Raw genomic sequence first — 68,218 nt, forward strand, 5'->3', positions numbered from 1 at the left:
GCAGACCCGGCTCACTGCCCGGCCCCTCAAAATGAGCAAATAGGCCCCCGGTTTAACCGGAGAGCCTCCGAGGCTGGGGGTGGGGGGGCGTGTCGGGGAGCGGGCGGTGCTGACCTGCCGTACTTCCAGCCCCGCCGGCGCTGGCGCGGCCTCTTCCAGTGAAGCAGCTCGTCCCCACCAGGGGAACCTCGGGCAGCAGCAGCAGGGGTGACGGCCCCTGGACTTACGGGTGCCCTCAGCCGCTGACTCTGTGACGGCCGCTGCAAAGCAGCAAGGAGCGGACACCGCCAACACAGAGCTAGAAAGGTTCTGTAAATATTTTATTTTTCCATAGTTTTAAGTCAGAAAGAAGCATCTGGTGATAAAAATAACAGAATTCTTTTCCCGGGTCCGCTCAGGCGGCGGTGAGGTTAGTCCTCTATGTACACGTATGTTACACACGGGGAGGGAGGCCCCGAGGGCCTTGGTGGGCGAGGGTTCAGTGTCTCCAGCGCGGGCGCGGGCGCGGCCGCCACCCTTCCGGTGGAGAGGAGGCTGCGGCGTGCGTGGGGCGGGGCGTCTGCGGCCCAGAAGCCTAGGCGGCGGGCTCAACGGGAGGGCAGGAGTGGGACGTGATGTCGCCGTGCTTGTAGGCGGCTTCGTCCAGGTCCAGCGCCTTCCGGTTGACCTCCAGCGTCATGCAGCCGCGGTAGAAGGCCGTGACCGGAGCCGAGGTCACGGGCACGTCTGGGCCGCGGGGAAAGAGCAAGCGCGTTTTAGCGGGTGAGCCGCCCGGAGCCCGGGCGCCCCGCCGCGTCTCTGGCAGAGCGTCATCATGCAGCTCAGCCACGAGCCCCGGCGGGCAGCAGACGCCTGCCACCAGGCTTGGCACGGCACCACAGCACCCCGACCCCGCAGAAGGACACACAGACAGTCACATCCATTAAATATTATCTCATCCCGAATGAGTCATGCCCAGGCCTTCCAGGCTCTCTTATCCTCTTCAAAGCTCTGTTTACTAAAACTAAACGCAGTTGGAGTCTGGCGGCCAAGACAGCGCGCCTCTGTCGGGGACAAGTGGAGACCCGCCTGAGTGGTGGGAGGCCCAGCCTCTCCCATCTCCCCTACTCTGCTGCGATACCACCTCCAGATGTGGCGGGGGCAGGCTCACCTGGCCTGCTTCCCCAGGCAGCTGGACACCAGGCCTCGGGGGTGGGGCACTGGAGCGCCTGGCTCCCCGTGTGGCCCAGACCCACCATCTGATACCCATGGGGGTGTTCCTGGAAGGTGTGGGGTGGGGAACAGCTTCAGGCTGATGTGTCCCCCCAGGTGCTGTCAGCCTGACCCCACAGCGGCTGGGCTGGGCCCCACACGCTGCTGCCACAGACTGGCTCCTCCTGCCTCCCTTCCCTACAGAGCGCCCAGCCCTGCCTGGGGGAGCGAGTCGGGGCCCCTACCTGGCAGCCCCCCGATGAAGGTGAGCACGGAGCCCTCCAGGTGTCTCCCGAGGACGGCCAGCTGCTCCTGCAGCCCCGCTGGGCTCACTTCGCTCTGGCCCTGGGTGCCATCCACCTCCAGGGTGGCCCTGTCCTTATTCACAGAGATGGTCACCATGTGCTCCTGGCCATCGCAGACCTTGATCTCCATCAGGACCAAGGTGACGTCCTCCACGGCCAGGACGACCAGCTGTGGGGAGAGGCATAGCTGACTGGGGCAGACGGGCCGGTGGCCACATGCCCGTGGGCCCTCCTGTCCTGCCGAGGTCCATGGGTCTCCTGTGGGTAGGGTCGCTTATGGCCAGAGTGTGACAAGGACATGGTTTCTACATGTGTGAATTAGGGGGAGCTGGACCCCCTCCAACATGATTGAGGACTAGCATATAGAGCTGCATGTCCCCGGGGGGGACGTGGAGGAAACACGCTCTGGTCACAGGGCCACACATGCATCGGTCTGGGCAGAGGGGACCAGGGCTCCCACTGTGTCTGTGGCCAGGACTCAGGGCAGAGCTGCCCCTTGCATGTGGCGCTGCCACAGAAACAGCAGAGAGGGGCCATGCCTGGATCTGTGCCCATCAGCTTGCAGCCGCAGTAAGAGGGGAGCTGATGGCTCCCGCAGGTAGGCTGACGTGGGGAACACACCCCTCTTGGGACAGGCGGGAGAATAAACCCATTTCCACTACTCTTGCCTGTTCTCTGAGAAGACAGCCAGCACAGTGACCAGTGACGGTCGGGGGTGGGGTAGGGACTGTATGGAGGTGACGGCGGCCTGTCCAGGGGCGGATACTCAGAGCCCTGCCTGCCTCCAGGAGAGGCCTGGTGAGGGTCTGGGCCTGTTTGTACACTCACACATGTCATTTGTGAGCAAAATCATTTGGCTTAAATACAAGCGATTAATTCAAATTATCTACACCGCTGGGGGTGGCAGGACGGTCTCCCCACTGCACAGCCAGCCTGCAGGGCTCCAGCACCAGCCCTGAGCCACCAGAGGCCATTGAGACGCTGCTGAGAGGTGGGCGCTGGAACTCTGAGGGCGAGAGGTGGGGCTGAGCTTCACGGCGGCTCTGTCTCAGAGCGAGGGTTGGGGGGCGGGGGGCAGCAGCAAGCAGTACCTGCTTCTTGAGCTTTTTGGTGGAGTGGTAGTCAACCAGCGCCACGGAGAGGGCCACGGCCTGGCGGTCGCCCACCAGCGCAAGCAGCACCCCGGTGTCTGCAGCAGGGCGGACCCGAGCCACAGCCTCCACTGCCCAGGTGGTCTTCGTCCCGCCGGTAGGGGACGTCCGCGCTGCAAGGAAGGCCACGCATCACCAGGCAGTCCAGACAGCGTGGCGCAGAGGCGGCGGGCTGGGCCCCGCGGGGCCCTGGGCGGCAGAGGCAGCGGGAAGCCGGTAGCTCAGGGCTCAGTGGCCCAGCCGTCAGGAACTGACAGGGAGCCCGGCATTGGACTGCAGAGGCCCCAGCCCACCGAGAATAGCCACATGCTCACTCCCCAAGAACCCCTCTGAGTGGCCACCGACCGCCCCACCCAGTCCGGCCGGGACCATCCCCTGGGCACCTGACTCCCTGCCCCCAAGACAGGAATGGGGTGGGGCTCAGCCTGCCCACCCACCGCACAGGCTCAGCCCAGCAAGCTGAAGGACCGGGAAGGGTTGGGAAGGCAGTGAAAGCTGCCGGACACTGCATCCAATCTTCCTTCCCGGGCCGCGCTTTTCTGCTCTAATCGATGCTCCACGGGGCCGGCGCTGCTTAGAGGACACGTGTTACAGGACTCTGTAGGCACGTGTGTGCGTGACAAGCCGCCTGCCGTGCGTCACGTATGTCATGCTCCAGAGCACCCTTGGTAGCCGTGGTGGGTCCGGGTCTCAGACGCAAACACCACCTCGCGTCTCCTCCCAGCTGAGCCACCGCTGCTGAAGGGGCCGGAAGGAAACCTTGCCCCCTCGGTTTCTAAGCGTTTCCACCTCTCGGGATGCAGCAGGTCGGCAAGGCCACTCAGGTCAGGCCTTGCCCTGCACTGGTCTTTTCCACCAGCGAACCGAGAGCCCATTGAATCGTGTGCAGGTCCCCACCCCAGAGAGGGACGTAACGATCAGTTCTGAAAACTGTTCACTGAGCTGAACACACGTAGAATTGGAAAAGGCAACGAACAAAACCCCCAACCCAGCCTTCTCCTCTGTTGCCAAGTTTCCCTGCATCCCTGACGGTGGGGAGAGTGGCGATCTCTGCAGGGTCCCCCAACAGAGGTGGGGAGAGGGGCGATCTCTGCGGGGTCCCCCTGGCAGAGGTGGGGAGAGGGGCGATCTCTGCAGGGTCCCCCTGGCAGAGGTAGGGAGAGTGGTGATCTCTGCGAGGTCCCCCAACAGAGGTGGGGAGAGGGGCGATCTCTGCAGGGTCCCCCTGGCAGAGGTGGGGAGAGTGGTAATCTCTGCGGGGTCCCCTGGCGGAGGTGGGGAGAGGGGCCTGGCTGCCAGAAGCGTGTTTGAGGGGCCAGCGCCTCAGCTCCCCTGGGAGGTTTCCTTGGGTGCCGAGGGGGATTACCCACGTGCCCCTTGCCTGATGGCATCTGGGGCTTTAAGACCCACAGAGTCCAGATCTTTGACCTGCCGCTGAGAACGGTGCCTGTAACTCCTGACACGCCCCTTCTGTGTCGTCATGAGGACAGGACGGCCAGCCTGAGGCGCCCTAGAGGCGCCAGTCCTGACTGCCATGTGGCCTCTGCTGTTGCAACCTGCAGATCTAATAAGCCCCGCAGCCAAGTGGCTGCCTCCATGGCGGGCACACAGGCAGCGGGGCCAGGCCGCCAGCGTGTTGCGTGTGACACCCACTGCCACAAGGACGCCCTGGGTCTGCGCGCACAGAAGCGAGGGCTGCAGGGGCGGCGTGCGCTCCGTACGAGCTGCAGTCAGGAGTGAAGGTTTCTCCTTGGGTGACCTGGTGGCGCTCGTGACAGGTAAAGCCAAGACAGAAATGGGGAGGGGGGAGCAGGTCCCATCTCTGACCCGAATAGACTGTCCCTACGATTGGGCCACGCAGGGTGGTGAGGGTCACGTGTGCACCTTCAACCATGACAGGCTCAGAGTCTGGGAACAGACGCTGGGGGCATGCCGGGCGTGGGGTGAGGCACACCTTGCCGCCTGAGGAAAGAGGCTCATGGGTCCATGTGCGGTGTCTCCCAGGCCGTGACACAGAGCCACCTGACATCCTCACGTCAAAGGCCACCAGGGCCACGCACCCAGGCACAGCGACGCCTCCGGGCACAGTGGTGCCCTCCTGGGGGCAGAGGTTAACTCTGGCCCTGCCCGAGGAAATCTAGGGAAATCCTGAGTCCAGACTCAAACTGAACCGCTGTGCCCCCCACCCCCACGGCCCACACCGTGCAGGCCAACCCCTCAGGGCAGATGTAAAGCTAATGTCCAGGTGCCCACTCATCAGCGTGCAAGGGTGACTGATTTAAACTGTCTCTTAATGCTAAAAGGGAAGCGGTCGCGGAATTAAAGGCCCTGCTTTACAGAAGCGGGAAGGACTCTGGGCGGACCGCCGTCCCCTGCAGCCACCCTGGCCCCCGGCTGCCCGCCCCACCTGCTCCCCTCTTACTGGGGTCACAGAAAAGCTCCTCTATAGCTTCCGCAGCTGCTGGAAAAGCCTCGGTTCTCTGAGGCACAGTTGCAGCTGGGGCCTTGGGCCCTTCCGTCAGGGGCCTCCTCCTATCTCTTCCTGCTGAGCCTGGAGCACTGGACTCCTGGTGGTTCGGCCCCTCCCCACAGCCCACAGCGCTGTGACCACAGATGCGCTCAAGGGTGTCCCATCTCAGAACCTTCCTGGAAGCTCCCGCTTCAAGCCCAGTGTCCCCCATCTCAGCCACAGGCCCTCCGCCATCCCATTCTCCCTGCAACCCAGCGCCCAGGCCGGCCATCCCTCAGGCGCTCGCCCCGGGGCGACTGGCTGCTGCTGCTGCTTCGGGGAATTTGGGCCAGAAGGCCGAGCACAGCCATCCCCTCGCAGGAGTGGAGACTCACCGTAATCCAGGTGGAAGAAGGCAAACCCACTCCCGGGGAAGAAGGACCCCCTCTCGGTCACAGAGAAGCACTGCATCTTCACGTTCGCCTTGACCGTCTCCTGGATGGCGGTGTCCTCACCATCCAGCCAGTGCCAGCTCTTCAGGCAGCCGTCCAGACGCGGGTTCATCTGGAGAGACAGGGACCCCAGTGGCTCCCTGCTGCTGCCCGTCCTACGGCGCCCTGCTGGTCACGCTCGTGGCAATCCACTGCCCGCAGGCATGGACTCTGCTGAGGGCGGTCGGTCCGCCCTGGACCCACTCAGGGCCGCCCCCCTCCCCACCGCCTGCGCTTGGTCCCCCCTCGGCTGGCAGGCTCGGGGTGCCGACTGCTGCCTGGAAGGACGGGCGAGGGGACGCGCACACGCCTGTGCTCACGCCAGGCCCCCAGAGCACGGCTCCAGCTCAGCCGCACCTGCCACAGCTCTGAGCAGGTCGGGCCAGCCCAGCCTCTTCTGGAAAACCAGGAGGGACTCCGGGGTGTCGGATAGCCCTCAGCCCTCGGGGCGGGGGGACACGCTGCGACGCTGCCCCCACTCGGAGCCTCAGCGTGTGGACTCGCGTCCTGCCCGCTGTGGAAACCCAGCTCGGAGCCAGGGGCTCTGGCATAGACACCAGCACGCCGGGGGCGAGAAGGGACAGGACTCTGAGAAACGACCAACACCGAGCTCTCATTAGGTCTTACTTCCCCTGCGGGAACCCCAACAGGATCAACAACCCAAAATGTTCTTGGGAACTGCCCAAAAAAAGTGTTAAAAAGTAAGTTCATTGTTCTTTTTGTGAGAGAATAATTTCATTGTGATTTGTCTCCTCTCCAAAATAGACATTTTCATGATCAATTCAGACGAAACCGCAAGTGAGTTTCACAGAAAGAGACAGCAAGATAGGCGACATAGCTGCAGCTGCGGCTTGTTATATCCTAGAGACGTTCGCCTTTTTCCCACCCTTTGCTAGTCCTGGTCAGTGTGGTTAATTGTCCTCCTCACCCACCCAGGGCTCGGACCCTAGGGACTAAGGACGGTGGGCTCTGTCCTCCTCAGCCCCCTGGGCTCAGACCCCAGGGATGAAGGGGAGTGCTTACAGGATGCACGAGGTCTTTCTCCTGGAAGGGGATGCCCCCCACGGTCAGGTTCAGATGGTACAGTCCTCTGTCCAGCTGGAACAGGTCCCCAGCCACGGCGATCTTCATCACGGCGTCCTTGTTCACCTTGATCACCAGGTTCCGCTCAAGCTCCTCGACAGAGATCTGAGGAGCACGGTGCCATAAGGGTGGACGTGCACCTTCTGAAGGGGGGCCCAACCTGGCGTACCAATTCCCATCACCACATGGGGCCAGGAGACCCCCAGCCTCGGGGGTCCAGGCTCACCACCTACACCGCCTCCCTGGCATCCACGGTGTGGCTCAGGCCCCACCAACTCCTCCAGGGATCGGCTCCACCCCTTCATCCCCCTTCCTGCGAGGGAGCCTCCCCTCCCCATCTCTGGCCCTGCATCAAGCCTTAGCCAGGGAGCTGCTTCAGGAACCTGGGGTCACTGCCCCCGCACATCAGCCCGGGGTTCTCTGCTCCACCCTGGCCCTTCACCTCTCTACCCTCAGCTGAGCATGTTTAGACGGGAGCACACTTTCTACCCTGGCATTTCCTGCAGCCAGGCAGTGCCTGGCACAGACCGGACGCTGAGTGAGCATATGAATTCTCTGTAAAACTGCCCCCTCTCCCCTGCTCTCCTTGTAGGAGAGTTTAAAGCCTGTCACTCTGTGCTCGGAGCATCTTCCTCAGCCCCAGAAGCCCCTGGTTTCCTTTTTGGCTCAGGTGGAGAAACATCCAGGTGCAGGGTCTGAGTTTGCTGAGGAGGCAAAGTGGGGGGCGGGGGGTCTGGTGGGCACCAGAGAGCAGGCAGATCGTCATGGAGCCTGGCCTGTGGCTCAAGGGCCGGGTGTATCTCGGGGTGGGCGGGGTGCTGGGGCCACGCACCCACTGGTCGTGCCTCCCCCAGCCCCACTCCCCGGCAGAGTCCCGGCGCTGCTCAGGCACCTCGAGCTTGGAGCAGCAGGCTCCCACACATGGAGCATCCTCAACCCCCGGGACAGCTTCCCTGCAGAGCGACTATCTTATCTGTCCTTTTGCAGAAGGTCTCCTCCTGCTGTCGTGATGGTGCCTGGGGTTTAAGAGTCTAGGAGTGGAGGAGCTGGACCCACCGATGGGATGGAAACACTAGCAAATGTCTACAGCGCTTTTATTCATGGAGGCCAGGGCAACTTTTCCCATTTTATCTTTACTTCTAAAGGGAAAAAGAATGCTTTTCCCATTTCTCTTTCAAGCACTTACTTCTAAAAGCCCAGTGCCAACAGTTTGGGAGGAAGCCCGCGTGTCACAGGCCACTTTGCTCCAGGCGTCGTGGCACCCACAGAGCTGACGGCCGGAGGCCAGGCCCTGGGCAATCAGGGTGCCTCCATCAAGAGGCAGCCAAGTGTGAGCCCTGGAGGTCAGCAGGATGGGAGCAGGGCCGGAGGCAGAGCCCGGGACGGTGTCGTGAGTCACGGCCGACCCTGACCCCCACTGAGAGCATGAGGCAGCGGGGCAGGCACCCAGATCTCATCCCGTTCTCAGCCTCAGGGCAGCTGACGGTCTGAACCGGAGGGTCCTTGGGAACGGGAGCCCCGTGTGCTGCAGGGGCCCAGTGGCCCTCCTGGCCTCAATCCAGCGGCCCGGAGCCCCCACCCATAGGTGTGACAGACAGAAGCACCTCCAGACAGCCAGGCGGCCCCAGTGGAGCCGGTCCACTGAGAACTGTGGTCCCGGCAGCGGAAGCCCAGCTCAGCTGCTGTGACGAGTAATGCCCGTCAGGGCGCAGGCTTCCTGCCAGGGCCGCCCTGCTGGGGCTGTGCCTGCTGACCATTGAGGGAGTGTACGTGAGCATTGCGGGGTCCTGGGCAGGGCTGCGGGGGCCCCACTCACTGTCTGCCACGAGCCGTGGTTGATGACGGGCCCGCTGCTGGTGACGCGGCCCACGCCCTGGTAGCGGAGCTGCAGCTCCAGCCGGCCAGCCCGCAGGCCCAGCATAATCCAGGTGCTGTCCCGGTGGCCTCCAGCGAAGAACAGGATGCCCTCGGGGTCGAAGGTCCTGAAGTCGAACTCAGCCACCAGTCTGCGAGCCAGCGGGAACAAAACGGCCACTGTAAGCTGCGGCGTGTGGCCCTTCCCGGCATGGGATGGCCCGGCCTCAGGAAGCGCCAGGTGGGCAGGCTAGGAGCCATCTTCACGCTGATGCTGGCAGTGAGTCGCTGGGCAGGGAAGGCCGGCACCAGCCCTGAGACCCGTGTGGCTGTGCTGGGCGGCAGGTCCCCTGACCAGGCAGCCTCATGCCCATGTCCCCTCAGGGCTGGATGCCCTCCTGCCCTCTCACCTCGTGGGCTGTAGCCGTTTGAAGAGCAGTTTGATCACGGGCATCGCGCTGAACATGCGGCCCAGGTACAGGGAGTTCACGCTCTTGGCCACGTTGAAGGGCACACAGGGCAGGATGTCCTGTCAGGGCGGGGGTGGCAGCTGTCAGGCGGGGGCGCTGAAACCCCGGGGCCCTGCTGCCCCCACGCGCCACCCGGGACTACCTCGCATGTGTTCATGTCCTGGGACAGCTTCAGGCCCCCGCGTCCGTTGCAGTGGCAGGTGTAGCTCCCGGGGAAGTTGACGCAGACCTGCTCGCAGCGCTCCTCCATGCACTCGTCCATGTCTGCGACCACAAGGAAGCCCCTGAGCCCGCAGGGCCGCCAGAGCCTGCCCCCATCACATCTCGGCAGATGCGAGGCCTGGCGTTGAGCCCCGGGCAGCCCAGGTGCGTGGCTCCCGCCCGGCTCCTTCCTGGGGACAGGGCTGCACACCTGGATGGCGGCCATCAGCAGGGCCAGGGCGGCACACACAGGACACCAGGCTCACGGTCGGGCGTGGGCTTGTGCCCAGGACAGGGGCCAGGGTGGGGGAGCCGGGATGGCCTGGGGGTTGGGGAGGCAGGCTGGGACCACCCATCTCCTTCCTCGTGGAGGGGCAGCCATGGGCCCCAGGCAGGAAGGTAGTGGGAGGCAGCGTGGCTGTCTGGGCCCCTGGACATGGCTGGGCCAGGTGCGCTGGGGGCAGGAGGAAGGCAGCTGCCCAAGAGCCGGGGCCCTGCCTGCCGCCTCCCTGTGTCTCTGGGGAGGGGCCAGTTGCACAAGAGGCAGGCACTATATCACACGTGCAGGTGCAGCAGGGGCCACATCGCATGCATGGTGAGGCAGGGGCCACTTCATGTGCGTGCAGGTGAGGCAGGGGCCACGTGTGCAGGTGAGGCAGGGGCCACGTGTGTGCAGGTGAGGCAGGGGCCACGTGTGTGCAGGTGAGGCAGGGGCCACGTCACGTGTGTGCAGGTGAGGCAGGGGCCACGTGTGTGCAGGTGAGGCAGGGGCCACGTGTGTGCAGGTGAGGCAGGGGCCACGTCACGTGTGCGCAGGTGAGGCAGGGGCCACGTGTGTGCAGGTGAGGCAGGGGCCACGTGTGTGCAGGTGAGGCAGGGGCCACGTCGCGTGTATGGTGAGGCAGGGGCCACGTCGCGTGTGTGCAGGTGCTCAGCCCCTCTGGGGGGCACGCGGCACAGCGCTCCCTGGAGCATGGCGCCCTGTGTGTGCCTGTGTGTCCCATGTGGCCTCAGGTAGGTACCTTGGCAGCCCTTCTCCTGTGAACTGAACACGTAGCCCTCGTCGCAGACGCAGGAGTAGGAGCCCGGCAGATTCTGGCACCGCGCCGCCCCGCAGGCGCCCGCATCCACACATTCGTCTACATCTGCAGGAAAAACCAGCTGCATCAGGTCCACCAGGCCTGCTGGCGGCCGGCCTGGAAGGAGCTGCTGCCCGCTGGCCAGGAACTGTGGAGAGGCGGCCAGCTCTGCGGGGGGAGCCCAGCCTCGCCTGGCGGGGTCAGTGCAGCGTCCCCCCGCCTTCTCCTCCCCCTCCTCTGCCCCTTGCCCCCCTCCCTCTGTCCATCCTACCCCCTCCTCCTCCTCTGCTGTCTCTTCCCTTCCTTCTAACCATGGGGTTTTCAGCCCCAGCCCAGAAGCAGGGCTGGGGGTGGGTGGGGAGTTTCTGATCGGGGCCTGGCTGAGAAGGCGGATTCCTGTCTCTGTGGGGCACTGGCTGGCCTGGTGCAGAGTTGTTGCTGAAAGTCCAGGAAGGTAAAAGAGTACCTCTGGGGCCTTTTAACCCTAAGTCCCACCCCGCACCCCCAGAGCCCCTGACCATCAAGACTGCATGGGCCTCACACTGAGGACTGCATGGGCCTCACACTGAGGTCTGCATGGGCCTCACACTGAGGACTGCATGGGCCTCACACTGAGGTCTGCCCGAGGAAAACCAGCACCACAGCCACGGTCAGTGACCGTCCGGGGTCGTCCTGAGGCTCCTTCCCCTCTGCCACATGGACAAACCAGTATCAGCAGGAGAAACCTGCAGCCAAGAGCTGGTTCCTGAGGAGACAGAGGGAATTTCTAGAAAGTGCAACTGGTACTTCAAATAAGATCTGCCCGCAAAGACTCAGAGCTGCTCCTGACTTTGTCACAAGGGCAGCTCGGCAAACATAGGCTTTCAGATGTGGAAACTAAGATTCCTCCCAGAGACGGCGGGAATGATCCACGTGCTCCCCGCAGGAAGCCTGTAAACCCGCAGGGCCCCCACTGTCAGGGCTGGCAGGCACTGCAGGAGCCAGGCTGGGCCGAGCCCACGTGGGCTGGGCTGGCAGTGGGTCCAGACCAGCCCCAGCTATTCAGGGGCAGGAGGTGCCAAGCAGAGTCCCCAGGCGGGCAGGCACCACGCTCACACTGGGGGCCACGGGCAGGTACCCCACACCGTGCTGGCTCAGCAGTGCCAGCCCCCGCCCTCGGCTGCCGAAACTTCACCACAATCGTAGGGTAAGCTCACAGCCCACCCTGCAGTCTTGCTCAACCTAACTGGCTCCACGAAAGCTCACGATGAGCAATGACTGGCCTCTGGGTGGTCCTCTGTCGGCAGCCAAGAAGGTGCCCAGAGACTCATCCGCAAAGGCTGGGCAGCGCTTCAGAGCAGACCCCAGGAGCCCAGCCCCACGGGTGCAGGGTCCCCACCCCCTTGCTCTCAGCATCTCAGGGCTGACCACAGAGGACACGATGAGACGGTGCCTCACTGCAGGGGTGCTAAGGAAACAGTGACACCAGGAGAAAGGAGGTGTCGGGCCCGCCTCTGCAGGCACACCCCAAAACCGGCGTCGGGGCGGGGCCCGTGCCGACAGGCTAAGTAGCGACCAGTCCTGCTAACGGGAGGCACAGGGCCCACCCTGCTGTCCTGCAGCCAGGGATGCGGGCTGCTGGGATTCACTCAGAGCCGGAGGCTGCCTCACCCCTGGGTGGTCTGCGAGGTCGACCAGAGGTTCAAAGCCGGCCCTCGGGGTTTTGCAAAGAGGGCGCTTCTCAGGGCGGCGACGGTGCCTGGGGCACCCACACCAACAGCACAGGGCTCCCCTGGAATCTGAGCCCCGCAGTCTGGGCCCTCGGGATGGCCCCGGCAGCCGTGGGCACAAGAGAGGCTGAGCCTGAGTAGAGAAGGGCCCCCGGAGAAGTGGGGGGAGAAGCCCTGGGGTCCCTGAGCACCACCCTCCACGCCCCACAATGACCGCCCTATGACACAGCCTGCCTGGAAGTGCGTTCTTAGGGGGAGGCAGATGGCTGCGAAGAGCAGGGGATGGGACCCGCCACCGGGACACGAGGAGGCCTCCCGCGTCTCGTCAGGCCCGGGAGGCACCGATGTGCATGGACTGGAAGCGGTTTCTCCAGATAAGAGAGCCGACCCGCGTCTGTGCTCAGGGCCCCCCTGGGGCTTCCAGACCCCGGGCCCTGACCCCTCATGCTGCCGTGACAGATGGGAATTCATGGGGAGAGGGAGGTGGGCAAGCGAGTTGCCTCTGGGAGAGTGGGGGTGAGAGAGGGGTGCCTCTGGGGAGCGGGCAGCCTGCAGTGGTTTCTTGGGGTGCCCCGGGGGCTGGCTGTGGGGAGCCCCAGACTGACTGCAGAAACGGGGGGGCAGGGTAGCTGCCTTCTGCTTCACTCCAGAGCAGACCTTTCTCAAAGGAAGGCTGGTGACTGGAGCCTTGGGAAGCCAGTGGGGCGGGAGTGGTAAGGTAGGATCCTGGAGGCCTCGAGCACAGTCCTGCAGCACCCCCACGCCCCCCACCAATAAGTACGAAACTGAGCAGTTCTGATCAGGGCCATGGTCACACTCAGTGTCGGATGAGCATTTCTGAGGAGGTTTACAGAGGCTGTGACTGCCGCCGCAGGCAAGAGGCAGACTGCTCGAAGAGCAGACTGCAGATGCCGGAAGCGGCTCAGTCTCGAGCAGGACTAAACCTGCGGCCTTGAGAGAATGGGATTCACACTGTCGCTCCCGACAGTCTGTCTCTGTGGGCATCGGAATCGTTTGTTCTGCCCGTATGTGTAAGGAGGCAACTGAAACCGTCAGCAAAGAGATGTTCCAGGCCTACACAGACATCATTCCCTCTGAGAGCATGACGCCCGTGTCAGCAGGAAGTTACAGAAGACAGACCTTCAGCTCAACCCCTCAGAGATGCAGTGATGTTCTGGTAAGTGCGAACTTGCGAGCAGCCCTTTGCAGGACTCTGCCCTCAGCAGGAAGCCCCCTTTCTCGTCACTTTAGCAAAACTGCGTTGTAACCAACTTTTAACCAGGCCCTGCCCTGCTCGCCTGTCTCTGGCCAAAGCACACCTTCACACAGCACCTTGCTTAACTTAATGGTTCTTTGTGCAGATCAAAGAACTAGAAATAAACAACAGATGACCTGATCTCTCCCCCAGCTTCCCCTTCAGTAACCTCACGAAGACGGTGTGACCGAACAGTAAGACAGCGCCTGGAGGGGCCGTGAGGAGAGCTGAGGGGCCTGCACTCTGTGCGGGGAGCAGGACGCTGACCCCAGTCTCAGTGGCTAATGAGGCTCCTTCCTGCGTCCCTTTAAAAGCTCTCAAGGCTGAGCCGAGGCTTCGGAGGTGGTTTTGGGGGCTGCTGAGCCCACCATCTCCTCAGAGTGCCAGCACTCTGATTAAAGGCACCTTCCCTTTCTACCATTTGTGAGCTCTGATCCTGTAGCAGTGAGCAGTGGGACCCCAGGCGTCCTGCCCGCACCTCCCCACAAGGCGTCCGGGGCCCTGAGGTCAAAGGAACGTCTACAGGCTCCGTGGCCAGGAAGGAGGCCCGGCGACCACCCCACCCCCTCTCCCTGAGCAGCAGGCAGGCCTCCCAGCTGGGCTGGCTCCGTCCACAGATCTGAGTGAATCAGCCTGTGTCCCGGCTCTGGGGCCCGTGGCCACGGACAAGCCTGGGCATGTGCTGTGTCTGCGGGACGCCCTCCTGCCCTCCCTCCAGAGCCAAGGAGCCAGCCACAGCCTCAGCCTCTTGCAGAGGAGCCAAGCGACTGAGGCTTCAGCCTGCCAACTTCTGGCAACTGCAAAAGCGAACAGGCTAGCACAGAGGCGGGGGGGTCCTGGGTCAGGCTCACCGTGGCAGGTCCGACTGTCTGGGGAGAGCGTGTAGCCCCCGTGGCAGGCACACTGGAAGCTGCCCGGCTGGTTGTAGCATATTTGACTGCAACCCCCGTTCTCCTGGCTGCACTCATTGACATCTGGGAAAAGGACACGGAGCCAGAGGTGACCCACGACCGCCTGGAACACTTGGCAGCGTCTGCAGCCCCAGCCCCATGGAATCCACCCTCAGGTCCTGAGTGGGGGGCACAGGGACCCAGTTCTGTGGCTGGACAGCAGGCTCTGAGGGGCTCAGGGCTCCCTCTGCAGCGAAGGGGTGCCCGAGGGTTCTAACCAGGTCCCAGGGGTCTCCTGCGTCTTCTCTGCTGACCCAGCACGCTGCAAACTCAAGGAGGGTGGAGATGAACCTGTTCTCGACTCCCTTCTGATCAGTGGGGGCCCAGACAGTAGGGTAGCCTGCCTCAGGGAGGGCGTGCCCCCACGCCCCCCGGCACCCTGGAAGAGCTGGCCTGGCTTGGGCGCTGCTGGGGGCTCAGCATGGAGGCTTTTCAAGCTGGATGGAGCCCTGCCGGGGGCTGCAGCAGGACACCTGCTGTCCAGACGTCCACGCCCCGGGAGGACTTGAGAGGCTGAGGGCCCCAGGCACCCATCTGCTCCTTGGGAGAGGACCAGCGAGGGTCCTGTGTCCCCACACAGCTGGCATCCCCTCAAAGTCTCCTCACTCCTGTCGCAGCCAGACAGGCTGGTGTGGCTGTGTCCCCTGCCAGCCCAGGCCCTTGGGCGGCCCTGAGGGGTGTCCTGACGCCCCCATCTCCCCAGGCAACGCAGCCTTACCCCTGTCGCAAAGTCGTCCTGCCCAGCCGTCTCTGCACTGGCAGTAGAAGTTGCCCATGAGGTCCTGGCAGACGTGGGTCCCCTTCTTATTGCAGGGGTCTGGAGAGCACTGGTCAGGCAGCTCTGAGTGGAAAGCAAAGAGAAGGGGACCCTGAGCTGGGAGAGCACTGAGGCGGGTCGGGGGCACTGAGGTCCCCCTGCTGGCCCTGGCTGGCCACACCGAACCCCACCTCCCTTGGAGGGCGTCAGAGACCAGGCCGGCCAGGCCCCGACTGATCCCAGGAAACTCAGGTCAGCTTGGAGGGAGCGGCCGCCCACCCACCAGGCTAGAGGCTGGGGTTGTGCCCTGGGGAAGTGGGGGAGAGGCCAGGCCTGGCAGGGTCCCAGAGCCGGACCTCCCATGGAGCAGGTCACAGGGCCCCGGCAGGCATAGGAGGCAGGTACAGGTCCCCACCTCCCTGTCCAGCTTCCCCTGAGACTCGAGCAGTGGCCCCTGCTCCCCGAGCACTCAGCAGGCCCGCGTCCAGCTCGCTTGGAGTGTGCCTGGGACCCCTGGGCAGCGGGGGACGTGCGTGGGGCCAGGCAGCTCCCGACCCGGACGGTCCCACCGCCCCCCCGCAGCACCCAGCATGTCAGAGGCCCCACGGGAGGGGCGGCTGGACAAGGGTGCGTCCCCACCCGAAACACTCGGTTAGACTTGAGTTATTGCAGAAAGACAAGCCCGAGTTCATTACCTTCGCCTGGAATTTGCCTAGAATGCCCAACACCACCCCTTACAAATCTCAGGGTCCCCAGGCCGAGAGGGCAACCCCGCCTTCTCCTGGCGGCGGACAACTCCCAGTAGGAAGAATTCCACCTGCTTTCCTTTGCTGTCTCGTTGGGAAGCTCATCTCTGGGGCAGAGTGAGGAGTGTGTTTGCGGGTGTCCCAAGCTTCTGAGGAATTCGGTGGACGCAGGCAGCCCGCGGACAGGCTCTGGGCTGAGTCCTGACCCAAGCCCCACAGGAGGGAGGTGAGTGGTTATCTGCCCGCTGACGGCGGGGGGAGGGTGCGGGGGGAGGCCGCCCTGTGCACTGGAATGCTCGGCACCTGCCGTGGTCAGTGGGGGCCAGTCTCGTGGCTTCTGCTCCTCCTTCCAGAAGCGTGAGGGCAACGGCAAGTTATGACCTGGGCAGGGCATGCTCAGAGGAGCAAGCGCCGAGACACTGCCCTCGTGGGGACAGACGGGTCACAGACGGCTGCACCAAAGGCTGAGGGGGGCAGAGATAACGTGTCTGCTCCACGGGACTCTCAGGCCAGAGCCAGGCCTGGAGTCAGGCTCAGCTGAGATGTGTGTACGTGTGGATGAAAGCCATGTGACAGGACACCAAAAATGTCAGTGTTACTGTATGATAATTTAAAGTAATAATAATAATAAAGACGCATGATGAGCTGAGGGGGAATCTTGCTACCTTTACTACAAACGGCTAACCTGCAAAATCTATCATCAGCTCCTACAAACGGAGAAAGGCAGGCAAAGAATGTGAACAAACCATTCGCAGAGAAAGAAACACGTGAAGCTTGGCTTCACTCGTGAGTAAGAAGAACTAAACTGAACGGCTTGAGGGCCGTTTCCCCACTTTTCTGCTGGAAGAGGTAAAAAGTAGAAAGAAGTACAACTGGCTGGTGCGGGTACTGGGGGGCACTCCTGCCCTCTACAGGGATAATGCGCCAGGTCTGCGTCAAAACTGGGAAAGGACATAGCTTTCCCTTCGTACTTCCACTCCTAGGAACTTACCCAGCAGAGGTGCTCAGGAGACAAGGAGGCCACTCTGGTTTGTTTGTTACAATAAAAAACTGGAAAGAGCCCAGGAGTTTGCCAGTGCCCCTTGCTTACCAGGCATGCTGCTCACCAAGTGGGCTGAGAACATTTCTCAGAACCAGTGACCGCGGTGAAAGGGGACTCTACTGACCAGGATGGGCCCAGACGGGCCTTCCCTCCACCTCGCAGAGGTATGCACTTCATGCCACACACACTTTGGCTCAGGGCAGAGGGGGCTGACCTCAGGCTGTGGCTCCGAAGGCCACAGGGACACTCAGGGCCCCTGGGAATGACCACAAGACCCCAAGATCCCAGACTCAGGGGCTGTGAGGCAGGAGCACACTTACTTTGCACACAGGTGACGAAAGCTGGGTTCTTTTGGTACGGAGATCCATGTTTATTGATGCATTCTGCAAGACAGGGAGGGGGGTGTCACCCCCTGACAGACGTGCTCATGCCGACACAGAATTTTAACACCAAAAATGAGCAGGTGCTTCCAACAGGCAGAGCTCTGTCCAAGGGGCGCCAGCCCCTGTAACCTTGATGGGGGAGGCTCCTGCTATTGCACAGAAGGCCCTCTGGTGGCCCTTGGGAGGCTCTCTGACTGTGGCAGAGACCTGAGCTCCATCTCAACCTGACCCTGTTTGGAACAGCGCCCTGGGTTTGATGGAGACCGAGCTCCTCCTCCCCACTACTCAGTTGACTGGGCCTCCACACGGGGCCGGGGCTGGGGAGCGACCACGTGCATCTGGGCACAATGGATGCTGAGCCACTTCACTGGCCTTTCAGGAGGTTGCTGCTGCTCAAGCAAATGTGGAGGACGTGGGCATGAGCAGTGGACAGGACCAGAGGCGGCCCAGGGGACCACGGTCACCCTTTCCTGAGGAAACAAACCCACACACCCAGGAGCAAGGCTACACGGGGCCCGGGCTGGGCTGCCTGGGGCCGACCACGGTCCACTCTGCGAAGCGCCTCTAAGAGGCTGCAAGGCCAGCAGAAAAGTGACCCAAATGCATCCTACACAATCAGAAGGGAGAGCCCCGGATGCCTCTCTCGCTGTGAGTACAGACGCCCCAGCAAGCCTCAAAACGGCACTGACCGAGGAGCAGGTCCCTGGGGACTTCCAGATCGCCCCAGAGAGACGGGCCGTCTTCCTCTTGTTCCCCCAAAGTCCAGAGGGGCTTTCCAGCCCCCCTCCCCCTCAACACTCACAGAGACGTCGCTGCTTGACAGCCAAGGCGGCTTGCTTGCACAATCTTGTCGTTCGAGTTAAGCAAAATCATCTCTAATGTTCTCAGCTTTAGCTAGTCTTATGGTGTCAATAGCTACACCCCACACAGACAAGAGCTCCCCGGGGTCTTTAGTAACATCACAGCAGGGAGTCCTGAGACTAAATCAATCGTATTCCCCCGTTAACCAGCTGAGCTGGGGGTCAGAGTGGAGCGGAGGTTTGCCAACAGCGACGCTGGCTGCAGGGTTAGGGTTAGGGACATAGGCCACGCTTTGCTCCGTGAGCCCGGAGGTCCCATCTCACTGTCACAGAGCTCTGTCCCTCCAGGAACAACTTGGTGACAAGGTCTTAGCAACCTCTCCTCCAACACGTAATGTCTCCCCGACTAAAGGAGGCTGTGATTTCCACTTACCCAAGTACCTTGGATAAAAGTACTCCTGTGGAAAGAGAAAAAGAAAGGCAGCGGTTAACTGTTAGAGTGCCTGGCGTCTGAGCACCCCTACGGCCGCTGGGCTGGGAACCCCCCCTCCCCCCTGGAGGCAGGTGCTTGCAGAGGGGGAGGGTGAGAAAGCTGCTTTCTGCCTCTAAGATGGCAGGGAGGGGGAGGGGAGGAGAGGGGAGGGGAGGGCAGGGGAGGGGAGAGGAGAGGGGAGGGGAGGGCAGGGGAGGGGAGAGGAGAGGGGAGGGGAGGGCAGGGCAGGGGAGGAGAGGGGAGGGGAAGGGGGAGGGGAGAGGAGAGGGGAGGGGAGGGCAGGGGAGGGGAGAGGAGAGGGGAGGGGAGGGCAGGGGAGGGGAGAGGAGAGGGGAGGGGAGGGCAGGGCAGGGGAGGAGAGGGGAGGGGAGGGCAGGGCAGGGGAGGGGAGAGGAGAGGGGAGGGGAGGGCAGGGCAGGGGAGGAGAGGGGAGGGGAGGGCAGGGCAGGGGAGGGGAGAGGAGAGGGGAGGGGAGGGCAGGGGAGGGGAGAGGAGAGGGGAGGGGAGGGCAGGGCAGGGGAGGAGAGGGGAGGGGAAGGGAGGGCAGGGGAGGGCAGGGCAGGGGAGGGGAGGCCCAAGCGGCCCAGGGCTTCTGCAGGGTGCTTGCATGCTGAGAGCAGCTGGCCGTAACCAGCAGCCCAGTGCCACCAACAGCAGCTACACCACGTGGGTAAAGTGTCTTTCAGGAGGATAAGAAACACGTTGGAAAGAACCCAGCCTCAGACTCCGGTGGGAGGACTCCCAGTAGCTCCTGTGTTTGTAAACCATGCCAGAAGAGGACAGAGGGTGTGAAGGGGAGGTCCTTTCAGCCACGACTGCGAATTACAGGGTTGGAGCTGGGCAGCAACTCTGGTCTCCAGCTGCCACGGGGCGGGGTCACAGCAGCCCGCCCCTGCCTCTGCCGCCCCTCAGGGCTGATGGTGGAGCCGTTTGGTCCTAAATCCCCTCCCCGAGGAAACCAAGTGACCTGATGTTGCCAGCTTGCTGGTGTCTAATCCTCCCGCCCACCCTCCCAGGAAGGTCGCTCTCATCAGCCCATTATCACAGATGAGTAAGCTGAGACTTCAGGTCAGCCACAGCCCTGCTTCCCCATGACCCTGAGCGTCACCTCCACCACCCGGCTGGGCCCCCGGGCCTGGGGGCTGGGTGGGGGTGCCTTGGGCAGATGCAGTCAGTTCATGCTTTTAGAAATAACGTTCTGGTAGGGGTGCTTCTTATAAAATGTTATTTTAAAAGCAAAGATCGGACCAAGTCCAGGGCTTCTGAAGCACCGGCGAAGGTGACATCCGTGCACACGTGATCAAGAGGCGGGCGGGGTTGGGGGGAGGGGCCTGCCCCCCTTTGGCTCCCAGGCCCTCTCCCGACAAATCGGGCTGCGTTTTCTCCTCCCAATTTCAGTCCTACACCAGTTCGCTCTGGGAACAGACAGACAGGCAGGTTTGGGCCCCTGTGATGAGCACTCTCGGGGTCTCCCGGGATCTGTGGGTCGTGGCATCTGTCTGGGGTTAGAGAGAGAGCAGAGGTCTGCAGCGAGGCTGCCGTGGGCTTTGGCCATGTCGAGTGCCACGGCACAGCACATCCGAGCCTCCTCTCCCTCTGCTCCTCATGAGCCATCCCCCGAAGGGGAAAGGAGAGCCGTTCACATCCCCGCAGGGCCCAGGTGAGGCTGGGACTCCCACCCCCATGCAGCCCTCCCTTCCACCAGCCACGCATGCTCCCCGCCCTGAGCGCAAATGAGCCGGGGACACCCACCCCCAGCTCCGTTGACCTCTGCAGACACTGCCCTCCAGACACACCGTGTCGGTGGTGCCTGAATGCTTTTGTCTGGAGTGTCCGGGACCTTTACCTGGGTTACCCAACATGACAGGACTCTCACATCACACTGCAACAAATCCAGTTGTTTCTCAAACAGTGAACTGAGAATTTATTGCTTTCTTTAACCTGTAGCTGTCCACAATTTTAGTTCCAAAGATCTCTACTCTTTGTGAAAGCAGAGTGGAGAGCTGGGTGTCACAACAGTTCGCTCATCGACAGAGCGGACACAGGCGTCCTCCCCGGGATTCGGGGGCAGGGCCCGCCAAGGCCCGGCCTGGCCAGCACCCCGGTCTCGTCCAGAGGCTGCTGCTGCCCAGGCGCTGGGCCCCGAGAGCGTGAAGCTCAGCACAGCCCCCCCTGCAGGCAGGCACCCAGACTCCCTCGGTGCCCGCTGACCCCGCAGGGCTCCACACATCTTCCTGGCAGAGTTCAGACAAAAGCCTTCTTCCCTTCCTTCCCCCAATTCCTCTCCTGAGATTCTCCCAACTAGGCGCGGAGGACTCTGTGAAACCGAAGGAAACGCGGACGCTACGTCTCAGGCCACGGGCCTCCCAGGTGCCCTAGGCCCTGCTCTCCTGGAGGACCCCAGGTGGGCCCCCAGGCACCCTGTGAGGGCACTGCGTCCCCTCCGTCCTCAGACACTGACGCACAGGCTGCAGGGAGGTCCTGGAACAAAGCCCTGATGTCACCAGCCAGAGGCACGGGTGACCCGGGGCCTGCAGCAGCTCGGCACGTGTGTGCGTGCGTGTGACTCCCAGGGCGGCAACACCCCTCCATCCCCACAGCCATCCCCTCCCACCCAGCCTGGCCCCACATGACAGGGGCCGGGCAGGGTTCTCCGGGTCCCGGTCACATCAGTGTCAGGACAAGCTGCCGTGGATGCTATGCTCAGGGCCTGGGGCAGGTGGCAGTGACCCTTGGGGCGTGGAGATCCCAGTGCCCCTCGCTACTGAGAGCTTTCCAGCAGTCCGCCCCTGCCCCCGGCACATCCCTTCGCACCGCCCCCTATGAGTCCCCACTGCCCCGGTGACCCGCAGCAGCTCAGCTTCTGGCAGGCCCGGGCATCTGCGGGGCCCTGAGGCAGCTGCAGGCTCCGGCGGATGGGAGACCCGAGGCCCAGGGTGGGGCATGAGCCAGGGACTGGAGGGGGCTGGTCCCTCCCAGCACAGGTTGTGAGAGTGCAGCTGAAAGACCTGCGTGCGAAGCGTGTTGTGCAAAACCTCCTGGCGTGGCTCAGTACAGTGTCTCCTGCCAGGCACGAAAATACTCTTGGAAATGGACCTCATAAAACAGGTTTGTTTCCAAATACTGCTCCCCCACAGCAGAGATTTGTAGCTGCTGTCCAGCATCCAATTCTCCCTTCATCCCCAGTAATAGAACTCTGGATTCAGTTAAGCAACAGTGCAGCCAGCTGCAGGACTACACTTCCCAGCCGCCCTTGCAACTAGGCGTGTCCGTGTGACTAAGTCCTAGCCAATGGGATACACACAGGGAGCGAAACAGTAAAGAGAGAGTGGGGTACTTTGGTTCTCTGGCCTCCTTGCTGGAATGCAGATGTGATGGCTGGTTCTCCAGCATCTTGCCCACTGTGCGAGGAGGCCTGGGCGACAAAGGCCATACACTCGTGCAGTGGAGCACAAATAAGTCATGTAAGTCCCTGGGCCCCCACCGTTGAGCAGCCCTGGGCAGCCTGCCTTCTACCTTTTACATGAGAGAGAAACACACTGTCTTATTTAAACCACCCTAATGAGGCCGACCAGTCCATCGTAAAGGAGATCAGTCCTGAGTGTTCATTGGAAGGACTGAAGGAAGGATCGAAGGAAGCTGAAACTCCAATACTTTGGCCACCTCATGAGAAGAGTTGACTCACTGGAAAAGACTCTGATGCTGGGAGGGATTGGGGGCAGGAGGAGAAGGGGACGACAGGATGAGATGGCTGGATGGCTTCACTGAGTCGATGGATGTGAGTTTGAGTGAACTCCGGGAGCTGGTGATGGACAGGGAGGCCTGGCGTGCTGCGATTCGTGGGGTCGCAAAGAGTCAGACACGACTGAGCGACTGAACCGAGCTGAACTGAATGAGGCGAAAGCACCGGCTGACTGAACTTGAAAAATGAGCGCAAATAGATGTGTCATGCCTGCAAAGTGAAGATTTCATGAGTCGGTGAGAATGTTCTGGGAAATGGGCAACGCGAAGGCCTTTCTTTCCTTCTCCTGTGCTCTCCTGGTGGAGGCCCCTCAGGGCTGCGGGCACTCCCCTTCAGGGCACTGGCTGATCATCCACAGCTTTGCTTGGAGACGCCTTTGTTCTCAAGGCCAAATGCAGCTATGATGCTCACCTGAGTGGCTAGGGTGCCCACCAGCAGGACAGGAAGCCACTGGGCTGCACTGGGTCCTAAGCTTCTCCAGGTCCTCAGCCTCCCCGGGGGCCGGGCCTCGCCATACCCTCTGGAGACACAGGAGTGACCCCGCTGTTGGCCAGGTGCTCTTTCTGGCAGCTGTGAACATGCTGGCAGGAGCTGAAAAAAGCAGGCGTGGAACCTCCTGCGGCCCCAGAAGAGTAGCTCCTGCTGACACGTTACAGAGTGACAGAGAACAACGCATCTTCCTCCAAGTCTGAGCGACGCTCCTGCCCCCTCTGACCTGTCCCTGCCCACACATGGTGGCGGGCCTTGGGGGCTTGGACAGCGTGGGAGTGGGGGAGGGAGAATGACAGGCCCACCAGCTCCTGGTGAGCAGGGGGCCTCCACCAGGAGCCCACGGAGCAGAAGGGCAGGGCAGGAGCCAGCAGGGATGGCTGGGCAGGGGTGAGGCCTCGTGGTCTCAGGAGCTGGGCGCGGGCACAAAGCGTGAGGGCTTGGGGTCATCCCACAGCCAACGCCTCCTTAAGAATTACCCCAGCGGGACGACCTGCGCTCCCAGGGCCGCAGCTTCAGGCACGCGCACGGGGGCTGCAGGGATCACTGGACTGAATCACCACCACAGCGCCAGGGGCCCCGATATCTACACTAACTCTCAAGCCACACCAAAGTCTGCAGCCCAGAAACAGCTCCGACCTCTGAGCCCAGCAGACACAGCGCATCCCACACGCACGGGCAGAGCTGGAGTAAAGCAACAGCCCCGCTGGGTGCACAGCGTCCCAGCCCCGCCACTCGGCACCTCAGGAACCAGGCTGTGAGCATCAGCTCCTTAAAGGGCATTTTCTCCCTAAGTCCCACAGGCAGACCTGCGGTGTCCTTCAGAACATCTTTTGTTTTTCCACAGACGCTGAGCCCATGGGCGCGGACGACGCATCATTTAGGGGCCTGTCCTGTCATTAGGCCGCAGGGCCCAGCTCCGAACTGGGCTGACCCCCCCGGGAGTAGCATGTATGAGGGCTCAGGGGCAGCAAACGGGGGCCAGACAGAGCTGTCCCTCCCCCAAGGCCGTCGGGGGAGAGGCTGGCCCATGTGGGGGCCCTGCGTGCCACCCGTCTAACCAGCAGTCTGCAGGCCTCTGGGTCGTGCGGAGTCAACTCCGGAGAAAATGCATCAGGCCAGACAACTCAGAGAACCCGCCCCTGCTGGCTTCCAGTGGGGGAAGCCTGGGAGGGACTGGGCCCTGGGGGACGCCTGGCTGCAGTGAGCAGGGGGTTTCCTGGACAGACAGGAGCTGGGGCTGAGTCTGCACCGGTGGGGCCTGGTCCCATCCTTGACGGAGCCTCAGGGGGCAGAGGGAAGTGTGCCTGAGCATCTGAGTGAGTGAATGTTAGGGAGATGCTGTCACGGTGGGGTGGGGCGTGGGGGGCAGGTGGGCCTCGGCTGTCCTGGAGGTCACTGGGGGTGACAAGGACCCCATTTCTGTGCCCCTGAGACCCCTCAGGCCACTGCAACAAGGGGAGACTTGAGGAAGGGGTTGTCCCCTCCCTAGGGGTGTCCCCCTACAAGCATCACTGTCTGCAGACGTGTGAGCGCTGAGTCTGCGGACCTGTGAGCACCGAGTCTGCGGACCTGTGAGGACCGAGTCTGTGGACGTGTGAGCATCACTGTCTGTGGACGTGTGAGCACCGAGTCTGTGACCTGTGAGGACTGAGTCTGCGATGTGTGAGCACCACTGTCTGCGGACGTGTGAGCACTGAGTCTGTGGACCTGTGAGGACTGAGTCTGCGACATGTGAGCACTGAGTCTGTGGACCTGTGAGCACCGAGTCTGCGACGTGTGAGCATCACTGTCTGTATCTCAAACAAACGAGGGCTGGAGGACCAAGACCTTGGAGCCCCCTCCGACCTGCAGGCCTCAGGTGGCCCCTGTGCTGGGAGGTGGCGAACCGGGCCTGGGCCGTGGGTCAGGCTGGGTGAGTCTTTCATCCAGAATCCTTTCCTGAAGCCAAGGGCACTGGTACGGGCTCTGGTGCCCGCTTGCATTGAAGGACCTAAATAGGAAGGTGACTGCCGGGCTGGTGAGCTTTCGGGAGAACTCGGGGAGGCCAGCAGGGCGCCCAGCACCCAGAGTCCTCTGAACAAGACCCCAGGAGGAGGACAGTGCTGGGAAGACACAGTAACAAGAGAGGAAAACAAGATAAGAAGGGAGTCTAATCACAGGGCTCCAGGGGAGGGCAGGGTGGAACACTCTTGAGGCTGGAAGAATGTGGAGGAGACTATTCGTGCCTGGAGGGAAGCCTGGGAAGCACTGGACGCATCAGGAAGGCCCCAGGCGCCTTCCTCTCCAGGGCTCCACAGCCCCTGGAATCAGGAAGGTGCCCACAGCTACCTGCTCAGAGGAGGGGCCCATCCACAGACAGGAAGGCGGCCCAGGGTGGAACAATCTGCCCGGGCAGGAAGCACCCAGAACACACCCAGCACAGAGGGCACCGCCTCCAGGGATTCCAGGGCAGGCACGTGGCCCAGAGAGCCGGCTCCAGGTGCCGGAGCCCCCACCCAGCCCGGGCACAGGGCGGCCACCCCCACCTTCTGCCCCACCCGCAGCCCTGGAGACACGGGACATGCTGCCCCTCTGCCAGAAGCAAAGGGCCCGTGGGAAACGCTCATGCAGGCGTGTGTGGCTGCGACGGGGCAGCCGCACGGAGGAAGTCCTGCCGTGGCTGGCGGGTGAGGACAGGCTGTCCCGGCAGCGGCCCCTTGATCTGGCAGCGCTCTCAGCCCAGAGGCCGCGGCCTCCCCGTCACACGTTGGGATGCACGGGGCTCCTGCGACTTCCTGAACTAAGGCCAGGGCCTCGTCGGGGTCACACCCACACACGATCACAAAGAGCCAGGAATCTGAGGGCAAGGAAGTGATGCTTCTCAGGAGAGCCCAGACTCTCAGGAGCCGGGGGCCCATGGGTGAGGTCACAGGACCGCCTCACCCAACGCGCTGCTTTTCCAAAGGTTTATTAGCAGTGAGTTGTGTTTGCAGGGTCTCCCCCAGTCCTGGAATCCAGAACCTCCTCAAAGTGAGGGAAAAGATGGCGTGGACGCCTGGAGGGGCATCTGGTCGACCAGAGCAGAATTGGACACGAGGAAGTCCCCTAAGCACCAGCCCCAACCCCCGACCCGACCCGAACTGGCTCCTCCAGAAGCCACCGCCCCTCGGTGAACGCAGAAGGAGCCGGTCCGCCCGGGAAGCTGGTAATAAAGGGAAAGGTGTGACTGTGATTCGAGGATGGGTCAGGAAGCAGGACAGGATTCTGAAAACTCACACGCGGCTTTGATGTGCAAGGAGCCCACGCGTTCCTGATGGGGTGGATGGGGCGGGTGTGGGAGGCAACCCCCCGGGAAGGGAGGGCAGGGCGCCAGGGGGTGCAAGGCCCCGTGTTAAAGTCGCTGCTGTGAGCACCGCTGTCCTTGCCCTCGTTTCATCCACTGCAGACAAGGTTCTAGAGGAGGGCATGGCCGCCCACTCCAGTGTTCTTGCCTGGAGACTCCTATGGACAGAGGAGCCTGGTGGGCTACAGTCCACGGGATCACACAGAGTCAGACAAGACTGAGCGACTAAGCACAGACAGGGTTATCACAAACCTAAGAACAGCTGCAGTGGGGCGGGGTAGGCTCTGGGAAGGGTGCGCGGAGACCAGTGTGCAGTGTGTCCAGCCCAAGGCCTCTCTGTCCTGCAGGAGCAGGGCCTGGGCGGGGCGGGGCTGGTGCAGGCGGCGGCCTCACTGCCCTCAAGCCTGGTCACCTGCAAGCCCCATCCCCTGCTCTGTGGCAGCCAGTGTTCCAGGCTGGGCCTGGGACTGGTAGGAACACACTTATCACACACCCCGCAGCCGGGCAGCAACCCAGGCAGCCAGCACACAGCCTGTGTGGGACCTTCAGAAACGCTCCGCGGAGCAAGCTCCCTGGGGCCAGCAGGACTCATCATCATCAAAGAGACGGGAGGACAGGCAGAAGAGATGGGGCGGGGCAGAGCTGCTGCTCACAGCGGGTTAACGCGCACGGCTGCGGACACCGAGAGTCACCGGTCACAGCTCAGCCACCGCAGCTGCGGGCTGTGCCAAGGCCAAGGAAGGGCACAGCTCGGTCGTCGCCATCAAGCTTGTTTCACATAGGGGACCACAGGGTGGGTCAAGCCAGCCAGTCAGAAACGCGAGTCACGTAAAAGCCTGCATCCTTCACACTCATTTGTTCACTGCACAAGACGCTTATTCCACCCCAGAAGAATTCTTTAAAAGAACTATTCCAGTAGAACCAAAACCAGCTGTGAAATCATCCTGACCTCAGGGTGTGGAGCGAGGCAGGGTGAGCCCACCCCTCTATCAGCCCTGCTTCCCCGCGGGGGGCTTCCGGGCACACACCCCAGCCTCTGCCCCACCTAAGATGGCACAGTGCACCCAGGGCCACTCCCCGAGGCCGGCTGCCTGTCGCCCCACATTCTTCACGACGTTATTAATAGAAACTTGTCCTGAGCCAGCACCTTAGGCTCCTGCAGTCTCCGCGGTTCCCAGGGCGCACCTTGTGGCCGCCTGGCCCGCCCTCCCGCGTGTGCCAGCCCTGCTCCGTCCTCCCAGTCCTCCCAGCCTGGGACCTGCTGCCTTCCGGCTCGTCCAGCCCTCCGTCTTTGAAGCTAAGGCTCCCGCCTCTAGACAGGGATCTGTGGACAGCCCCACCCCCACCTCTAATCTGGCCAAGGGGGCAGGGAGGCAGGAAACTGTTCCGGCTCTCCAACCATTTATTTCGTTTACGTTTTAAGCCGGACCCTACTGCTTTCTGGTTGAGCTGTCAGAGTTGCAGTTTCCTTCAAGGCGGCTGCCTTCCGAGGCCTGCCGCGGGAAGTGGCTGCGGGCGTCCACAGGACCCCCCGCGGGCATCGGCCGCCGCTCCTCCGCTGGAGGGGCACCTGGCATCACCGGGAGAACAGGGGCTCGAAAGGAGGAGGCCTGAGGGTGGCCGGGGCGGCACACAGCACCCTGCCCTTCCGCCACCGCTGCCCGCCTCCCTGTATAAGGGTCGGTGTGTCCGCAGAAAGGTTTGCCGCAGACCCCCGGCTCCCGCCCGTGCGCGCGCGGACCGGGGTCCCCCGAAGGGTGGTGCCGCGGGAGCGGGGGTCGAGGGGACCCGCCTGCCCCGACGCTCCGCTCGCCGCCCCAAGGCTCCGGGTGCACGCCTCGCCGCCCCGCGCGGCCCCGCGCTCACCGTCTCGGGGTCGTTCTCGAACACCTCGCGGGCCTCCTCCCGGCTGCACAGCTCCTCCACGCACTCCCTCTCCAGGTGGCCCTGCTTGGCCTCCTCGAAGACCTGGTAGGCGCGGCGCTGCCTGGGCCTCAGGAACTGCGCCGCCTCGCGCGCCCGCAGCATCACGGCTTCCCGGGCGGGCGGGAGGAGCGGGGAGAGAGCGGAGAGGCGCCGTCAGCGCGGCGGCGCCGGGGCCGGGGCGCGCGGGGCCGCGGGGCGCGCGGGGTGCCGCGCCGAGGCGCCCCTCGCCCTCCGGGGGGGCGGGGTGCTGGGGGGGCTCCCGGCCCGGCGCGCCCCGCGGCCCCGCGCGGTACTCACTGTGCGCCGACTCGGAGGCCAGCAGGAGCAGCAGCAGCGCGGTGCCCAGGGCGGCGGCGGGTCCGGGCGGCATGGCGGGGCGGGGCGGGGCGGGTCGGGGCCGGGGCCGAGGGCCAGCACTGGAACCGGGGCCGGGGGCCGGGCGCGCGCGGTCAGAGCGCCCGGGGGGCCGTGGCGAGGCGCGGGCGCCGAGGGGCAGTGGCTCTGGTCATCCTGTGCGGGCGGCTCTGAAGGTCACATCCCGGCGGCGGCACCGCGGCGCTCGCGCGGGGCTGGGCGGGGGCGGCGGCGGGGGCGGGGCGCGCGGCAGGACCGGCCTCGGGGCCGCGCGGGGCGGGCGGGGCGCGCCTGCCTCTCCGCCGCCGGGCCGAGCCGGTTTTCTCAGGAAGATCAAAGCCCAGAGGGGCAGCGGGTCTTCGGGACGAAGGCGGGGAGTCCCCTCTTCCCCCGCCCCCGCGCCCGCGAGCTTCTTCCCAGTCGCGGGTTAAGTTTATGTAACCGGGCGGTGCGAACGCGGAGAGGAGGTCACGCGAGTCCAGCCTGTCAGGTACAGACGTACATTTACCAGCCTCCAACCTCTTTCCACCCCGTTCCCCGACCGCGCCCCAGATCTCCGCGTCCTTTCTGAAGACTTCATTCCGAGGCGCGTATTCTCAAGACTATGTACCCACCAAAGGAGAGACAAACTGAAGGCAAAGCGAGCCCCACTGGGGTCCAGGGAGCGAGATTAGATGGTGTCCTTCTGTAGTTTCTGTTTTTACGGTGATGACGTTGGAAAACCTCGAGGGCTCCCAGTAGCTGCTTAAACCAAAAGCTGCGTTCTCTCGTTCTGGGAGACCAAGACTTTGTGTCTCTCGTCCTGGAATATTTCGCAAAGTCACAATAAACACACACACACACAAACAAGCAAAACCAAAGCAGAGCAGCCCCCTCGGGGGACCGGGGCAGGTAGCCGGCCGGCGCCGCCTCGGGGGTCCTGACCGGAGCACGCGCCCGCGCGGGGCAGTGAAGGGGCGGCGAGGCACCCCCACCCCGACCTCCAGTCCGCACCTGCGCCCACCCCACCTTCCCTGGCGGGACGGTGAGCGCCGCTGATGGCAGATTTCTTGAGGTCAAAGGTTTGAAGGGGGGATAGAAGGCAATGACAGCCCACTCCAGTACTCTCGCCTGGAAAATCCCATGGAAGGAGGAGCCTCGTGGGCTGCAGTCCACGGGGTCGCTGAGGGTCGGACTCGACTGAGCGACTTCACTTTCGCTTTTCACTTTCGTGCATTGGAGAAGGAAATGGCAACCCACTCCAGTGTTCTTACCTGGAGAATCCCAGGGACGGGGGAGCCTGGTGGGCTGCTGTCTATGGGGTCGCACAGAGTCAGACTTAAGCGACTTAACAGCAGCAGTGAACGTGAATATGTTACTTTCAGCGAAAGGGATGTTCCCCCGAACCTCTACAGAGAGAATTAACAATTCAATAGCCCGCACGTCTGCCCCTGTGTCTGCGCTGTTCTCAGCTGCCCACCTCAGCCAGACTCCAAGAGCAGTGAGTCAAAGCGGGCTTGGAATGGCAGGCGCTTACACAGAATATCGACCACGTTCATCTTCCCGCTTGTCCTGAGAAGCACTGCTGTCAAAAATCTGGGTGAGGCGGGAAATCCTTTAGTCGCGATTTACACCAGATCTTTAATTAATTGGTGGCACTTCTGTTATGGGAGGTCCCAGAGCTTCTTGGATCTGTGAGCTCACAGTTTTCATCGAATTTGGAAAAAAATTTGGCCATTATTTTTCAGATGCTGTTTCATGTCCCTCAAACCTCTCCTCTCTTCTGGGAACTCCAGTGGCACATACATATGGCTACTTAAGTTTTCCCAGAACTTACTAAATGCTCTTTTTTACATTTTTTCTCTCTGTATGATTTTGATATTTTCTGTTGTTGGGCCTTCAAGTCCCCCAGTCTCTTCTTTTGCAGCGTCATATCCATCCATCAGTGCAGGGTCTGCTTCATCTCCAACGTTTGTTTCTGTCTCTGGAGCTTCGCCTGAGACAGGAGCAGAGCTAAATGCCCTCCTGCTGCAGACCCGCGGCAGGCCCCTCCACCAGGGACTCTCCAAAGCCTGTGAGCAGAAGAGTCCCTCTCTGGCGGAATGGATTGGAACTTTCCAGGCCCTGTGAGAACCTCGGGGTTGGCGCCTCTGATCATTTCAGGTTGTTCTTTCCCAGTCTTGGGAGTCTACCCGAGATTGTAGCAATTCAGCCAAAGAGGTCTCAGAAGCTCCGTCTCTGGGCAGCGGTCTCCCGGGAGGGAGTGAGTGGCTGGGGTCCCCTCCATACAGCGGGAGAGGTCTGGGCCCACCTCACCTGTGTTCCGTCCCGCAGGGTCACTCTCGTTGCCTGATGGCATTGTCTGGAATACCATCATTTCCTACATTTGTCTGGTTCTGCAGTTGTTTCAGACTCTGCCTGGTAAATCAGACAGGAAGTTGAGTCTGGTCCATATAACACTGTCTTGTCCAGAACAGAACCCTCCAGACATAGTTTAATGAAGAATTTTTTTTTTTCCCCAAACCATGTTTCGCACTCACTGGTAGGTACTTGGGGCTTCCCTGGTGGCTCAGATGGTAGAGAATCTGCCTGCGATGCAGGAGACCTGCGTTCAGGCCCTAGTTTCAGTGTTTTGTTAACCTGCAGTTTTTAATGATGTAGGGTAGAAATAGGAAAAGGAAGACGTCAAGGCTGTATATTGTCACCCTGCTTATTTAATTTCTATGCAGAGTACATCGTGAGAAACGCTGGGCTGGAAGAAGCACAAGCTGGAATCAAGATTGCTGGGAGAAATATCAATAACCTCAGATATGCAGATGACACCACCCTTATGGCAGAAAGTGAAGAGGAACTAAAAAGCCTCTTGATGAAAGTGAAAGAGGAGAGTGAAAAAGTTGGCTTAAAGCTCAACATTCAGAAAACGAAGATCATGGCATCTGGTCCCATCACTTCATGGGAAATAGATGGGGAAATAGCGGAAACAGTGTCAGACTTTATTTTTTTGGGCTCCAATTATTTTTTTGGAATGTGGGAGACCCGGGTTCGATCCCTGGGTCAGGAAGATCCCCTGAAGAAGGAAATGGCAACCCATCCAGTACTCTTGCCTGGAGAATCCCATGGATGGAGGAGCCTGGTAGGCTATAGTCCATGGGGTCGCAAAGAGTCAGACACGACTGAGCAACTTCACTTCATTTCACTTCACTTCAAAATCACTGCAGATGGTGATTGCAGCCATGAAATTAAAAGATGCTTACTCCTTGGAAGGAAAGTTATGACCAACCTAGATAGCATATTAAAAAGCAGAGACATTACTTTGCCAACAAAGGTCCATCTAGTCAAGGCTATGGTTTTTCTAGGAGTCATGTATGGATGTGAGAGTTGGACTGTGAAGAAAGCTGAGCGCTGAAGAATTGATGCTTTTGAACTGTGGTGTTGGAGAAGACTCTTGAGAGTCCCTTGGACTGCAAGGAGATCCAACCAGTCCATCCTAAAGGAGATCAGTCCTGAGTGTTCATTGGAAGGACTGATGCTGAAGCTGAAACTCCAATACTTTGGCCACCTCATGCGAAGAGTTGACTCATTGGAAAAGACCCTGATGCTGGGAGGGATTGGGGGCAGGAGGAGAAGGGGACAACAGAGGATGAGATGGTTAGATGTCATCAGTGACTCGATGCACGTGAGTTTGGCTGAACTCCAGGAGTTGGTGATGGACAGGGAGGCCTGGTGTGCTGCGATTCATGGGGTTGCAAAGAGTCGGACACGACTGAGTGACTGAACTGAACTGAACTGAGGGTAGAGGGTAGCAGAGTTTTATCAGAGGTGAGTTTTTATTTCCACTGTATTTCTCAGAGTATGTGTTGGATCCTGAAGTAAAATGTATTTATTGCTGTGGGTTATGCTCCAAAAGTTTGAAAGATGCTGCTTACCATCGTGAGTCAACGTGGCCCGGCCCCACTGAGGTGAAAGTGCTGCTGTGGACAGTCCTTCAGGGTTTCCTGGGCTGCTCCCGGCTCAGCCCTGGGTCCCAGGACCCCCTCAGCCCAGGCAGACCAGGGTGGTTGCTCCCCCTACTCTGCCCCATTGGGGGTTCCCTGGCAGCCTGTGACTTACAAGTGATTTTGTGCCAAACTCTGTGTGGTTTTGTGGAATGCTGTAGGATCTTGCTGGAAACAACAGCCATCCCCAGGTGAGGCTGCTGAAGTAGCCTGGTCAACCCTGCTTCTCTGAAACTAGCGCCTCGGCCTGAGGCTGGGCCTGCTGAGGGCAGACGGGGGTGCGGGGCTCTGGGCCCAGATGCAGTTCACACCCCCAGGGAGCCTTTGGCGGTCACCTTTCTCTACCCGGTTTCCTTATCTGGGATGCAGCACAGATAAGGGTCGTGGGAGAGAAGGGGCTGCGGTCTCCTTGTTGGTGTGTCTGGCTGCAGGGGCTGCTGCTGCTCAGCAGATGCTGGTTCAGCCCGGGGCGTCTGCGCACTCAGCTCTAGCACAAGAGCCGCGCGGGGCGTCGCTCGCCAGAGGCGCCTCGTGGGGCTGAGTATGAGGAGGCCGTGGCTCTCGGACGGCAACCGTGCTGCGCTCAGGAGCGAGGCAGCTCCCCAACCCGCAGGCCTCATGGGCTGGAGCACATGCTCTGCACCTGTTTGGGATGCAGCGTGGGCCCGGGGCGGCCCCCTGGGCCAACTGCTGGGACCATCGGATTCAGAGGCGTGCCCACCAGGGCCAGTGTGGCTGTGTGTGGAGCCCATTGGTTGGGTGCCTGAGAAGTCCTGGCCGGCGCTGACCTCGCGCTCTGGCGGTGCCAGACCCCCTCGTGCCAGCCAACCGGTGCTGACCTCGCGCTCTGGCGGTGCCAGACCGCCTCATGCCAGCCGGCCGGCACTGACCTCACGCTCTGGCGGTGCCGGACCCCTCATGCCAGCCGGTGACGTGTCTTCCGGGAGCAGCAAGACGGTGCTGTCCTGAAACCCGAAGAGCCGCGCGGCTTCAGGGGCCCGGCCAGAGCTCCGGGGGTGTGTCTGCTTGGCCCGAGTGGCCCTGGCACCGTGTGCTCAGCTGCCCCGCAGGCACGCAGAGCTCCCTGGAAGGGCAAGGTTGCCGGGCAGACGGAATGCCACAGATGCCCCTTGTGTCCGTTAACAGAAGGGCCGTTGTACCGGAGGTGGAGATAAACATGCCACGACAGGAAAGTTTACATTTTTAGAATTTGCGGATCACTAGCTTCTGTTCAGAACATTGTTTTTCCTTTCTGGCTGATAAGGTATTTGTTAGAAAACTACGTAAGCTGGCTTAGACTGTATTCTAAAGATCTGAAACCCAGACGCAAAGGTCTCCTTTGCTGCAGCGACCTCCTCGTGAAGTCACAGTTCATGGGGCTTCCTTCCCAGGCACTGGCACTGGCAGGGCCGTGGGGCTCGGGGTTCAGGGCAGAGCCCCTGCTCGCTCCCCTGTAGAGCTCCAGGAGGACTTTTAACCTTATCATTGGGACAAAGACTCGGATTTTGCAAAGCCCGATCGAAGTCTCCTTTTCATATCTACTCATCTCCCAAGCAGATTTTCTTAACCAAATAGGTCTGAACACACTGCAAGCTGATTTTAAGTTGAGGCAGAACAACCGTGAGAAGACTGTTCCTGGGAGGGTCAGTGGTGGCTTCTTTTGGCGGGAAGCAGCCAGCAGGAAGGGCCTGGACAGGGCAGAAAGGGGCAAGGGAGGTGGGTGCGGGCGTGAGGTGCCGAGAGTCGGCTGCGGACACAGAGCCCTCTCCATCGGTGGTGAGCTGTGGACACAGGGCCCCCTCCATCGGGGCTGAGCTGTGGACACAGGGCCCCCTCCATCGGGGCTGAGCTGGGGACACAGAGCCCCCTCTATCGGACGCAGAGCCCCCTCCAAGGGGGCTGAGCTGGGGACACAGGGCCCCCTCCATCAGGCCTGAGTCGCGGGCTCTGCGGGGCCTGGGACCCTCCCTGTTAGCCTCCCACCTTCTGCTTCTGTGACTCCCCAAGTCTCCGTGTAAGACTGACCATCAGTTGCCGTTTGCTGAAACATCAAGTTCCCACGGCTTTCAGCATGCTGGGCAGCAGGGCTTGGAGCTGGCATCTCCCTGGAGTGTAGTGACACGTGGTGGCCTGACCTCCACTTGCTGCCCAGGTCACTGGATGCGCACGCACAGCTGCAGCGGCACGGAGCCCGTTGGTGAGGGGATGCGGCCTCCATGGGCCCGTGGGCTGCCAGGTGCCGGGAACGTGTGGCTGACCGCAGCTGCCTGTGCAGGGTGCAGGGGATGGCCTGTTTTTACCGTGTTCTTGCATCTCTGCGCCTGTTCTGTCTTTTGCTGCAAGCACGAGTTACTGCTACAACAAGCCCGTGAGTATCGAATGTTGGAGCCCCTGCTGCTGGGGAGGCCCGGGTGCAGAGAGAGGGGCCTCTGCAGATGTGGAGGCCAGGCTGTGAGACCCTCCCAGGCTTCATGCTTGGAGGAGGCTCCTCCCTGGTGTCGAGGAGGCTGAGCATGTGGTGTTGCCTGAGCCAGTGTCTCCAGGCAGTCGCGCCCAGCCTCAGAGGTGCTCAGGGCTGCCTGTCTGTTGGGCCGAATTACTGGGTGGCTCTGTCTGTAACAGCATCAGGCTCTTTGAAAAGTCGAACGACTTGGTCTCTGCTGAGGCCAGGGATGGGCACCCGGCCAGGTGCCAGGCCTGCCGTGTCACTGATGGTTCAGCTGACAGAAAGGAGGGGTCATGACAAGACAGCAGTGGCATCCCCTGAGCTCGTCCCCCTCTTGGGTGACGGGTACCCTCAGTGCCCAGGCGGGTGGGCCAGGCGGGGTCCTAGGTGGCTCCTCCCTGCTGACCGTCTGATGAGCTGTGGCCCGAGCCTCCTCCCGACTCACGCCAGCGTCTCCCCTTGTGGGGACCCAGGTCGGTCCTTCGTGGCCAGAACTTGTGCAGCTATAGGAAGCAGGGAGGGTGACGCTTGGGTGTCTCGGGCTGATCTGCCTTTCAAGGCTCGTCTAACAGCGTCATGGGGGAGGCTGCCTGAGGACCCCGGAGTCGTGTGCAGCCTCAGTTTTGAGCCCACCACCTGCTGACAGAAACTGAATCTGGGATTATGAACACAGGTGAGATGCAGACAAAGGACTGTTTCCTAGATGAGCTGGTCTGAACCTCGACCTTTAAACAAACCGACAAACTTTGCTTTAGTTAGTGAAAAAAAACCTGGTTCGGTGAGAGCTTGAAGACACCTAGAAATCTTCCTCTGAGGAGGATCAAAAACGTTTCCAGTAGCCACGGGAGCCCCTGGGGTTGACCAGCTGCTTTAACATTTGTGGAGTTGGTATCACCTTCAAGAACAGGCCAGGCGAGCGGTGACCTGTGAGGCCGTCCCCATGCAGCCAAGACACCAGTGCGTGAACTTGGGTTCGTTTCCTGAGGTCAGCAGAGCCGGAAGGCCCATCTCTGCAGGCTCCTGACCCCAGGCTGCCTCCGGTGCGGTTTGTCTCTCTGTGGGCGTGACACGCTGTAGTTTTAAAAATTTCAAAACCTGACTCTCACGCAGATGCAGAATGAACAAGTGTCAAATATTTATTCTCTCATTAACAAGGGAATCAGAGAGTTAAGTTGTTCCAAGAGCTTTTTAAGCACCTGGGTGTCCACAGCCGCTGAGGGGTATGTGTGCAGGGCTGCAGGGCTGGATACAAGCTGGTGTGTGTCCCTCAGTGTCTTGTGGGAGGAAGTTATTTGCCCCTTTGCCACTAAAGCTCTGAGCCCACAGTGACTCTGCAGCCCGACTCTGTGACCCACAGGGCGCTGGGCCCAGGTGAAGGCCTGGGGGGCTGGGCAAAGGGACAGGCTGACCGTGGGGTCTCACCTCACGCTCTCTGGCCAGATCTCCAAGTCTGGGGTATTTTTCTCAACACAGATGGCGCTATCCTCTCTGAGAAGAGGCCGCCGTACTATCAGACAATGTGGTGTGTCCTCAGGTAGCGTTTAGCCCACTATGGCTGGTGACTGGAGCCATGACTCCTGGTAACAGGAAAGCTGGTTCACAGGCCTGACCCCCTCACAGTGAGGTCCCCCATTCACGAAGCCCCGGGGGTCAGTGCTCACCCAGAACACCTGCGGAGTGGGCCTGCAGGTGCCTCCCTGAGGACCACTCATCCTCAGAGTGGGCCTGCTTCCCGAACAGTTCTTTATTTGATGCTTAGTGGAGAGCAAGAACATTCTTGTTGGAATTTCTGTTTGGAAGCCAAGAATAGATCTGTAGGCTGTTGCATCTGTAAAACGAATTCCAGGTGGTGAATCTGGTCCCATTAGACTCCACAGTTCATGGTGCCCACCTTGGCCGCTCCATCCCTGGCGGTGTACTGTGGGATTTGCTGGTGTTTGGTGCTCAGGGAACCTCAGACCTGGAGGTGGGCCCTCCCGATCAGGGCAGGTGGGTGCTGGCCGGGGATGTGAGGCTGCGCACGCTCCCCCAACCCATCCTGGCCATCTGCGAGCAGGAGGAGAGCCTTGGTGTCTGCTCCCCTCCCTGAAAGTCACAAGGATCTTGGGGCTTGGACGTGGAGGTGACTCCATGGTACAGGCCAGCCACACCCATCTTCACAGGTGGCGCTGTGTCCCCTGGGGAGGCCTGTCTGTCCTCTGTCCAGGGCATGTCTCCCGGGTGGCACCCTGGTATTTAGTCACCACTCCCCACCCCTTCCCTCTGCAACTCGTGAAGCCCAAGCTTGCAAGCAGCCTGTTTGCTTGATGAGGACATTTCCCGGGAGCTGAGCAGGGTGGGGTAACTGGTCTCCAAACGGCCGGCTTCCAGGTAACCATCCCGGGTGAGTGAGAACCAAGGCTCTGTGCTCGGTGGGGGCGGCACTCACTCCAGAATACAGAGCAAGGCCTTCCTCCCGGCCAGGGTGTTGAGCTCTGGGATGTGTGTGATTCATGTTCCACGTGAAATCACATCTCCTTCTCCTGCTTTTTATCGAAAGAGGCAAGGGAAACAACCAATTAGTTATGGTTGCTCTCGCTGCCAGACGCTCTGTGATCATCGAGGATGGAGCTGAGCAGGGCCTGGACACCCTCCATCCCTCGGGCCCCGAGGCGTGGAGGCCGGTGTTCTGGTGCTGAGAATGAGCTCATGCCGTCCAGGGATTGAACAGAACAGATGACTTGCTGGCCTTGGCTCGATGCGCATGTGGTTTCCAAGCGTGAGGCGGGTGGCCTGGCGCTGCCGCAATGTGGGGGGACGCAGAGGCGGACGCGGGCCCGAGCTGCTGCCCCTTCTCCAGGCTGCTGCCCTCCCTCCACCCAGCAGGCTCCCCACGGGAGGCTGGCACCCCCATCTGCCGCCTGCTGGTCAGGGACCACGGCATTGCAGAGGGACTTCACGGGTGAACAGCCCAGGACCCTGTGTGCGAATCGAGTGCATCTTTGTAAACTGGAGAGGACTTGAGAATCGCTGAGCATTGTGTTGGTGCTGGAAATCCCAGGTCCGTGGTGTCCGAGGACCACAGCGTCCCCCGGGAGGTGGGGGACCCAGCCTCCTCTTGAGAGTCTGTTGCATTCTGAGCGCTTTCATCACACTATTGCTTTATTCCCATTTTGCAGACAGGGCGTGTGAGGCTCAGAGAGGGTGGGCGTCTTGCCTGGGGTCAGAGGCAGAAGTGGCCGAGCTGAGTCGGAATCCAGTTCGGCGTCTTTCCGGTCTTGCAGTGGCTGCAGGTCCGTGGGGGGTGGATGAGCTGCTGCCATGTTTCACGTGAGGAGAAAGCGCCGTGCCTCTGCTGGGGAGGCGTCCTGTTCCTGACGGGTCCACGTTGTCCGCTCGGTATTAAGGTCACTTGTTCTCCACGTGACACCTTTAGAAAGGCAATCATTCACTGAGCATATGGACCACGTTTTGTTTGAGTCTTCTCAGTTGAGGGACACCTGGGCTGCGTCTGCTCTTCAGCTGTTGTGAGCGATGCTGGTGTGAATGCTGACGTGTCCACTCTATTTCTTGGATTTCCCACATGTTCCCATAAACACGGCTGTGTCATTTTTCAGTTAATGGTTCATTGTTTTAGAAGTGCATTTTGAAAATATTATCAGTGCCCTTATTTCCATTCCATTAAATTCAATATGGTTAAATCACATAAATTTTTTTGATATAAATAAAATTTTTAAACTGATAATATTGTGAGTTTCAATGTACTTGCTTTTCAATTTTTCAGTATCTTTCTCAAAGACTTCTAATGTTCCAGAAAAACTACTGAACACACACACACGCACATGTCCAGAGGTGCGTGTTCTTGCTTCTGTCTCAGGCCCCGACGTGTCCCTGCTGGCTCTCACTGCCTGGTCCTGGGGGCAGGTTGGAGGAAGCAAAGCATCATCGTCACCATGGTAATTATCAATAACTGGTTTCTGCCAGGGCCCACAGGTGTCTTCTCGACTCTGAAGGGAGCGCCTGCAGGAAGCTCAGCTGTTTGAGCTTGGTGCTGGGCCCCAGTGGCTTCGCGGTGGTGTGGGCCGTGGGCACCACGGTGCCGTCTCGTCCCTCCTCGGGGGCGCCTGCTCGCCCCGCGCCTCCGTCCTGTGGCTCAGCTCTCACACGGTCTCGGCCCGCACAGCCCGGCCCCACTCCTGGCGCTCCGGCCTTGGGTACCCAGCAGCCACAGGCTGTCCCTGGGGCCCGTGGCCTCCGTGCCCAGCAGTGCCCATGTCTGGCTACGACTCAGGCAACCCCTTCCCAGGCCACTCGGCCTCCTGGGCCCCGAGGCCCTGGGGGCAGCTGTTTACCTGAGGTCTTGACATTTGGCTGGGGCTGCAGAAATCGGGGTTCTGCCTGACCCAAGTCTCCACCTGACTTCCTGTTTCTGGTTCTGAGATTTGGGCCAAAGGCCGCAGAGCGAGTTATAAAGGACCGTTTGACCTCGCTGACACGGCAGGGGCCTGAGAGGAAGCGCTGCGGCGTGTTTAAGCGGGAGAGCGGCTGCAGGTCCCACGGCCTGTCTGGCACGTGGCCCAGCCCAGCGCCACCGCCCCCTAGTAGTGACGGAGCCCCGAGGGGTGACAGGCCACCCATGCGGCCCCCGATGCGCCCTCGGTCTTTCTAATCAAGACCTGAGACCCGTCTCTGGGGCTGGAATGCGGCAGAGGAAACGCTTTTGTGCAGCCCAGCTTATCTAATTTCCCAGCTTGTTGCTCTGTTTTATCAAAACAGGCCACTTCCTGTGTTACACAAGGCGGGGAGGTGTGAGTGGGCCCGGGCAGTGGCCCGAGCGAAAGCCCGGTGTCGGAGGAGGCGGGCCTCTGCCCCTGGTCTGGACGGGACGGGCGGCCTGGGGCTTGGACTGTGAGTACACCAGGTCAGGGACACGGTGGGCTGGGCAAGCGGAGGCCCTTCACCAGCTGGCCTTCCTCCTTTGAGCCGCCGGCAGCGTGGTGCCTGGCGGGAGGCGGGCCTGGAGGGCGGCGGAGGAGGACGCGTGTGCGCCCCGGGTGTGTTCGCCCCAGATTATTGTGAGTGAGCGGCCTCGAGGGCCCCTCATCCACCCGGGGGGAGGCTGTGCGCCCTTCCTGAGGGCAGAGCCCACCCCTCGGCTTGGGTCCAAGCAGCCCCGCAGAGGAACCGGCGCCCAGAGTGGTCCGTGTGGTGGAGGGGCTCCACACGCGCTGGGACCGTGGACCATGCACAGCCAGCCCAATCCCACTGCAAGGACCTGGCCCACCTCCGGCCTTGTTTTGTCTACACCCCACCCACTTCCTCATAGGGTTATTTTAAGCCAGTCCTAGACGTCATATTATTTTATCTGTAAATATTTCAGAAAGTATTTCTAAAAGCTAGATAAGAACTAAAAACATCCCAGGAAACCACAACTCGTATTTTACAATGAAAATAAATGCCAGTGATTCCTCTCGGTCGTCAGATATCAGAGTGCAGATTCCCTGGCTGTCTTTCCGGGGGTTTCTCGCTGTTTCAGTGGCTCTTCTGTTGTCTTCTGGTCCAGGCCAGGCCAGGCTCTGGGCTGGGCCCAGGGAGGGGTCAGGCGTGGCCCAGGGCACCTTGGGAGGTATACCCGCGCACTGGGGCCAGAGGATGGGGCCCAAACTGTCAGGAACTTGGCTGCCCTCCACCCGAGGGAGTGTCTGTGCCCAAGAGTGGAGGCGGGGTGTGTGGGGGGTGCAGAGGCCGGATGGAGAGGTGGGCTGGGACCCCGCACTGGGGCCATGACAGCTCCCCTGGATGAACTTGACTGAGGCTACAAGCACGTGAAGTGTTCATGGGAGCTGGCTGCCCGGAAGCCTTCCTTCCCAGGGGTCTGCAATGACTCCTGACCCCCAAGCCCCCTTGCCCACCCGCCCACCCGCCCACCCGCGGGAGCACCTTGTGTTGGCAGGAAGTCCTGAAGCTCAGCTCTGAATGTGCGTGTGGCTGTGACCGCCATTCCGGCCTGAGTCCCGACCCCCAGGCTCACCGTCCTCGTCCCGGGCGGGGGTGGGGGTAGAACCACACAAGCTCCGGGAGTCGGTTGAGTCCGCAGTCAGGGTCAGCTCCCTGCAGCCCTGAGGCCTCCCTGACTCCGACCTGCCTGCCTCCCTCCTTCCCTCGTCAGGACTCTGAGGTTACACTCGCCCCGGGGCCATCAATACCGTCGCCCGCTTCAGAGCCTCCACGTCCACAGTCGTATCGGCCACAAGGGCGCATTCGCAGATCGGGGGTGGGTTGGGGGGGGCGTGATCCCCACCCACACAAACCCCGAGCAGCTTTGCACCAAGCGAGCAGACGCCTCCCCAGGGTGCCCTTGGACTCGGGGGCTCCCAGGCTCCATCAGGTAGTTTTGCTGAGAGTCTGTGCCAGCGTGAATGGTTCGAAGCAATGTCCTGATAAACAGTTGTGTGCTGATAAGACATGCAGCCATAGTTCCTGTGAGAAGTGACCTTTCAGACAGACATTCATGCGCTGGGGCTGCCCCCGCATCGTGGCCATCTAGAGATGGGATTCTGGGCCCTGGATCCACCCGTGCTCCGGGGGGGGGTGGGCTCGGGGACTTGGGGGTCAGGGTCATGGTGCAGCTGCTACCGCCTCTCCCTGGGGGATCACGTGTGAGAGGCTCGGGGCCCGTCAGCTGTGCCCCCCAAGTCCTGCAGCCCCAACCCCGTCCTCACCTGGACCCTCTCCCGGGCTTCCTGCGTCCATTCATTGAGTTGACGATTATTTACCAAGTTCACATCATCGTCCTCCAGGAACCATGGGAGATGTGGAGATGAGAGGCACAAAATAAATTAAAAATTTAAATATAGGGCCTTTTGCAAAGAACTTACCTTCTTTAATGGGGCAGATCTTAGCCAATAAATTGTCCAGATGACACACCTGGAGTGTGGTTCCTGACAGTGGTGTGAGAGGTGGCTCTGGGGGAGGCGGCTTCCTCCCACCTGGGGTGGGCCTGGGGGAGGAGATGAGCCTGCGGGGGCCGCTCCAGCTGCAGCCTGAGAGGATGCATGGGGCATGTGCCCTGAGTGGGGACTGAGGCTGGTGCTGGAGGCAGGGGTCCGGGGGAGACCTCGGGCGTCTCCAAAGTGACTTACCCGAAGGAGCCCCTTGTGGCTCCTGAGTCTGACCGGCTTACCCCATGAGCACTGGAGCCCAGCCACAGCCCATGGACGTGCCTCTCACATGGTCAAGGTGAGGGCTTCGGCTGAGGACGAAGGGGTCGTCAGCAGGACAAGCTTGCTGCCAGCCGGTTCACTGACCAGAGGGTCAGTGTGGCACGCAGGAGCTCTGCTCACCAAGCCCTTTCATGTTTCAGGGGAAGGGAACTCATAGGACGCGCATCCATTAGCCCAGCCTTTTATCTGCCTTGGACTTGAGGACAGCTAGAAGCGGTGTGTCAGCTTGAGGAGCTGAGATGAGCGGACCGCTGGCCTCTGGCATCTGCCGAGATGCTTGTCATCTTTCCTGAAATACTGCAGCAGCTGCCCCTCCACCCCGTGCTGGGGAATTAGGGAGCAATAATGGCACCCCACTCCAGTGTTCTTGCCTGGAGAATCCCAGGGACGGGGGAGCCTGGTGGGCTGCCGTCTCTGGGGTCGCACAGAGTCGGGCACGACGGACGCGACTCAGCAGCAGCAGCCGAGTCTCGCCTTGTCTCCCATCTTAAGAGAAAACTGTTTGCTGTTTCACTGTAACCATTATATTAAGTGTAGATTCTTTAAATGCCCTTTATCAACTGAAGCAACTATCCTCTATTTTGCTGAGTTCTTCTAATGTGGGTTCATCTAGTTTGCTGGGTTTTTAAAATCATGAATGTCGAATTTTGTCAAAGGCTTTCTGTACATGTGTCTCCACACATCTCAGTGACCGTATGGATTAATTTTTTCTATAATCCTATAAACAACAGAAATTGATTTTTAATTAAATTTTTAATCTTTGAGGTAATTGAAGATTCAGGCTCAGTTGTAAACAGTAAAGCAGAGAGACTGCTGTGCCCTCTTCTGCATTCCCCTCCAGCGGTAACATTGTGGACAGCGTCGCAGCCGGGGCTCTGAGGGCAGCGGAGGCCAGCGGAGGCCGGTGCATGGAGGGCGGCGAGCTGGGGCGGTGGGGGCCGGGGCGCTGAGGGCAGCGGGCCGGGGCGGCAGGGGCCTGGGTGTGGAGGGCAGCGGGGGCCGGGCGCGGAGGCCGGCGGGGGCTGGGGCGGCGGAGGCTGGGCGCCGGGGATGACAGAGCCAGAGAACAGCTCCGTCTTCACAAGGGTCCAGCAGGTGCCTGCTCTCTGTCGCGCTCTGGTACCTGCGAGCACTTGGTGTTATGCTGTCTGGAATTTATCCTCGTTATGTTAGGAAAGACGGGCTCATGGGGAGCTACTGCCATGCAGTGGAGCCTGTTCTCCTCTATACCTTTTATACTTGAAGGAAATGACTGCTCTTTGGTCAAGTGTACAGAAAACTTCCCCCATTTTTCTTTATTATGTTTATTTCAAAAGGCTGCTTGTGTGTGAGAGTTCTGTCCATACGTATAACAAATGTAAAGTATTATTGTTGGGTGTAAGGATGCGTGTGGGCATGCTAAGTTGCTTCAATCGCGTCTGACTCTGTGTCCCAGCCGACTCTAGCCCACCAAGCTCCTCTGTCCTTGGGATTTCCCAGGCGAGACTGGTGAGGGTTGCCGTTCGCTTCCCCCCGGGACCTTCCCGACCCAGGGATGGGACCCACGTCTCTTAACCACTAGCACCACCTGGGAAGCCCCCGGCTGTACGTGTATCATCTGACAGAGTTCAAAATGATGCTATTAATTGTATTAGCCTTTTCTCCAGTTCTCTGGATTTGTGTCCAGAGAGGTGACCAGGTTTCCCTGTTTTCCTTTCAAGATTGTAGAGCTGTAGAAACGTGACAGCAGAAAAACCATATTTCTGTCTGTTGCTTCCCTTCTTTCCTTTCTTCTTTTAAATCCAATCCTTGCTTCATCTGAAATGTATTCTAATACATGGGATGAAGAATAAAGTGTAGGAATTTTGCTTTACCCGGATGGATAGTTTATTCAATGATTTATCACTTAAATATCTTATTTTGACTCCTCAGTGTTAGCCTTTTCTTTTAAGTGTTGCTATACCTGTTTCACAGATGAAGTATCTGACATCAAGTTAAATAAGTTATTCAAGGTCTCAGAGCTAAAAACTTTGTGAGGCCAGAGTCGAATCAGGTTTGCAGGCTCCAGGGCTACCCTCGTCCCCTTTTCTAGCTGAAAACCCTGTCTGACGTCAGAGCTCTGCGGGTCCTCAGGACCCATCTCCTGGCGACTGGTTTAGAAGAGCCGCCGGCAGCACAGACGTCTGTGGTTTCGGGTCTGATCTGCCTTGTAGGAGGCATTGTTCTTAAACGAGTGTCCTTGTGGCCTGAGACAGCTGAACGTCCTTGGATGACCTAAGGCAGGTCATCCTTCACCAGATTTGGCTTCAGGACGCCCTGACAAGACTCTGGAGTTGATTGCGGAATCACGTATTACCATCTGAGATGCACCAATTGGATTCAGATGGGAAAGTTGGAAGCAGTAGGAAGGCTCCTGCCTCAGAGAGTTGGCTGGCAGCAAGGACATTCCTTCCCTCTGCCTGCGCTTTTGTGGTGGGAGAAGGGTACTGTGCCGAGAGGTGAGAGGTTGAGAGCAGTCGGCTTGGCTGATGGGCGGAGCCTGGGGGAACGCTGATCCTCGCAGTGCCGGCACCCCAGAGGGTCAGCATGGGTCAGGTCCCCGTCTGTGGCAGCTGGCTGATTGTGGTGCCTGACCCACGCACAAGGCATGCAGTTAACTGGGAGACGCAGTTATTCATGGTGCAGGACCACCACCTGCTGCAAGGGAGCAGGTGGCCCCAGCCCACTCATGGATTCCAACACAGTAGACGTGGGAATGCAGACTCAGTTGCTGTCCACTCAGTGAAGGACCTGCAAAAATTATGCAGCTCTTTGCTGTGTGGGAGGGGAGCCTGTCGGTTAAGTGGAGCTGGGCTCCAGGCTGGTGGGGCCTGTCCACTGGGACAAAGTCAAAGGCTCCACCCTGATGCACCTTGCGGGGTCTTTGCTGCTGAGAGACAGTCTTCAAACATGCAAACAGCAGTGATTGAAGGTTTAGAGATTTATTTGGCTGGAAAAGTTATTTTTGAGGTTATCAGACATTTTAACTATTAAGAGTTGGGGCAGAAGTAAAGCAAAGAGTATGAGGAAGAGGCTGTGTGGAGGGAAATTGTTCCAAAGAATAACTCTGACAATTTGGAACTTTAAGCAGAATCTGGTTTTGGATGAGAGGGCCAACCAGAGAAGAGAATCCAAGCCCTTAGCTGGGTCCTCTTGGGCAGTTTGGTTAAGCCCAGGCAGGACACTGCTCCTAGACCGTGCATCCTGATGGGTGTGGAGAATTGGGAGGTAAAACTTGCATATAATGGATTATAAAGCATTGATCAGAGAAGGCAGTGGCACCCCACTCCAGTACTCTTGCCTGGAAAATCCCATGGACGGAGGAGCCTGGTGGGCTGCAGTCCATGGCGTCGCTAGGAGTCAGACACAACTGAGCAACCTCACTTTCACTTTACACTTTCATGCACTGGAGAAGGAAATGGCAACCCACTCCAGTGGGAAATCCCAGGGACGGGGGAGCCTGGTGGGCTGCCGTCTCTGGGGTCGCACGGAGTCGGACACGACTGAAGCGACTTAGCAGCAGCAGCGGCAGGAGCAGCATTGATAAATTGATCATCCTTTGTAGCCTTCATGTTTACCCGATGGTTCAGTGGTAAAGAATCCACCTGCAAATGCAGGGACTGGGGTTCAGTCCCTGGTCGAGAAGATCCCCTGGAGAAAGAGATGGCAACCCACTCCAGTATTCTTGGAAATCCCATGGACAGAGGAGCCTGGAGGGATACTGTCCACGGGGTTGCAAAAGAGCCCCACACCACTTAGTGACTAAACCACAGCAACAATGTAGTCTTCGCCCCCTTTCAATGACTCCCCACAGCCCACTGGGGAGCAAGGGTCCTGCGGCTTCCTTCGCAGGCACGGCTCTGCTCTTGAACCTGGCGAGTGTGAGCGCTTGCTGAGTGTGGCCCCCGCCTGTGGAGCCATCCTCGTCGTCCTGGCTCAGGAGGGAAGGTGGCCCTTTGGGATGCTGAGTCACCGTCCTCCCATTTCAGAGCATCCGGATGGAGACGCTGAGCTTCTGTTGTTGGGCCACATGTGGACGAGTCCCCGGTTTCCTGGGGAGGGGCTGGGGCTGCGGGGGGACCCCAGCAGCGCTCGCCCAAAGGGCCAGCAGGTGGTTCCCAGCGAATGCAGAGAACACAGGACACGTGGGGGGCTCAGGCTCGATCACGAGGTCCACCCACGGCTGGTGGTGACCAGGGCTCAGAGTCACCAGAGTCACCGTCCAGACAGGCCAGGGTCCAGGGTGGGAGCTCCAGAAACAGCTGCAGGATGCTCCGAATCCCCTGGCCCGGTCTACAAGCAGATTCCTGTCGCTGAGATGTCCTTTTCCCTGCAGCACAGCAGGAGCTTAGAGGCTTTGAACCGTCAACACAACAAAGGCTTTTGGCTCCTGTGGGCCTGAGGTTCTTATTTCAAACTTGAAAGGGTGTGGAGTAAGAATACATCATTGCTAACTGGACCTCAGGCTCCAACAAAGCAGAAATAAGCTATATTGTAACCACCCACAGACTGAAGGAAGAAGAAAGCAGTGCTCTGAGTTTAGGGACCACAGGCAGAGCCGCCCCCTCTGGCCGAGTTGGCCCTGAAGGTCTCAGCATCTCCAGTGACCAGGTGCCCGGCCGCCCCCACAGCCTCGCACCCCACCCTCGGTGGCGGCCACTCTTTTCTCCTGCCTGTGAAACCTGCAGGGTGGTTTCAGGAAGCAAAATATATCAAGCTGTATGGGAAGCAATGAAAAATCAATAATTAGAGCCAAGTTTCCAAGAAAGAGACGAGAATGCTGCCGCATGTCCTGTGAGTGCTTTGTTCTCTATGGCGGGAACTTTTCCTGCCCCAGGACCTCAGGTCTGCAGGCCCCCGCCCCCCACCCAGCAGGTGACTCTTCAGGATGGGTCCCCACCCCCACTCATGGGCTCTGACTTCCAGGGGAGGACTTCATGTGCGCTGAGGACTCCAAGCTTCCTCTGCACGTTTTCCAGCACCCAGGATACTGGCTGAAATAGCAGGTGCTGCATGAATAGGGAAAAAATTGTAACTCTCTTGGTGGACTCTTCTCAAACTCTAGGTAATGCATGCTTTAACATTTTTTGCACAGCTCCTCAGGGTAGAAAAATAAACTTTTCTCCAAAACTCTCCAACAAAATGCCAGTGTTTCAATATTTGAATAGATTTTGTTTAATTAAAAACACCAGACATCAAAAGTTGTAAAGACATTTATATCTTTGTGCCCCGAGTTATTCACTACAGGACAGCATGATGGATAATTGTGAAAAATACAAACAACTCAAGTGTGCAAGTGGGAGGTTATTAGTTGACCCTTGGTGGGTCCTGTTGATGGATGCAGGTAAAGCAGTGAACACTAGGTGCTGATCCAGAGTTAATGACATTCGTCTGTTCATCCACGAGTGGCGGTCACATGTTCTGTGTCATAATAAGGTTGTACCTATGATGAATAGGAACAACTGTATTTTTCTTGAACTATGATGGGCTTCCTTGGTGGCTCAGCAATAAAGAACCCACCTGCCAATGTAGGAGACACGAGTTTGGTCCCTGGATTGGGAAGATCCCCTGGAGGAGGAAATGGCAACCCATTCCTTCATTCTTGCCTGGAGAATCCATGGACAGAGGAGCCTGGTGGGCTTTAGTCCATGGGGTAGCAAAGAGTCACACTTGAGTTAGCAACTAAACAACAACATGATATAAAATCTCTCAAAGAAAACGTGGCAGAAATGTTCACTGCAGTTTTCTCTGGGTGATTCCTTCTTTTTTTCATTTGTGTTTCTGCTTTCCCGCTTTCCCTGTGATGAGCATTTTACGATGGCTTCAGGTCGTGAGTGTTCTCTGTTGGAGTACACGCGATTCCTGTTGTGGCCCTTTCCCGATGTTGTGGCCCTTTCCCGACGCGCGGGAAATTCCTGGAGCGGACTCGGGGCACCGAGGCGGGGGGCAGTGGGCGGGGCCTGCGGGCGGGCTGCCCGACCCGTGTCTTCGGAGACCCCGCGCCCCCACCCCCAGGCAGATTCGGAAACAGGCTGGAAGGCACGCAGTGCTGGCAGGTCGCTGCCGCCCAGTGCAGCCTTCACGGGGGAATTACTGTGCTCGGTCTGTTCCCAGTGTTCCTGGAAGAGGCGTGAATCATTCGCTCACAGCTCCATTGTCTTGCCGCATGCCTTCCCTGTGAGGTTGCCGCTGGTGGCCCGGCAGCCTGCCACCACAGGGCCTGGGAGTCTCCAAAGACAGTCTGTCCGAGTGTCTGAGTGTTTGCCTCTCTGGGGAAGTGCACACGTGGCGTTGTGCTCACTTTCCCCAAATAAGCCTCCTGGCAAAGGCAGAGGACCTTTGTTGGTGACTTGGGTTATCAGGGCCTTATTGGAGCATTTTCTGAAAGAAACAGACCCAGGAAAATGGCCAGAAGGAGAGCTAGTCTTGGGAAAAATGCTCAGATGAAGCCAGGATAATACCCCAAATGTGTGCATGCGTGCTCAGTCGCCTGTCAGGAGTGTCTGACTCTTTGCCACCCCATGGACTGCAGCCCACAAGGCTCCTCTGTCCACAGGATTTACCAGGCAAGAATACTGAAGTGGGTTGCCATTTCCTCCTCCAGGGATCTTCTTGACCCAGGGATCAAACTCATGTCTCCTGTGTTGGCACGTGGATTCTTTACCGCTGAGACACCTATGAAACCACCAATAATAATAATAAATAAGTAAGTAAAGTCGCTCAGTCGTGTGCAACTCTTTGCGACCCCATGGACGGTAGCCTACCAGGCTCCTCTGTCCATGGGATTTTCCACACAAGAGTACTGGAGTGGGTTGCCATTTCCTTCTCCAGGGGATCTTCCTGACCCAGGGATTGAACCTGGGTCTTCAGCATTGCAGGCAGATGCTTTACCGTCTGAGCTACCAGGGAAGCCCCAATAATACTACCCCCAATAAAAAACAATAAAAGTCCAGCACGAGACTCCAAAAATAATGAGGCATTTGGAGAAAAAGACCATCCCTGTCCAATTACCAATACCTGAGGTGGGGCACCTGGGGGGAGGAAGGAAAGAATCTTCACAGAGACCATGTGCTGAGCAGGAGGCCTCCAAACTCATGCTGTTGCTCAAGCTCTGATGAATTTACACTATTTTAAAGGGAGAGAAAAGTCAAGGTTTGTAAACGTGAGACAGGTCACTGGTATTCAAATACCATGCTTATAATTGCAATAGATGTTTTAAGAGAGCAAGGAAAAATGCGGGTTCCAGAAGCACTGAGAAGTACAGAAGTACAGAAAGATGATGTCCCCAAAGGAACTGGTAGGATCTGAAGGTTTTCACCTGTAGATATGAGGGTAGTCGCAGTGGAGGAGCCAGAATAACAAAATGATCGCGACAGTAATTGCTGGAACATTTCATGCAAAGATGGGCTCGATAAAGGACAGAAATGGTATGGACCTAATAGAAGCAGAAGATATTAAGAAGAGCTGGCAAGAATACACAGAAGAACTGTACAAAAAAGATCTTCATGACCCAGATAATCACGATGGTGTGATCACTGACCTAGAGCCAGACATCTTGGAATGTGAAGTCAAGTGGGCCTTAGAAAGCATCACTATGAACAAAGCTAGTGGAGGTGATGGAATTCCAGTTGAGCTATTCCAAACCCTGAAAGATGATGCTGTGAAAGTGCTGCACTCAATATGCCAGCAAATTTGGAAAACTCAGCAGTGGCCACAGGACTGGAAAAGGTCAGTTTTCATTCCGATCCCAAAGAAAGGCAATGCCAAAGAATGCTCAAACTACTGCACAATTGCACTCATCTCACACGCTAGTAAAGTAATGCTCAAAATTCTCCAAGCCAGGCTTCAGCAATATGTGAACCGTGAACTTCCTGATGTTCAAGCTGGTTTTAGAAAAGGAAGAGGAACCAGAGATCAAATTGCCAACATCCGCTGGATCATGGAAAAAGCAAAAGAGTTCCAGAAAAAACACCTATTTCTGCTTTATTGACTATGCCAAAGCCTTTGACTGTGTGGATCACAATAAACTGTGGAAAATTCTGAAAGAGATGGGAATACCAGACCACCTGATTTGCCTCTTGAGAAATTTGTATGCAGGTCAGGAAGCAACAGTTAGAACTGGACATGGAACAACAGACTGGTTCCAAATAGGAAAAGGAGTACGTCAAGGCTGTATATTGTCTCCCTGTTTATTTAACTTATATGCAGAGTACATCATGAGAAACGCTGGACTGGAAGAAGCACAAGCTGGAATCAAGATTGCCGGGAGAAATATCAATAACCTCAGATATGCAGATGACACCACCCTTATGGCAGAAAGTGAAGAGGAACTCAAAAGCCTCTTGATGAAGGTGAAAGTAGAGAGTGAAAAAGTTGGCTTAAAGCTCAACATTCAGAAAATGAAGATCATGGCATCCGGTCCCATTACTTCATGGGAAATAGATGGGGAAACAGTGGAAACAGTGTCAGACTTTATTTTTCTGGGCTCCAAAATCACTGCAGATGGTGACTGCAGCCATGAAATTAAAAGACGCTTGCTCCTTGGAAGGAAAGTTATGACCAACCTAGATAGCATATTTAAAAGCAGAGACATTACTTTGCCAACAAAGTTTTGTCTAGTCAAGGCTATGGTTTTTCCAGTGGTCATGTATGGATGTGAGAGTTGGACTGTGAAGAAGGCTGAGTGCCAAAGAATTGATGCTTTTGAACTGTGGTGTTGGAGAAGACTCTTGAGAGTCCCTTGGACTGCAAGGAGATCCAACCAGTCCATTCTGAAGGAGATCAGCCCTGGGATTTCTTTGGAGGGAATGATGCTGAAGCTGAAACTCCAGTACTTTGGCCACCTCATGCGAAGAGTTGACTCATTGGAAAAGACTCTGATGCTGGGAGGGGTTGGGGGCAGGAGGAGAAGGGGACGACAGAGGATGAGATGGCTGGATGGCATCACTGACTCGATGGACATGAGTTTGGGTGGACTCCGGGAGTTGGTGAAGGACAGGGAGCCTGGCTTGCTGTGGTCCATGGGGTCGCAGAGTTGGACACGACTGACGACTGAACTGAACTGGCGGGATGTGATGCGTGTGCTGTCTTGTCTAAGCCCACAGCAATCCCCCAGGAGAGGCATCTCGTATCAAGTGTACAAATAAGGAGACTGAGGCATCCAGCAACTGGGTGTCTTGCACAAGATCAGATAGTTAATAAGCAGTCAGATCCACATGTCAACCCACACATGACGTTCAAGCCCTTATCAGCAATGTGGAAACCGATTCAGAAGCTAGTTCCAGAAAATTCCGAAAGTAAATCTTGGCAAGGATACTATAGCCAACCTTGCCCCAAAGCAATGTTGGAAGGGAGACTCCACCCCCATCTGCAACCCCAGGCACCTACTTGTCAAATTTTATATTTGAAGAAAGGAGAAAGGATCATAGAAACGCCCATGAGGAAACGAGAGGGGCTGTCTGAGCCCTCACCCCTCCAGACTTCTGAATCGAAAATGCTTGGGGGATGTCAAGTAAGCACTTCCAGTGCGTCCCTCTCTGCTGTGGGTCCCTCTCTGCTGCATGTCCCCGGCTGGAGCCTCAAAGGGACGCGTCTGAGGCATCGCTCTCGCTTCTCCCGGGCAGACCCTCCCGGGCCCTCACCTTCCCCGCTTCTGCCCACAGAGCTCCACTCACTTGGGTGCCCAGTTCCTCCCAGTCCAACCTCTTTGGAAAAGGAATTTCTGACTAGAAGTCCCAGTAACCACAAGAGCCGTCCACTTAGATGTGAAGCCAGAGCAAGATGGACCATTACCAGGAGGTGGCATCTGGTCAGGTGTAGCCAGAGGTTTGTCCCAGCTTTGCCCTGGTCATTCAACCTCGCAGAAACGTAGTCCATGATCTGCCTGTTTGGATTCCCTGGAACCCACTTATGTTGCTGAGGTGGGGTTTTATTCTGTTTCAGAACAAGTGGTGCATATATAGAAAGCAGTGTGCAAAGGTATTTCAAGATATTTACAAGCAATGGAAACACAGATGCAACATAACGGTATTTATGACATGAGCCCAAGCGTTGGTTCATACATAAGTGTTTCTCAAATTTCAGTCCTTTGCATGCTAATTCCAAAGTTTTGCCATATCTGAGTATCTGCCATATCTAGAAAATAATAATATTTTTAGTATTTACCTCATGCACCTTTAATAGATTAAAATTTTAAATACATCCAGTGCCACCTGAAAATATATCTATAAAATCAACTTTGTGGTACCTGCTGCACATTTTTTCTACAATACACTGAAATAATTAGCAACTTTTAAAATAAAATGTATCCATCTACGGACCATCTCAAACTCCTGGTAGACTTCCTGCACACTGTGAGACCGGAGGAGATGGGTCACGGCCTTCCTCTGGAAAGCAGGGGTAGCACAGAATGAGAAGAGCGGGGTGTGAGGCCGAGGGCAGTCACAGAGAAAATCCCCTGCCCCCGCCCCCCGGACAGAAACCCGGCTGCAGCATGTCCACGTTGGTGTCATCCTCCTCGTTTTCGTGGGGAAATCATCGATCAAAAAAATACAGGCAAGTCCCACCTAAAATGTTGGGAAGGAAAGCTGGCTGTAGTAGGTAATTTCTTATCCCAAGTACATGTCTGCAGTAATAGGACTTGTGCTGGGGCACGTCTGGCACATGGACTGCTGTTCAGTCGCTAAGTCGGATCCGGATCTTGGTGACCCCATGGACTCCAGCATGGCTGGCTTCCCTGTCCTTCACTGTCTCCCAGAATTTGCTCAAACTCAGGTCCACTGAGTCGGTGATGCCATCCAAATTCATGTGCACTGAACACCATTTGAAAAACACAAGAAAAATACAAATAAGGAAATAAAATCATTGAGAGATCACCGCTGTTAAGACTTTCGCTCACACTTGGTATCTTGACACACATTCAGACGTGTGAAAATGCCCGTCACAGCAGCATGCACACACCCGTGCGCGTGCTCAGCCACGCCCAACGCTGCGACCCCACGAATGTAGCCCGCTAGGCTCCTCTGTCCTGGGATTTTCCAGGCAAGAAGACAGGTGGGTTACCATTTCCTACTGAGGGGATCTTCCCAATCCAGGGCTCAAACCCGAGTGTCCTGTATTGGCAGGGGGATTCTTTACCACTGAGCCACCCTGGAAACCCCATATCAACATATACATTTCGCAAAAAAAGTGTTTGGGCTATCCACTTGCTTCTGCAACCTGCTTTTTCTACTTAGCAGTATTGTTAGCACTTTTCAAGTTTACTAAAAACTCCTCTGAAATATTGTCCTAAAGGCTTCATGGTATTTCCGAAGTGGAAATGAGAACCGATCTGGCTGGTACCAGACCATGGGCATCTACAACTGGTCACCCGTTCACTGCAGGTTTCACGTCAGGCACAGACGCCTGGACACGCATGAGCTGCGGTGCACGTTTGGCCACAACGGAGCATCTGTGGTGGGTTACCACCACCACGGCTCCCTGCTTCCCCCATGCTTTTCACTTATCAGACCAAACATCTCAACCAATAAAAGGGCTCCGAGCACGTGGTGCTCCTCCAGGCACACGCTTTCTCACACCCTGCGATGGGGGTCTGTATTTTTGCCTGCTCTACACATGTGTGCGCCGCGGGCTTTTCTATTTCCACGCGTCTTTTCTTCTTCTTCTTTTCTCCCGTCTCGGCTCCGCTTTTGGTGCTGCATCTGCGTCTCTCGCCGCTCAGTCTTTCCCTGGCAAAGCGTAAGCTGCGTCACATTCCCTGACCTGATTGGTCCTGAGGTTTAATGGACTGTGTTGCTATTTTAAATGGCTCCTCTGCCCTCGCCATTCCTGGCTAACTGGTTACGTCTAGCATCTGGGAAGGCTATGGGGTTTGTATGGTCATTTTATTGCCCATCACTGTCGTTTCGTTTTTGTTTTACTAATTGTGAGTCCATTCCTTTGGGTGTTTGGGAGCTTTTTGACTTGAAGCTCTGACTCTGGAGTCAACCAGACCTGTGTTTACATGCTTAACGCACCATTTGCTGGGTCCAGGGCTTTTCCCCCTGAGCTTTATTAAGATACAATTAACAACAGTGTGTAAGTTTAAGGTGTACAGCGTGGTGACTCAACACATGTGTCTCCTGTAAAAGGGTCGCCACTAAGGCCAGCTGACCTGTGTCACCTCACATCGTGACCACATTGTTCCGAACGTGCTAAGAACATTTAACATTTACTCAGCAAACTTCACATATTCAGCACAGTGTTGTTAACTGCGGGTGCTGCTGTGGGCTGCCCATCAGACCCTCAGACTTATCCATCTTATAACAGAAAGCTTGTATCCCGTGACCAACATCTCCTGAAAGCCCAGCCCCTGTGGGGAAGCCGTTCCACTCTCTGTTTCTGTGAGCTGGACACTTTAGATCTGCACATACAGGTGAGATCATACTGTGTTTTCCTTTCTCTGACTTATTTTACTTGGCATAATGGTCTCATGGTCTCAAGTTTTATCCACGTTGTAGAAAATGGCAGAATTTACCTCTTCTTTACGGCTGCATAATTATTATCCAGTTTGTTGTTCAGTCACTAAATCATGTCCGACTCTTTGCAACCCCATGGACTGCATCACGCCAGGCCTCCCTGTCCATCACCAACTCCTGGAGCTTGCTCAAACTCATGTCCATTGAGTCAGTGATGCCATCCAACCATCTCATCCTCTGTCATCCCCTTCTCCTGCCTTCAATCTTTCCCAGCATCAGGGTCTTTTCCAGTGAGTCAGCTCTTCGCATCAAGTGGCCAAAGTAATGGAGCTTCAGCATCAGTCCTTCTCAGATGGTAAACGGTTTGCCTGCAGTAGAGACCCAGGTTCAATTCCTGGGTTGGAAAGATCCCCTGGAGAAGGGAATGGCAACCCACTCCAGTATTTTTGCCTGGAGAATTCCGTGGAGGGAAGAGCCTGGACGGCTACTGTCCATGTGGATGTGACTGACTGCTTATCCATTTTACATATGCATAATTATCCAATATACATATGTGTGTATACTTATGGTAATCATGGATAAATAATATGTGATATATGTGATAAGCATGTGTGTGTTACAATGCACAGCACTTACAGCCATAACGCGATGCGCACCTATCCACAGGTACCTGAGCTGTCTCCACGTCTTGCCGATGCCATGCACACCAACAGTGCAGGAGGCTTCCCTTTCTCCCAGTCCTCACCAACACTTGTCACTTGCCTTTTTCACAATAACCATTCTGACTGGGAGGAGATATCTTTCTGTGGTTTTGACTTGCATTTCACTGATGATTAATGATGCTGAGCATCTTTCCATGTGCCTGTTGACCACTGGACGATGTGTATTCAGGTCCTTTGCCCATTTTTAAATTAAATTACTTGTTTTGATGTTGAGTTGTGTGAGTTCCTCACAGCAATATCCCTTACCAAATGCATGATTTGCAACCATCCCCCGTTCTGCAGGTTGCCTTCGTGTTTTGTTGATTATTCCTCTGCCGTGCAGAAGTTTTTACTTTGATGTAATTGGATTTATTTTGGCTTTTGTCACTTGTGCTTTAGGTTATCAAATCCCAAAACCTTTGCCAAGACCGGTATCTAGGAGCTTTCCCTCTGTGTTTTTTTCTAAGAGTTCTACAGTTTTTATCAGTTTGAGTTAACGTTGGTGTATGATATAAGACAGGGGTCCAATTTCATTCTTCTGGAGGTGGATATTCAGCTTTCCCAATGCCTCTCATTACCTTCTGAAAGCCTTGGCTCCTTGTCTGTAAAATGTTAGTGGTCAAACCTGCCTCCTAGGGCCCCGACCATGCGTGTAAAACCGTAATACAGACATTCTTAGAGACGTCACGCGTAAGTGGTGAGAGCTTTGTTTCCTTTCCCCACCCTCCCTTCATCTTCTGGCGTCCCAGCTCTTATTATTTCTGTTTTGGTCTTACTGCATCAGGTGGGACTTCTAGACTGCTGAGTACAGTGGATATACAGAGGCTTCCGGCCAAGGCCCTGACAACACTAGGAAAGTGTGCTTCACCTGGAGACCCCGCTCCGCCCCTGCTTCATCTCCCATCAGGAGCCTCTCCAAGTCCATAGTCACCTCCTGTCCCGGACTTGACGTCTGAGCTGCTTTAGTTCGCATGCGCCGCAGTCTGGGAGCCTGACCTGGGCTCTGTGCCCTGTGGATTGGATGTTCAGTAGTAAGCCCCTCAATGCGAGCTTGCTCAGCACAAGCCCAGAGTGGTCTCCAGGACCAGCTGGGCTCAGGGTCCGGGACTCCTGTCTGGGTCCATCGTGCGCATCACCCCTCTGCCTGGGGGTCTCCGCCTCTCCCCGCCTCCCCCCACCACCCACCCCAGCGGAAGGTTTGCACTGGGCGGTTGGCCCAGTGATGCAGTAAGACTTCCCTCCCCACCCCCTTCTCTTTGCTCATCTCTAAGTCTAAAGAAATGTTGAAATGTGTTGGGCAAAAACATCTGGGCAGCGTCCAGGTGGAGGCAGGCTTGTCTTCATAGGGAGGATTTATGAGTTCGGACGTGCAGCCAAGAGAGGAGAATAAACCTGGCAAGTAGCACATGTTCAAGAGACTTTCCAAAAGGCAAAAACATGTTAAGGATATTTCCTTTTATTTTCCGTTGTCAATATTTTTTCATCAGCTAGTGTTGCTAAATCACATCAATACCTTTTCAGGGGAAAAAACAAATATTCCTTTTCTGATATACTTCCTTTTTGTTTCCTTAATGTTGCTTTTCCAAAGGCAAAGGTGTTGAAATTTTGATGAAGTCCCATTTATCAAGTTTCTTTCATGGCTCGTGCATTTAGGATCCAAAGAAATCTTTGTGTATACCCAAACTACACATTTTTCTCCTGGAAATCCTGCATAGTTTTTAATTTAGCATTTAGGGCTAAGATCCATTTTGAGTTAGTTTTTGCGTGCAGTGTGGTAAGGGTCAGTGGTGACCTTTGCTGATTTTTTTTCTCCACGTGAATATCCAGCTGTCGTACAACAGTTGCTGGGAGGTATTCCTGTCTTCAATGAGTTATCTTGGCACCTTTGTTGAAAATGACTTGATCATATACATGTAGGTGTATTTCTACTGATACATACAGACAGTTGATTTTTTTTACGTTGGGCTTGACTCTTGCCACCTCGTCCAGTCCATGAGGTTCCTCCTGGTGCTGTCTTACCACGCGTGCACAGGTGCCGATTGCAGTCAGATGGTTTTCTGTGAGTGTCCCTACTCATAGGACCATGTAATTTTTCTTCTTTGGTCCGTTAATACGGTGAACTACACTGGATGATTTAAAAACACTGAAACAGCTTCGCATCCCGAGAGTGAACTTCAGTTGTTCCTGGCGTGAACTTCAGGTGTCCCCGCATGTTGCTGGACTCTCTGCTAATGCTAGTGAAGGATTTCTGCTTCGTGTCTTCTCAGCTTCCCTTCAGCTGAGATGCTCTGGTTTCCCCTCAACCTGAAGCCGTTGTTGCGGATACAGGCCTCTAAGCTGACCCTTCCTTTAGTGTCTGAGAATGCCAGACTCTGCCCTTTCGGCTTTCTTGCTTCCTCATGAGACAATTTGTAATGTGAGTGGTTTTCTGAATTTGTTGATTTAAATGCTTAAAACATCATTTCATTTTGTCTTCAGCTTTCAGAAGTTTGACTTTGCTGTTTTTTTGGTGTGGATTTCCCCATTTTGGAATTTGTTTTTTCAGCTTAATTTTGTGGGTTTAAGGCCTTTTGCAGACTCTCAGCTGTTCCTGTCCTTATTTATGTTTTCTTTAGCATTTGTAGCTCTGTCTTCATGCTCGTCTCCTCCAGGATCCTACGACATGAAGCCGTGGCCCTGCAGTCCCTGACATTCTGAGAGGTCTGGTTTCGGGTCTGGTTTTTCTCTGTTGTTCAGACTTGGTGGTTCTTATTGGCTCAGCTTTCCAGTCACTGATTCTTCCCTCTGTCTCCTCAGGCTTTCTGAGCAAGTCCATTCAGGTTTTTCTTATTTCAGTCCCTCCTTCCAGGAGAGCCATCTGCCCAGCTGGTCTGAATGCCAGTTGGGTGCCGTCTCTCTGGGCCCCAAGGAGTGTGGTCAGATGTCAGGAGGACGGGTTGAGTCCGGCCCAGCCACCCGCTCCAGGATCAGGCGGGCGTCCGGGGGGACTGGGTCCTCACGGGACCACAGCTGCCCGCTCAGCACACTGTCCTCTGCTTCCCTGAACGCAGACAGGCTGCCAGCCAGCCCTGCGGTGGCGGTCGGTCCCCTGATGTCTGCTCAGGCTCACAGGACACTCTCTCTACGTGGCTTCATTTCTCAGACTCAGGCTGTTCCTGGGATGACCAGGACACACACAGTGGCGGAGGTGACAGGCAGTCGCATGTCCGGTTGACAGTTCCTGGCACCTAATGACCCTCGTGTGTCCCCCCGGGGCATGTGCGTGGATGAGGAAACACCTGCAATGGCCTCACCTGAGCTTGTGTCCTGCCGAGGGCCGGGTGCAGGAGCCGCAGGGCCCAGCCTGCCTCTGGCCCAGGCCTCGGTGCTGCGCTCTCTGCCCCCAGCCAGCGGAGGCCACGAGAAGCCTCAGGCCCTGCTCTGCCCGGCAGGGACGTGGCCACAGGCCGCGTGCGGGTGAGACAGCAGGTCAGCCCTCCTTTCCCACCAGCCTGGGACTCCTGGTGCACAGAGGGCCAAAGGCGTCCACCTCTGGATCCACGAAGTAAGCACAGCATATTTTCTTAATGCCTCTCACTGTGTCTGTACCTGGTTCTGTGTGATGTGTTCAGTGGAAGGAGAACTCATGATTGGTTCAAGCAGACGCTGAAGTTGGAAAGAATGCTGTCCTGCGGTGGGTGAAGGAGCCGGAGGGAAGGCTGGAGGGGGCAGGGATGGGGTTAGGGGCTGGCTGCCCGCACGACCCTTGCGAATAGACTGACCTTCAGTCCTGGCGCCCGGCGGTGCCAGCGGCGTCTGGAGTGCATTACTTGTGCGCCACGGGCAGTGACTTCTTGGCCGATTAGAAGTCAGTTCCTTATTATGGCTGCGTCTCGGGAGCCATCTGCCTGAGTCCTTCCGTGATCAGAGGCCCCGCTCCTGTGAAAGCACAGCTCAGAGCATCTCTGCTCAGAGCGGGTCCTGTGTCATAATCACACTTTCAGTCCTTGCCCGGTTCAGAGCGCCACAAAGCCGGCCGCCCAGAGGGATAGCTTCAAGTCCCCACTGGTCTGTCCTTCTCAGACTATTCAGACAGACTTTGACATTTTGGCTGTGACTGGCTTGCAGAAAACTACAAGAGGATTTTAGAAGAGCAGCATGTCCTTGGCAAGCAAATTAGATAATCCTGCCGTGTTTCTGTGACTTTCCTCTGCAATTGTGGTTCCAAATCATAGACAGCGGTTTCCTAGGAAGTAAAACCCCAGGAGACAGAAGACCGTGGGGGCCGTTGGAGGGTAGATGTGGGTGGGTAGCCATAGTCCGGAAGTTTCGGGCGTGTGCTGAGGTTCATTCCACCTGGAGCTCTGAAGCAGGCACTGGAGGGGTGGCGAAGCCACACGGCCGGCTCTCTCAACACCCTCCTGATGATGCAGAGACAGTGAAGCCTGGACACTGTGCAGCAGAGCTCACAGACGCGTCGGTCATGCTCGGAACGTCTCTGGAGGGCAGAGCCAGGCTAGCGGCAGGATTCCGTCCCCAGGGAGGACTTCAGGACAGGCACGCCTGAGGCCGCCCGAGCTTGGCGGACTGCGCAGACGGGGGTTTCGAAATCGGTCTTTGTTTCGTCTTCCTCTAGACGCAGTCATCAAAAATCATCTCAACTGTCACTTCGTGCTTAGTCGCTCAGTTGTGTCTGACTCTTGCAACCCCACGGACTGTAGCCCGCCAGGCTCCTCTGTCCATGGGATTCTCCAGGTAAGAATACTGGAGTGGGGTGCCATTTCCTTCTCCGGGGGATCTTCCCGACCCAAGGATCCATCACCTGTGTCTGCTGCACTGCAGGAGGACTCCTGACCCGCTGAGCCCCGGGGAAGCCCTCACTCACTAAGTGAACTCGATGGCCTGAGGGCCGTGTTGTTCCCTAGACAGGAATCGAGAGGCTGCCGCGCTCCGACCTGAGGGCAGGGGACACAGCTGCTCCATCTGTTGCCTCTAGAGGCGCGGTGGCCAAGGCTGACCCTGGTTCCGTCTCTCCACCCTGCAGCCCCAGGAACCAGATGGCTGCGTGGACCTCATCCTGCAGTGACACCCCAGTGCATGGGGTGAAAGAGGGGGAGAAGAAAAGGGAGCCCGGCAGGACGCGAGACTGGAGGGGCAGCATGGGCCAGAGCCCCGGTCTGGTGGGCATCGTCCCAGCACCTGGAGGACAGGTAAGTGTGGGTGTCACACGGGGGTGGTCCCGAGGAGGTTCTCTCCGAGGAAGCAGCTTGGGCCAGCCCAGCAGCTGCCGGCCTTCTCTGCAGAAGCCGCCTTGGCCGGTGCTGAGAGTGTGACCACCTGCATGGCCCTGGGGCCCGGCAGGGTCGGGGGACGGCCCAGTCGACACAGCTCGGATTCAGGCAGGAAACGGGCTCTGAAGGCGGGAGGGTCCCGAAATCACAGCAGTGAGAACCTTCCACCCTGAGTGTCCTGAGGACAGAAGCTCTGCCGAAGCCCGTCCCAGAAAAGCGCATGGAAGGAAGTTCTCGGCTCCAGGCTGGAGCAGACTGGCTTTTGCCCAGACCTGGAGGCCCAGCTGCCCTAGGGCCTCAGCGCGGGGCTCGCAGGGGTGTGGTGTCCGGCCCACTGCCTGTCACGCGGACGGGCACTCTCCACTGGCAGCTGCCGGTTCAGGCTGTGCTGCCTTGTCATTAATCCTCACACGGACCTTCGAGGCCCATCCTGACATGCCTGAGCTCACTCCTTCTCCTGGAGGGTCATCTCTGAGCCCTAAGAGACGATGGCCCCCAAGGCCACCAGGTCAGCACCCACTTTGGCTGTGGCTTGGAGGGCGTGCCCAGACCTGCTGAGCTCTGCAGGGTCGTTGTCAGCTCACCCTTTCATGACCAAGGTGGGCGGAGGATGCGCCCTGGCCTCCTGAGCTCTGCAGGGTCATTGTGGCCCAGCAGAGTAGCGTGTGGAATGTGTGTATTTAGTTCCTGGCTCGTAGCAAGTGCTTGATAAACTTCAGAGATCGTCCCAAATATTTCTAGCGCTCTGAGGCCGAGTGTTTAAAACTGCATCTGGTTCATCTTAGAGCCTCTGCAGCCAATCCCACCTCCGCCTTGGTTTAAACTTGGGCCTGGGAGCCGACCCCAAGGGGTTCCTGCAGGACAGAGAACCCCTTTCCACCTGTCATGGGGAGGCCTGGGGTCTCTGGCCGAGCTGCGAGCAGCCCTCAGTGGTGGGTGGGCGACCAGACTGAAACCACACAGCTGGTAAGTGCCTGTGTCCAGGCCTTGACTGAGGCTGACCTGCGCCTGTTGCAGAAGACTTGAGAGTCCCTGGGGCAGCAAGGAGATCCAACCAGTCCAACCTAAAGGAAATCAGTCCTGAATATTCATTGGAAGGACTGATGTTGAAGCTGAAACTCCAGTACTCTGGCCTCCTGATGTGAAGAGCTGACTCATTGGAAAAGACCCTGATGGTGGGAAAGATTGAAGGCAGGAGGAGAAGGGGACAACAGAGGATGAGATGGTTGGATGGCATCACCAACTCAGTGGACATGAGTTTGAGTAAACTTCGGGAGTTGGTGATGGACAGGGAGGCCTGGCCTGCTGCGATTCATGGGGTTGCAAAGAGTCGGACACGACTGAGAGACTGAACTGACTGACTCGGTGCCAAACGGCGGGTGTGCCGGCGTCCTCCCGCCCGGAGGCTGTGTCTCAGTGTTTTGCCCCGCACCCCCTCTGGCTCCAGGTAAGCAGACTGGAGGCCTGCGCTTTTGCTCACTGTGAGGCAACCCCTTCCCACAGGGCGCCCTGTCCCCTGCTTCTCCTTCGTTCCCCTTTGTAGCTGCGCCCACCCCCCCCCCCCCCCCGCCCTACTCCAAAGGGCGGAGCTGTGCAGCCGCAGCTTAGTAAAGGCTTTATCTGATTAAATTTTAAAGTGCGGACATGAGAGATTTTCTCCTTTAGTTTTTACTGCTTAAAAAAAAAATACACAAAATGCAATGTGAGTCTTCCCCTCAACTCTCTCATCCACCTCCTCCAGGAAGCCCCACGGGCTCCTCCTGGAGGAGCCTGGCCCTGTCTCCTCTGCAGCCCTGCTGGGACTGCCTGCTCTGCAGTCACTGTCTGTTAAGGTCCCTGTGAGGCCGCCTTTGTGTGACCACCACCTCTCGGGGCCAGCGGTCAGCCAACCTGCAGATGGAGCTCACCAAGAGAGGGTCAGCCCGGAGCGGTAAATCCACTTGATGTTTGTCACTGTCTTTATTCTTGAGTGAATGTGGGATTTCACCCACTGGTGCGTACTGACTGACTACTCGATGGTAGGAGGCTGCTGGGTTTCTCCCTCCTGCAAGGGAGATGGGGGTGATGTAGGCATGGGATCCGAGGGAGACCGAGGAAGGAGCAGGGGCCTCTGGCCGCAGGCAGCATCCTGTGCACCCAGCTGTCCACCCACCTGTCCACTCCTGTCTGCCCAGCTGTTCACCCCTGTCCACCCACCTGTCCACTCTGTCCACCCAGCTGTGCACCTCATCCACCCTTGCCCCTGCCATCCACCCAGCTGTCCACCCCTGACCACCCACCTGTCCACTCACCTGTCCACTCTGTCCACCCAGCTGTGCACTCGTGTCCGCCCAGCTGTCCACCCCTGTCCACTCACCTGTCCATCTTGTCCACCCGCCTGTCCCTTTCCTGTTTTGAGGTGTGACCCTGCTGCAAAGAGAGCCTGGGGCAGAGGAGGCCCTGTGGTTAGAAGCGGCCCCACCTGCAGCGCCGCCCCCGCTGGGCTTCTTACTCTTCCCCACACCAGGCTCCGTTCCGTGAGGGTGGCACAGTTAGGAGCTCAGCCACGCTGCAGAAGGTGACGTTCCGTGTCCGTTGCTGGGGCGGGGGAGGCTTAACCGAGCCAGAGCCTGGCCTCAGCCTGGGGAGTGCAGACAGGTGTGCTTTCTGTGCTTGGTGAGTTGATCAAGGTGCTGAATTACAGACGTGAGTTTTCACTCTGGCTCATTCATCTGTGGTCTGAGCTACACGTTTCCTCTTCTAAAAAATGGGATTATTGACTAGATGAAGTGAACGTTGGCTTTAACCTTGTAAGTCAATAAAAAAGATAATTTTATTTTATTATGAAAATATTGAAAGACACAGTGTCGCTTACTTTTTAAAACCAGCCTTACCTATTTTGGGTTCTCCTTGTTTCTTGCACACTTAGCCACATATGCACACACATCTACACAATTTCAGTCTTGCTCGCACACTAGTGCTCCGACTTTCTTCAGATTATTATATTTCTTCAGGTATTCTGGGCACATCTTCACAAATGTACATGTTACCAGTTGTCAGTGATGAAATAATGAGCCTTGAACTGCCTGTTGCTGGACGTTTTGGGCGGTTTTGTGTTTGCAAACGCATAGCTTTAGCATCTGTCCTCTTGTCACTTCTTTATGGGGTTGGATGTGTTGAGAGGCATGGAGTTTTCACATCCCTCCTCACATCTTGCCAGCTTGCCTTCCCAGAGCGGGAAGGAGGCCCACAGTCCCAGCGTCTCCTGCCACACGCTGCACCTCAGGTCCTGGCCTCAAGTCCTCGCTTTAAACTGTTGACCGGAAGTAGAGCAGCGCCCGGTTTCCTGTGCATTTCCGGGGTCGCTGGCAGCAATCCCGAGCTCATCATGGGGTTCCTCTGTAGGACCTGGTCCTCCCTGCACAGGCTGCTGCGTGTCCCCGGAATTTTGCACGTCAGCCCTTCGTGGTCGGGATGACCCAGCAGCCTCCCCTCATGCAGGCTCGCCAGGCTGGGGTGAGACCTGCCTTCTGGGTGAGACACCACTGATGGGGAACCGGAAGTGTTACATTGTCTTTTGTGACCCAAGTATCTCATTAGTGCGCTAGTTATTCACTGGCGTCAGGCTCTGTGAGACCCCATGGACTAGCCCGCCAGGCTCCTCTGTCCATGGGATTCTCCAGGCAAGAACACTGGACTGGGTAACCATTTTCTTCTCCAGGGGATCTTCCCAACCCAGGGATCAAACCTGGGTCTCCCACAGGACAGGCAGATTCTTCACTATTTGAGCCACCAGGAAAACACAATTATCTCACTACGTTTTTAGCTAAAATAGTCGTATACACATGCCACACCACAGTGCAAATACAACAGGACCAGGAAGCTCACTTGGAACTGCTCGCCTGTTTTCTTTCACTCATTCCTGGATGAGGTTTTGCGTCACTTCTCACGGCTGGTCCTGCTGGCCTCTGGTTGGGGGACGTCAGCCAGGGCAGGTGCCGGTCCCGCACCTGGGTGCTGTGCCCAGCCCTCGCGGAGATGGCTCTGGGCTCGTGTTTGAGCTGCTCTGTGTCACTTTCATACACAGAGCTGTGCCCAGCAAATCTCCTTCTAGAGGTCTTAAAATGGGCTTACAGACTTTTCTTAAGATTTGTCTGGAAACAAGTATGTAATTTCAGCCTATGTTATGCAGTCAGGTTCGGAACATCTTATCAAACTTGCTCTGAGGGTCGGTAGCTGGCTTCTCCGGAGGCGAGTCACTAGCCTGCAGGAACAGGTGGCTTCTTTCACGGCCCCATGTGGCCACCCCTGTGGGCAGCGAAGGGCTAATTCCCAGGTGGATGTGGCAGGATTAGGCCTCCTAATTCCCTCGGGACACTGGCCCTTTGTTCCTGTGGCTGCACGGCCGTCCTGAGCCACACACCCTGACCCACCATTTACCCTGGAGCGCACCTCCATCCGCTGGGCTGCCCGCCTGCTATGCAGGAGGCGCGGCCAGGCCGGGAGGCCGGGGCGCACTGCCCTCCCGCAGCTGGGCCGGGCTGGGGGCACCAAGGTGGGCCGGGGTCCACCCCGGCGCCACTGATTGGGAACCGAGGAGGCAGCAGCCGGCTGTCCAGGGAGAGGCGGGACGGGCTCCGTGTTGGTGGAGAGGACGCTGCCAGCAGTGACCGTCCTGACCACGGCCCTGGTGCCTCAAGACCCGAGCAAGCGGCAATGCTTCCGGTGAAGCCGCTGTCACCAGGGAGCCCGCGGTCATCAGGACGTGCTCCTTCTGCGTGTTCTCGTCCTCTCCTCCGGGAGATGTGACTAACCCAGGAACAGAGGGGAACAGCAGGCCTTAGCAAAGCTCCCTGTCCCCTGAGCTTCCCTTCAGCTGCACAGCTGCCCTCCATCCTCGACGTCAGCTCAGGGCCAGCTCTCAGCTGAATCTGCTCCCGACCATAAGGGATCCCTTCTTGGGTTTGAAAGATCCTTAAACTTGCAGTGCTGGTCACTGGTGCGTCTCACAACCCTTAGGACCTTGTGCCTTGTGGTACGGCTGCTGGCGGACAGGTCATCTCTACTGACTGGCCTGAGCCATAGGCCATCTGTTTTTGTATTTCCTGCACACTGTATTGTGGGCAACAGGCATTGTTCCATAGATGAATCGATAGTTGCTCTCTGAATGTTGCATTGACCATACATCTGACTCACTGTGAGTTCAGTTACTGAATTGATAACTGTTTGATGAACAAACATTTGTTAACTAGATGAAGAGTATTATTCACTTTCAATAATAGAAGGAACACTGGAAAGAGGATCAAGAAAGAAACAGAGGACTTTGACCGCACTTTCAACCAGCTGGACCAGACCACAGGAGCCCTCAGAGAACCAGCAGACACACAGGCCGCATGTGAGATAGTCCCCAGGACAGACACTTGTCAGGCTCCAAGACGATTCTCAGGACATTTAAAAAGATTGAACTCATACACACTATCTTCTCTGGTCACAATGGAATGAAACTGTAAATCAACAACAGAAGGAAAACAGGAATATTTGCAAACACATAGAAAGCAAATAACGTAAAGAGTCAATGGATCAAAGAAGAAATCATGAGGGAAACTGGAAAACTTCTCTGAGAAGACACTTGTTGTTCAGTCACTCAGTTGTGTCAGACCATTTGCAACCCCATGGACTGCAGCATGCCAAGCTTCCCTGTCCTTCATCATCTCCTGGAGTTTCTCAAACTCATGTCCACTGAGTCAGTGATGCTATTCAACCATCTCATCCTCTTTCGCCCCCTTCTCCTCCTGCCCTCAGCCTTTCCCAGCATCAGGGTCTTTTCCAAGGAGTCAGCTCTTTGCATCAGGTGGCCGAAGTATTGGAAAGGAAATACTTAGAGAAGATGGAAAAGGAGACGCAATACAGCAGAACTTAAGGGGCGCAGCGATAATAGTGCTCAGAGGGAAACGTATTAGCTGTAAACTCCTACATTGAAAAAGTAAAGTTAATTCAAAAGAAACCCCATGTTCATTGAAATGTATTTAAAATACCCAACACATGAAAACAATTTAAATGCTTTTCATTAGATGAATGGATAAAGGAATGCAGTGTATGTGTGTGTGTGTGTATTTAGATACACACAGCTGTTCCTTGACTTAGAGTGGGGATTGTGTCCCAGTAAATCTATCGTGAGTGAAAGTATTTAAGTCAAAAATACATTTAATACACCTAACCTACTTGGTGGCTTGGCCTGGCCTACCTCAAACATGCTCAGGACACTAAAGTCTATTTCATAATAAAGTGTTGAAGAGTTCATGTGATTTATTGAACACTGCACTGAAAGTGAAAATCAGAGTGGCCATCTGTACAGAGTGCCTGCAAGTGTGTGGGCCATTTGCCCTTGTGACCTTGGGGAAATGGGGCATCCACCCCTGCCCAGCCTCAAGAGCACGTCATCACCAGCCCAGAGAAGGTCAAAATTCAAAACTCAAAGTACAGTTTCCATTGAATATACAAACAGTGCAGCTGTATGAACCCCGAGAACATTATGCTCAGTGAGAGGATTTAGACATGAGCGTTTACAAGGTGTAAGCTTCCTTTTACATGAAATGTCCAGAGATGGAAAGACCTTAGAGACGGACACAGCCCGGTGGTGCCTGGGGCTGACAAGTGGGAGGGGCAGGGGTTACTTTATGGTTTGGGGGTATTTTTCTGGGGTGAACGTTTTGAAAAATTTTTAGAACTGGAGAGGAGTGGAGAGAAGTAGTGGTTATAGACATTGGAAATGCACTAAATGCCACCGGTGGACTGCAAGGACATTCAACCCGTCCACCCTAAAGGAGACCAGCCCTGGGTGTTCATTGGAAGGACTGAGGCTAAAGCTGAATCTCCAGTACTTTGGCCACCTCATGCAAAGAGCTGACTCATTGGAAAAGACCCTGATGCTGGGAGGCTTTGGGGGCAGGAGGAGAAGGGGACGACAGAGGATGAGATGGCTGAGTGGAAGCACTGACTCGATAGACATGAGTTTGAGTGAACTCTGGGAGTTGGTGATGGACAGGGAGGCCTGGCGTGCTGGGATTCATGGGGTCGCAAAGAGTCGGATACGGCTGAACGACTGAACTGAACTGAGCTGATACACTTTAAAGTAGTTAATTGTGTGCTCGGTACATTTTACATCAATAAAATACACGTAAAAGAAAGAGCTGTGTTTCTGGGTGAGCCCGTCCTCACACGGGCAGTTCCTGAGGTCTTCAGTTAGCAGATGGGATCTGGTTTGGCCCTCGCTCTTGTTTTGCTGCCATGTCAGGGTCTTTGGGGACCAGATCGGCCCAGAGGCTGAGGCTCTTGCAGACGCTGCCTGTGGAATCTGCTCCTCCAAGTCTGAAGACCACCTGGAGTCTCCCCAGGAGTTGCCTCTGAGCCTCCGGCCTCCTGGGACACGATCAGAGCAAGGTCAGAGCTCGCTCTGCTTCACCTGGCCGTCCTGGCTGATGACCGCGGCACCCTGCACCTGTGAGGCGAGTGTCCCTGGGGCTTCACTCAAGAAGGGCCTTGAGTCCGTGAGTGGGCAGGCATCACGGGCACCTGCCATCCAGGCCCAAGGGTGGAGCGAGGGCTCTGGCTGACCAGAGGCTCGGCAGGAAGCCACCGAGCTCTCTCCAGACCCCAGTCCCTCCACCCCACCGGCCTACGCCCTTCCCTTCCTTTCCCTTCCCTTCCCGAGGTTGGGTTTCTTGAATCTGGACTTAAGCTCCAGGACAAGGGATGGGCATTCTCCCCAGACCCCCTCCTACTCCACCTCCAGGAGTCCAGCTTGGAGAAAGCCCTCCATCCTGCTACAGGTGGCCCTCCTGTGCAGGGTGGTCACCTGCTCGTTGGGGGCGCACTCAGCCGGGGAGCACTCATGGGGGGGGAAGCACTCATTTGGGGAGCACTCATGC

At 57.6% G+C, this 68,218-nt stretch overlaps 1 protein-coding gene across 1 annotated transcript; it reads right to left on the reverse strand.

Moving 5' to 3' along the window:
* Positions 1-284: 284 nt before the first annotated feature.
* On the reverse strand, positions 285-28,452 carry GAS6 (growth arrest specific 6). Its single transcript, XM_055543084.1, has 15 exons — positions 28,189-28,452; positions 27,832-27,998; positions 18,350-18,374; positions 17,054-17,116; positions 14,907-15,029; positions 14,090-14,212; positions 10,218-10,340; positions 9,137-9,258; positions 8,935-9,053; positions 8,487-8,676; positions 6,611-6,775; positions 5,492-5,660; positions 2,588-2,760; positions 1,437-1,665; positions 285-726 (listed from the first exon to the last, which is right to left on the reverse strand). Exons 1-15 carry the CDS (start codon positions 28,259-28,261, stop codon positions 575-577), a joined length of 2,016 nt encoding a protein of 671 aa, XP_055399059.1. The 5' UTR covers positions 28,262-28,452; the 3' UTR covers positions 285-574.
* Positions 28,453-68,218: the final 39,766 nt, after the last annotated feature.

Source organism: Bubalus kerabau, chromosome 12 (assembly GCF_029407905.1).
Source record: "Bubalus kerabau isolate K-KA32 ecotype Philippines breed swamp buffalo chromosome 12, PCC_UOA_SB_1v2, whole genome shotgun sequence".
NCBI lineage: Eukaryota > Metazoa > Chordata > Mammalia > Artiodactyla > Bovidae > Bubalus > Bubalus kerabau.

Bases quoted from the DNA above. Each gene is read 5' to 3' on its own strand.
- GAS6 (XM_055543084.1), bottom strand. From the start codon at position 28,261: ATGCCGCCCGGACCCGCCGCCGCCCTGGGCACCGCGCTGCTGCTGCTC. The intron at 18,375-27,831 runs GTGAGCGCGGGG...CTCTTTCCACAG, and splicing joins TCGAGAACGACCCCGAGACG to GAGTACTTTTATCCAAGGTA. The intron at 9,259-10,217 runs GTACCTACCTGA...TTGTGGTCGCAG, and splicing joins ACAGGAGAAGGGCTGCCAAG to ACATGGACGAGTGCATGGAG.